This window comes from Ixodes scapularis, unplaced genomic scaffold, assembly GCF_016920785.2.
Source record: "Ixodes scapularis isolate PalLabHiFi unplaced genomic scaffold, ASM1692078v2 PGA_scaffold3__209_contigs__length_174095766, whole genome shotgun sequence".
Lineage (NCBI taxonomy): Eukaryota > Metazoa > Arthropoda > Arachnida > Ixodida > Ixodidae > Ixodes > Ixodes scapularis.
Window position 1 is genome coordinate 118,161,629 of NW_024609868.1, and position 68,283 is coordinate 118,229,911.

The 68,283-nt window shown below is 45.1% G+C and overlaps 1 protein-coding gene, 1 long non-coding RNA gene and 2 pseudogenes across 2 annotated transcripts; 3 read left to right on the forward strand and 1 right to left on the reverse strand.

Annotated features, from left to right (window-relative positions):
* The first annotated feature begins 21,398 nt into the window (after nucleotides 1-21,398).
* LOC121837275 (protein ANTAGONIST OF LIKE HETEROCHROMATIN PROTEIN 1-like) lies at nucleotides 21,399-29,109 on the forward strand. Its single transcript, XM_042292861.1, has 3 exons — nucleotides 21,399-21,562; nucleotides 22,905-23,034; nucleotides 28,954-29,109. Exons 1-3 carry the CDS (start codon nucleotides 21,399-21,401, stop codon nucleotides 29,107-29,109), a joined length of 450 nt encoding a protein of 149 aa, XP_042148795.1.
* Nucleotides 29,110-30,661: 1,552 nt separating this feature from the next.
* LOC121837276 lies at nucleotides 30,662-31,473 on the forward strand (annotated as a pseudogene).
* Nucleotides 31,474-32,876: 1,403 nt separating this feature from the next.
* On the forward strand, nucleotides 32,877-34,334 carry LOC121837277 (annotated as a pseudogene).
* Nucleotides 34,335-47,888: 13,554 nt separating this feature from the next.
* Nucleotides 47,889-55,494, reverse strand: LOC120842897. Its single transcript, XR_006078119.1, has 4 exons — nucleotides 55,300-55,494; nucleotides 53,539-53,709; nucleotides 49,262-51,827; nucleotides 47,889-47,958 (listed from the first exon to the last, which is right to left on the reverse strand). It is a non-coding gene; the product is annotated as an uncharacterized LOC120842897 (long non-coding RNA).
* Between the last annotated feature and the right edge of the window lie 12,789 nt (nucleotides 55,495-68,283).

Consider the following 68,283-nt stretch of genomic DNA (forward strand, 5'->3'; position numbering starts at 1 on the left):
GCTATGCTTGTAGCGCTCCGCGGCATGTGTGAACGGCACCCTAGTGTGAACAGGCCCAACTTTGTCTCTAATTACGGCTGGAATGCTTTTCAGCAATTTGTTAAACCTTCCGATATTTACTCCCGTTTTGTAAAGCTATATAAGGAGTTTTAGGAATCCTCAAATAGAGTTATTTTTTCGCAAACAACAGGATTTAAATCTACGTTGGTTAAATATGGATATATTATCTGCTAGGAGGTGAAGCCGGCGCCCACCTCGTAACTCAAGCCTTCATGTTGAATTCAGAATTCTTCGAAACAGAGTAAGAGCACTTATTCGCTAGGCTAAGCGTCATTATTTTCAAAAACAGTTCTACGCATCAAAGTCCAATTTTGCCAGATCTTGGTCATTTATTAATGAACTACGCGGTGTCGCATCTCCTGGCTTACAAGCTGGCACTTTTAGCGAGTTTTTTTTGACCCGATTCCCTCCCTACGGCGAATAACTTCAACAACTTTTGTGACATATTTTTAAACAAAGCCAGACGAAGTACAACACCTCCCAGCCTTTTACCCCGCTCCAAATTGACATCTGCATTTCTTCCACTCATACATTGATCGAGCTGGACTCTATAATATCATCAAACCTAGAAAATCACCAGGGTATGATAGAATTCACCGCTTCCACCTCCTAAGAAATTTTAGACACACGCAAGACACACTTCTCCCGTTCAACGTAATAATAGAGTCGGGTATCATCCCGTCAGTATTAAAAACCGCCATTATTAAATCCCTTTTCAAGGGAGGCAGACATGTTCAGGCTTAGAAATACCGATCAATATCTATTTCCCCGTGTCTTGCTCAAATCTTGGAGAAGTAGATTTATTTAATTATGTCTTCGTATAACGAAAAAAAAAACCATAATATCGTAATCTCATAATGATTTTATGCCAAGGCGTGGGACACAACCTCTTCTTGAAGCTCAATCAGGTGACTTAAGTATTTTTTTAGAGCACAACGTATTTATGTGCGCTTGCTTTTTAGATGTCAGTAAGGCATTTGACACGGTGTTCTATTCTATTTTGCTTCAAAAACTTTCCTCTATCGGTTTCCGGGGACCATTCTTATCTCTGTTAACCAATTTCCTCCAAGGTCGATCGAAGCTTGTTTCCATCAATGGCATGCAGTGCATCAACGTTTCCTACACGCGGAGGTTCCACCGGGTTCAGTTTTTTCACCATTACTTTTCAATATTTATGTCAATGACATCAGATTATCTCTTCAAAAACTGTACAACCCTATTGGAAAACCCCAATATAAACAGCGTATTATGGATATTGGTAAACAATATCTTTTTATTGTATTGCAATACAATATAGACAGTGTATTGGAAAACATTACATTTATTGTATTGTATTACAATAAGGATTTGTTATGGGATTCCAATATCCATAATACGCTGAAAATATTGGAATCCAATACCATATAAACCCTTATTGGATCCCCATGTGTCGTATGGGGATCCAATAAGGGTTTACAATTCCAATATACTCAGCGTATTATGGATATTGGAATCCAATATATTATATCGGCTACCAATAAAACTATATGCGAGTTGGAATATCACGTTCAGCACGACATTTCTTTGCAACGCAGTCTCTTCTTGTGTGTATTTCTGAGTGATAAAATAAAAAGTGTTGTTGTTGTCAAATTATGAATAAAGAAGCAAAACACTGGGCTTATCCATGCCAAATATATTTAACATATTCCTGAACTGGAGGATCTGGCATTTACTGCAAAAGAAAGTTAATTGTTTAGGACCCTCATTCAAAAACTTGCTGTTTGAAAACAGAATGTGAAATCCTCACCTTTTAATGAAAGCAGCACCTGCTAGCTGTGGCCACATAGAAACTGCAAAATAAAAATTTGTGATTAGTTCGCAACAAGTAGCAATCCTTCACTAAGCCGGATAGATTCAAAATTATGTCTGCGTTTGATTGTGGAAAAATAAGCTTCCATTCCACTGCCACGGATCATTCTGAGCTCCGTCAATTAAATAAACCTATCGGCTCGTCTGGCTTCACAGTTCCTGCTTTGCACCTAACTAAAGTATCTGGAATGCTCACCTTTGAGGAAAAACAAACTGGTGCTTGCTTGCTTGTAGGCCATGGAAAATGGAAGAGAGATTTGCGATTAGTTGCGTTCAAGTAGCAATATCATTGAGTAGCCCCGTAAAGTACACTAAAAAGTCAAATTTGGGGGTTTTACGTGCCAAACCTACGACGGGCATCTGGCACGCCCCAGCGAAGGACTGAGGATTAATTTCGACCACCTGGGGATCTCTTGACGTGCAACCGAAAGCTCGGTTACACGGCGCCTTCTCCGCAATAAGCCAAGTACACTAAGTCGAAAAGATTAAAACAATTACATGCGCAGGACATAGATAACCTCTTGCAACGTAACTGGGCATACGTCAATGTCGCTTGCGTGTATTACAGAAAAATAAGCTTCAATGCATGAGCCCCCGGTCCTTCCGAGCTCTGTCAATTAAAAATGCTGTACCGGTCGTCTGGCTTCAGTATTCCTGCTTCGGGAATCTGGAATTCTCACCTCTGAGGAGAAGCAAACTGGGACCTGCTGGCTCTTAAGCCTTGGAAACTGTCAAAAAGATTTGCGATTAGCTGCGTCCAAGTACCAATTTCTTTGACCAGCCACCTACAGCACACTAAGCCAGATAAAATCAAAATTACATGTGCGTGACATAATATGCCTCTTAAGACAAAACTGGGCACATGTTTTGTCGCCTACAGCAACACTGAAGCCAGACAGACAAGCGATACGGCATATTTAATTGACGGAGCTCAGAACGACTGGGGACGCTTTCACTGAAGCTTGTTTTGCTACAATACACGCGTGTATTGCAGCAAAACAAGCTTCAGTGAAAGCGTCCCCAGTCGTTCTAAGTTCCGTCAATTAAATATGCCGTACCGCTTGTTTGGCTTCAGTATTGCTGCTTCAGAGCAAACTAGAAAATCTGGAATCCTCACCTTTGAACGAGAGCGAACTGGCACCTGCTGGCTTGTGGGCCGTGGAAACTGCAAGAGAGATTTTTGATTAGTTACGTACAAGTAACAATTTTTTTCGAGTAGCTGCCTACAGCACATTCAAATTACATGCACGGGACATAGATGCCTCATGCGACGGATCCCCTTCATCCTTGTTTTCCATTAACTCTGCTCACCTTCACCACCCGCCTCCAATTTCTGCGCTACTTCTTTAATCTCGATTCCCTGGCTCCCAAAGGCCATGCCATGGCTTGTGCCAGTCACAGGTCTGTCAGCTCTGCAACTGGCGCCATTGTGGCAAAGACGCCAAAGCACCTGGCGCTTGATGTGCTCTTTTAATATTTTGAGCATTGCTGAAAACAGGTGGATGGGTGTCTGGTATGCCCTTTGATTAGTTGCGGATCGTTTCGAATCAGAGGGTAGGCGCTTCTGCGATCTGAGCGGATGCTCGGTATTTAACAATAGTTGAAATTGAACTCTGAAGGAATCTTCAATCATAACAAACAGAATGTGCATGCCAAAAGGCTTAGTAATTGAAACCCTCACCATCTATCTATTTTCGTTTCTTGTCCGCAAGAAGCTGTCGTATATGTAGCCTCCCTTGCTTAAGCCGCTCCTCCCTAGTGTCCCGGTTGGGTCTCGTCCTGATGAATCGTCGGTGGAGACCTGAGGTGCAGTCAACATCAGATTAGACCTTTTAAGACAGAACCATATACTTGCTGGGAGGAAGTACACCCAAACGAATTTTAGCCATGTCATTCATAGGGAGTTTTAAAATGAAAGGCCTGACGTAAAATCAGACGTCAATACTGACGCACCCCTTTTGCGAACCTAAAATTTTGAAGGCCTTGTCCCCCTAGCTAGGGGGACAAGGCACATGAAACCCGGCATGTGGATGAAATTTTTACCTTAAGATCCTGACTCAATGCCCATCCCCGAATATTCGACCACCACACTTTTAGAAAAAGATAACTTTTTAGAAAACACCAAGTCATCGACCACCCCTACAAAAAAGCCTGAACCAAGCCTACTCGCATTATGGCTTGTTTGCTCCGTGCCGCCTTGAGTTAATTCGGGCTGACAATTTTTTTTTCAAATGGAACCCAGATTCTTAGTTTTGGTTTCACTTGTAGAGGCAGGTGGATACTTTTGTAAAGCTTCCTCCCTATGCGCTTCTGAGTCAACATTTTTGCAATGGCCAACTCCCGGGCTGTGATTTTTGCGCTCCTTGACAAATGCAGAAACTCATATAGCAGTGATGTGATTGGCCTAAGCCATTTTGGAGCAGAAAAAGTGGCCTTTGGAGCAGCCAAAACAGTGTTTTGGAGCAGCAAAAGTAGCTTTTAAAGCAGATATTCTAATAAAAATAAAGATATTTGGTTTAAATGCTGGACACGCGAAGAAAATCATGCTCGCCGAAATAAACCCAATTATGGTGAAGTTCGGCCACCTGGGAGTCTTTCAAGATGTAACTGAAATGCCAATGACATGACACATTTCTTTTTGCTTTTCGAAACATTCTTCAAGGCTGGAGCAAGCTTTGCTTTAGCTTAGGGTAGTAATGAATGTCCAATTTAAATGTCTCCAAAGAAATATTGCGACATCCCACAAGTGTAGAGTGCTGTAGGCATTGCCAAGCAATTCCGAAAAACTGCTTGCCACCGTTTTACTGGTTGCCGACGTCCCAGATTTTCGTCAAAACTAATTAAATGTAAAACAATGAATTGCAAGCGTCCCGGCTGGTGCCTCTGTTGTGCAATTATGTTCGCATCGTTGGTTCACATGCACGTGAGGGCAACTCCTGCAGGCTTGCAGGTCACGTGCTTCGTCGCGCGAGCGAAACGGCTGTTCGATCGAAACCGAAACCATGCCTCTCCGCTCTGCCACCAACTGGTTGCCAAAAGTCTATGCAAAATGTAACTGCACAGCATGCGACAAAAAAGAGTCCAGCGCCGCGTGCTTGCAAGGCCGGCAGGTCAGGTATGAGATAAACACAGAAAAAAAGAACCTGAGCGCATTGATGCAAGACATCGCGAGCCAGGGTCGCTTTGTGCAACGACTGAACTCGAGACAAACAAGCGCGCTCTGTGGGTTCAGCGTGCAGACATTCCCTTCTTTGCTTCAGCTCACTTCAACTTTTCTTCGCGACACATTTTTCACGTACCGGGGTCCCTCTCGAAAGAAAGCCCACCAAGAGAAACCTAGGTAATCAATACTTCGACACAGCAGTCTTTGAGCTAGAGAGGGATTTTGTAGCAGCGTATGTTTTAAACAAGAACATGAATGTTGATGAACATGCGGCGGTCCTTATGTTTCAGTTTAGGAAGCTCCATATCTCCAACGTCTTGCGGCCGTTGATTTCAGGAGCGAGAGCTTCAGCTCAAAAAGTAACTCTCGCCGCGCCGAAACATAGTTTCGTTTCACAGCGTCACGTCATGGCTGGTACCCAGCACGCTAGCGTCGCAGCACACACACACACGCCGGCAACTATCGTTAAAAAAAAAAAAAAAAGCGAGAGAGACGGCATGGCGGAAAAAACCATGCAAAAAACCATGGACGATTGATGCAGGGTATTTTGTGTCGGGCGGCCGTTTGCGCCGCCTAGCTCATGCATGCTCAGTTACGGTACTTAGTTTAGTTTCAGTTTTGAAAGGCGACCAAAATTGGCCCTTTGGCGCAGATTACCCATATTTTGGCAAAATGTAGCAGGATGTAGCAGGGCTAGCCCCTTGGCGCAGTTTGGCGCAATTGGCGCAGCCATCACATCACTGATATAGGCGGGCAATAGCTCGCCTTGAAAATACTTGCTCTTGGTGGCCGAGAACAAACTCGTGTTCCTGATTGGCAGCCATTTGCTGCGAAGAATACCTGCACATATCCTAAAGAACCCAGTCTTAGTCTAACACAGATGCTTTGGCCAGACAGAGACGCAAAAGCCTGACACAAGACCACTATAAAGACAGGAAATAGAGTGTCTGTGAGGAATAAAACACACAACTCAGATAGGCATCAATCACTCACCTTGAAAGCATTTGCCATGAGCGGCAAAGAGCAAACTTCTGGCCTTGATTGGCTGGTGCTCGCCACCAAGACCTGCATGTATAAGAAAGACCCGGTCTTAGTCAAACTTGGGTGTTTTTGCAGAAGAGACACAACAAAATACTAATGCAAGACCAGAACACATAGGAAATGGCATCCAAGAGGAATGAAACACAAAACTCATACAGGCGGGTAATAGCTCACCTTGAAAATACTTGCTCTTGGTGGCCGAGAACAAACTCGTGTTCCTGATTGGCAGCCATTTGCTGCGAAGATTACCTGCACATATCCTAAAGAAACCAGTCTCAGTCTAATACAGATGCTTTGGCCGGACAGAGACACAAAAGTCTGATAAAAACCACAAAAAGCAGGAAATAGTGTCTGCGAGAGATGAAAACAGACCGAGGTGGAGAGGCTCGTTCTGTTTCACCTTAGTCAAAAAGTGTAGCTCATTTTGCTAAAACAATGCATATTTGCTAAAAAATGTATAATATATATTTTGCCCCACTTAGCAGAGTTTACTGCCAAGGATACCTGCAAACCAGAATAAGTCAGACTTAGTTTTTTTTTCTTTTGATGAGCGACAACAGAATCCTAAACGGGTGATGAAACAAAATATAAGCCTACCAAGCCAGACTAGTTTGCCTTGATGCAAGTACAGTGCCTCGGCCGACAAATGAGTTTCTATTCTTGGTCACTTATCATATTCGACGGGAATAGTAAAGTAAATGAAAATAAGGCTATCTCTCTTGCAGCCGACAGCTGCAAACGAAATTCATATACCTCGATAAACGACCTAACAATAAAATTGGGTGGTGGCCAAGTGGTTTATGGTGTCAAATTTCAAATTTACAGACTGTGTAGTTCTTGTTTAAGTCCTCCTGGTGTATATTTTTATCCTTATTAATTTTATTTAAATTTTTTTTTGAGGCACTAGCACATAATTTATATGCTAATTCAACTTTAGAAGCGTTTTAAGAATACTCCACGGCTTAATAGTGCTCGTAATAAATTCTCATGAAGAGCGGCTTTCAATTTTTTTCTTGCTCTCGCTGCTGCTTGCTTCCTCACCCTTAAAATGCTGACAACTTGACACAAAAGTAATAAAAAAATGTGCTTCAAATGTGATGAAGATGAGCATTTCCAAGTTGTACCCCTGCTTCATGCCCTGACCATGCCACCATACCATAGCTGAGTGCAGCGACGAATGGTCCCAGGTGCTGTGACCCGACCGTATATAGCCTTACAGTGTGGCGCAACTCATGCAGCCCCTATGCTTGATGATGGAGCCAGTGTGCGAGGTGCGACCTGCTTGAGCTGTGCAAGCCACAGCTTTACAGCCTGCAAAGGGTGGGAAGATGCCCCTCCCCTTGCAGAGCGTGCAATAGCTCAGCAAGAAGCTATTGCAAGCACTAGAAAGCCAGTGTGTGAATAAAAGCACTTCTGAATGTGAATTAGTGTGTAAATTATGCGTCTATACGTTAACACTTAAAAAAAAGTATTATTTATAAATATATATATATATATATATATATATATATATATATACTGTAAACGACTAAATTTTCGCGAGGAACTAATTTTCGCGAATTTCGCGAATCGCCTACAAACGCGAAAAATACGTCCCGCGAAGAACTCGGGCAATATGTGAACACTTTGGAAGCTAAGCTCGGTTCGCGAAAATTAGAACGCGCGAATAATTTCAAATTTTCAGCTTTGGCCCGATTCGCAAAAATTTGAGCCCGCGAAAATGAAGTCGTTAACAGTATACTAAAAAAAGGCAAAAAGAAAAGAAACGTCTCCAGGTGGGTTTGAACCCAGAGCTCCACTGCCCTTGATTTCGGTTCCCTAAGGCCCGCTTCAGACGGGGCAACTTTTCCAGCAATTTTGAGGTTGCTGGCGGGTTGTTCCCTAGCTTTCCCTAGATCGACACGAATTGCTGAGATCGCGTCCGGCTCGAACGAGCGAGCAACTCGGAGCAATTCGAAGACGTTTGAAACGGCTGCAGCCAATCAGGGACGCAATATTTTCACGTGACACCCCTGTGGTGGTGATGATGACAGCTATATACTTGGTTCTGGTTTGAAATAGATCGTTTTTGGAAATAAACCTTTTCAGAAAGATAGTTAGTATTCCCAACACCATTCAAAAATATAAAAAACATGTTTTTAGCGCGTAGCTGGGCGTCTAAATAGTGTAAGAAAAATCAAATTTAATGATGATGATGGCAAGTCGGAGCAATTCGGTTGCTGCGTGTGAACGCAGGCGGCCGGTGTTGCTGGTGTTGCGACGTCAAGTTGCTGGGTGAAATTGCTCCGTCTGAAGCGGGCCTAAGGACCACTTCAGACGGGGCAACGTTTCTAGCAATTTTGAGGTTGCTGGCAGGTTGTTCCCTAGGTTTTCCCAGATCAGCACGAATTTCTGAGATCAGGTTCGGCTCAAAACAGACAAGCAACTCTAACAAACTGGAGAAGTTTGAAGCGGCAGCCGCCAATCAGGGACGCAATATTTTCACGTGACGCCCCTGTGGTGGTGAGGATGACAGCTGAAGACTTGGTCCTGGTTTGAAATGGATCATTTTGGAAATAAACTTTTTCAGAAACATGAGTGAGTATTCTCAACGCCACTCAAAGATATAAAAACACGTTTTTAGCACGTAGTTGTGCGTCTATATAGTGCAAGAAAAATCCAAATTCATGATGATGGCAAGTCATAGCAATTCGGTTGCAGCGTGTGAACGCAGGCGGCCCGTGTTGCTGGTGTTGCAACGTTAAGTTGCTGGGGGAAATTGCCCCGTCAGAAGTGGGCCTTAGGCTCGCTTCCACCGTTCACGCTCAGCGAGCAAGCCTGCTTCAACCGTTCACACCTCAAGGCAAGCTGGACAGCTACAAGCCACCTAAATGTCTACCGCCGCATCCCCGGCCAGGTCGTGACGCGACATAACTTATTAAAAGTCTTGCTGTCACTGCCACGACCGGCCAGAGTGAAGTCAAGAAAGAATCATATAAATCATTTCGTAGCTTTCTTGGAACGACCCCCCTCAAGGGAGAGTCGTCCCTCCGCCCTTCGTCGATTGTTGGACTGACGCAAAGCAACTAGCCGTCTTAGCCCAGCAGTTACAAATAATAGTGCTCATTAACTCGCCTGCCAGCATTCCAGGTGCCAACCGCAATTTCCGCCAGTTTACCCGACACCCGCTGACAATCTTGTCTGCCAGTGTTCCCGGTGTCAACTGCCATTTCTGCAATCTTTCCAACACTTACTGACAAAAACCCATCTGTACTCCAGGCCTCGACAAGCGCTTACTTGCCTACCGCATCACCCCAAGCCTAAATCCTAAATCTGCAATGAGTCCTGGCTGTTTCCCCTCCTGCCACTCGTTATCCTGCCTTCCAGCGAACATGCCGTGACTCTCCTCTGCCTCTGAAGACAACTTTCTTACATCTTAAACGCGCTCCCCGTCTCTTGCCAACCACTAATCTGGGGTACCCGAGAAAGCGTGTCTGCAACCTCGTTCTTCGAGCCCTTTAGGTACTCGATTCGAGGAGACACCTGCTGAGCTCTGCCGTGAGACAAATCGCCAAAATTCCAACATATTTGTCTCAACGGGCATCGTTAGCGTTAGTGAACAACCCGCTTAACAAATCCGTGAGACTCCCTGGGGACGACTAGAAGCAGAGGCATACCGAACGAGCCCCACGTTGGATTTTCCATTTTAATGTTGGTTTCTTTATGGAGTTTGCTTAGCTACTAATAATCACCGCCCAATTGGTATGCGCTCCGCCTGTCACCCAGGGAGTGACATACAGCAACGAGAAGACAGCGAATAAGTTGACTGTACCTCACGGTTGCCCGTCGTTCAGAGCCGGCAGTCCAGGCACGCCGACCCTTGTTGTCGCCCGTCGATCAGAGCTCAAAGTCGGAGTCAGTGTACAGGCCTGCGGATCGTCCTTGCCACGCCAGCGCTGCGTAGACTGGCTGTCCCGGGCTATCACTGCCCGAGTCTCGCTGTGGAATCACCCCGGGATCGTCATGGCCTAGGCTAGATGGCCAGGACTCGCCGTTTCTACCGGTCCGGACTTCAAACCTCGCTGGTGGACCGCTCCGGGGTTCGGCATGGGCCAGGCCAGGCAGCCCGGCTCCGATGTTCCTGCCCAGCTCCAGCCTCGCTCAGCACGCACTGTCTCGCGCCAGCTCGTGACTTCTCCGCCGACCGCCTGTCATGCCCTCTGCCTAGTCTTTCACCCTTGGCTCCCAGAAAGTTAAGGAAAGGAAATGTACCATTATGTTCAGTGAAGTTCGGTGAGAAGACCCAGGACTCGCACAAGAATGCCGTTATCCTTGGTGTGACCCTATGAGACTCTCTTGCTGCCTTTGCTGGGGTTTATCTAACTGATGTACCTGTCTGAAAAGTAGAAGAAACATATGTGCATGACACTCATTATTCACAAGAAAATTTGTTAACATCCAAAATGACGCACGGAGAAAATTATGCGAGGAATTTGTCGGCCACGTTGGCCGAGTTACCCCTCGTGGCCAATGCTTCATTGCAACTTTAATTGTAGTAAACAGTCATAAGGTGTATTACAAAGTGCAATTTGGTTTTGTACGAACCTACAACACACAAAACAGCACTCTAATACAGTATGTAGAGGTACCTCTAAACAAATTCCAGGGTTTCATGGAGCCTCCTTCAGATAACTGATGTTGAACATAAAATATGTGCACCAAGGAGTGAGCAAACAGTGACTTCCAATTAGTCTCAAGCACCAGCGACATGTCGACAAGGAGTGCAATGTGTAGAATGTCGTCTAGAAATGTGCAGCCAAGATGAAAAGGCGAGATATAACGATATCAGAATAAGATCACACCAAAAAGGTTCCGTTACAATCTAGGCACAGTAATGAGTCAACCGACGTTCAGCCGCGATTCACTTTGCGTTGAGGTGAAACATGGCCAACAAAATATAAAAAAACGCGTTTTTTTTTTGTTTTTTTTTCTGTACATTATTTGCTTTGCGCCGTTGATAAAAGCACAGTTGGGCGGCGTCACAAAGTCACTCGCTAGCGTTTTTCAAATTCGTTCATCGACACTCATGGTCTACCCGGGAGGAGAAAAGTACGAGCTCAGAGCCGAGCCGCCGAGCGTCGATTGCGACTTTCCTAAAGAGAAGCTCCGGTAACACTTCGGCGACTCGTCAGCTTCAAACAACGCCTCTTCAAACCAGCTTCGAACGAGCCTGACGCGCCCGCGAATCCAATGCGCCGAACGGTCGCGGCAGAAAGCACGCCGGAAGGAAGGGGGCTGGAGGCTGAGTATCCGAAAGAGACGCGGCGCTGGTTTCTACGTCTATTTCGCACATGAGATAACAAACTGGCAAAGCTAGCCGAGTGTGAACAGTGACTGACGTTACATTGGAGCACACGCAGTCGAAATGACGCCTGCAACAGAGCACAGCTAGAGGTTTTCAGCAGGGGACACATGCGTTCAAAAAGGCCGCGATTTAAAAACTTCACGTCTCCTTTCTGTCCTTCGGTGTTTACTTCGATCCGCGTACACCAAAGCACTCAATGGGCGCGTTAAGTTAACGCGCTCGAGCGCGCTCCAGCGGTCAGAGTGCACTCGAGCTAAACTAAACGACACCGTCTCACTTCCGGTGCACGGTGGCGGAGCGCGCTCCGCGCGCTCCGTCGTCGGAGATGGTGCGCGAGAGCTCGAACAGGTTGGTTTCCGGTGAGATGACGGCGTTTCCGCTCTCGCGGCCAGTCTCGCGGTTAGACGCGGTGGTGGCGGTGGTTTCTTACGGTGGTTGCGGTGGTCTCGCACGAGACGGAAGAATCATCAAAACCCAAGCGTTTTGGGCTCCGGGCCGGGCCGCCGGGCCACTCTGGACCAGAGGCGTCGGGTGTGCGCAATCCCCGGCGAGCGAGTTCGCTTCCGAACGCCCCGAGGATGCCACCGTGCTCGCTTCGCCAAACCTCGCCGACCGCGACCGCACCAACCGAACCCCGCGGCCGAAAGGCTCCGGCATAGCCAGGAACGGCACCGAGGTAGGCCGGTCATGGGTAGGAGCTGCTCGTTCTGCGCTGACATGCAGTGCTCGGAGCTCTCGGCGTCGTTCGTGCTTCCGCCGAAGCCTTTAAGGACTCCTCGGACGCGCAAGTCGCGCTGCTTGGATGCGTAGATACTTCGACGGCGATCGCTTGGCAACTCGTGCAATCGTTCTGTCATCGTGGAAAATAAAAAAAGCATGGTGCTGGTGCAGAAAGGTATGCATACATCCTTCAAATGCTTGTCAAAGTTCTTCATGTACCTTTCCGCAATTTCAGGATCAGGCGAGCCAATAAATTCGGCCATTCAGCCGTCATTCTTTAAGGCTTTTGGGTATTTAGAAGGCGTTCGGCGTACCTTTAATCGCCTCACCAACAGCGTGCAGCACAAATACAAGCTCTTGCTGTTGCTGCCGTCTCTGCGCAGTTATTTCATCGAAGTCGTCGTCGAACAAACACTTCTTCGACGTTTCGACGAGACTGGAGCCATGTTTAAGCGCGCGCCGGAAAGCCGGAACCGGAAGCGTTAAAAAAATAGGCGTCAGATGGCGCCTCGGTACCAAAGTGTGCCGTTAAGCTACGCTCCGAACCCGCGCGCTCGAGCGCAGATGTCCGGAGTCTGGAGCTCACTAACTTAACGCGCCCAATGCTGCAAGTAATAAAGTCGTGTATACGTACCTTTCGAAGCAATTGAAAGTGTGTAGGTTGCGCTCGATGCCCACGAGCACAGAGTGCGACAAACGCCAATCCCGCCGGCAGCGCGACGGCGCCGGGTCGGCCGGGTCGCGCAACCGACGCCGGCCCGCTGCGCACTGCGCATGCTCGGCTTCTCGGCTCTCTCAGCTCTCTCGGCAGCACTAGAGCACTATATAGCTCCTTCGGAGCAGAGTAGCGCAATCTAGAACGCCGCCTCTCGGCGACTAGCGGCGAACGCCCGGAGGTTCCAACTGCGTCAGAAATGCATGGAGAACGTGAGAAAATCGTTGTTTCTTCAGTACTGTGGGGATTTACGCAATGGAAATTGTTTTTGACATAATAATGGAACATTTTAGAATACTTTGCGCTAAGTTTTGTGCCACGCAAGGACGTAACTTTTTAAAAAAAATTGCCTGAACGGCATCATGCAGCAGACGACACGGCGACGTCACACCATTCACGTGACCCGCTCCGGCCAATCCGAAAAGCCTATCTCCGCTGCGAGCAAAAATCGTCTGCTTCAAACGCCATTGCCTTGGAAATTGCCTTCTCAAAATTTACACACGCATCCGATATCATTAAAACTTTGATAAAGTGTTTAGTGCTTTACTAACTTCACGACAGACTAGTTTTGAAAAGTGTGAACTCGCCACTCATTTTTTTATCAGCCGTGTTGTGTCGATCTCCATGTATTCTCCCATAGGGCGGGCCGCCTCCTGGAACCCTGAGTACCACGTGACTCGCGCCGAGCCGCTCCGTCGGCCATGTTGTCGGCAAAACACTGGGTATAAAGGATTGCGCTACTCTGCTCCGTAGGAGCTATATAGTGCTCTAGGCAGCACGCCGACTCGCGCGCATCGCGGGCTCGCCGGGCTCGCTCCCTTCGAAGTTCGAACAGTTCGAAGTTCAAACTGCTTCCAAAGCGCGAGCTTGCGCGCGCGCGCGCGGGTTGGCGATGGAAACTATCTTCTCGAAAAACGAGGCTGTAACGTATCGTTTGATGGCGCAAATGCACGTATTTTTCACGTCGTTTTTTGTAGTGTGTGAATCTCGCGAAACAGGCGACGAAAAGTGGTGGGTGAAATGTGCTCGCATGTCGTCGTGGATTTTGTGTACCACGTAGGATTACCCAGAAAGGTGGGTCAATATCGATAAATGTGCGCGTAAGAAGCAACTACATGCACGTGACCTGTCTAACCTATTCACCCTCATTATTTTATCGTGCGAACCGACATTGCCACGTATCGTGTTCTATTTCGGTCCCAACACCGGTAACTTCGAACATATCGTGTTTGATGTTGTGTTTCTCGCCGTCGGTAACTTCGTATTGATATCGTATTCGGTCTGGTGGTTGTGTCTCAACACCGATGGTTTCTTTGTTGCAACATCGAATTGTATCCCGGTACGTTGGGTGTATCGTTTGGCGATCAACTTTTGTTGCATTACAACTGCAATAAACATTTGTTGGAAAACAATCACTCCAATGAGCACGCCGTTATTGGGCTTTGTCATTAAGAGGTAGGTCGCGGCGGGTGTTCCGGCTATAGTTATTCTGAATGGTTTGGTGGTTGTCTAGTTTCAAACGCGCGAGGCTGTGTGTACTGTGTGCCGTACTAACAGCTGTACATACTTGCACTGTCGATCAATGTTAATGTGTTCGCAACGCAGAACGTTTATACTATGTGTGTATCCACCATGTGTGTATCCACGTATCCACGTATTTATACTATGTGTGTATCTCGCGTATTGCCGTGTGGATATGCCAACATAATTCATGTTGGTAACTTGGTATCCGCGTTCTGAGATTTATGCGCGCGATATCATATTGTATTCTCCTTTGGTCCCATGATCGACGACCGATATTTGTATATCGTGTGGCCGTACAGTATGTCCATGTCGGTCACCAATATGCACGCGATGTCGTATTCTATTCCAATAACCGTGTATTATATCGGGGTATTGTGCTCCGATATCGTGTTGTATACCAATAATTGCAAGTTATATCGGGATATTGTGCTCCAATATCCTGTTGTATACCAATAACCGCATACTATATCGGGATATTGTGCTCCGATATGAATTCCCATCGTGCTTATTGGGTTAATCCGATAACAATACGTTTTTATTGGTTTCCATCATCTTCATTGGAATACAATATTTCCAATAAGCCGACTTCATATTGGCCTTTTTCAATAGGGAATTTATGAATACGCGGATGATACTCTTCTGCTGGCTAGCCATATCGCATGCTCAAGAGCAATAAACTGGTTTGCAAATAATATCATCAATATAAATATTTTGAAAACTAAGCTGGTCTGTTTTCACCACGCCCTTAAAGTTGTTGACCTAAATATTCCCTTCTTATAGTCGGCAGCCTTTCCTTGGCGCTGCTATAGTCTACAACACTCTACTACGGCAGGTCGCAGTCTCTGCATGAATCGCCCGCGACCGTTACACTGGGATCTAGGTGCTGAGTCAGCCGAGGTTGGTTTCCCAACGGAAGACGGCCTTCAGTTCCTGTTGTGAATGGACTGACCCGCCGTTAAACGATTGGTTCATCACTGTCAATGTCAACTACGTCGGTTCCTCGCCTGGTGGAAAAGCCGCAGCATCTCCTTGCATCGAAGCAGTCGGCAGCCTTTCCTCGGCGCTGCCATAATCTGCAACTTTTTACGGCAGATGAGCGTAGTTTTTATCTGTACACTGTGCCTATGATGTACTGCCGCTGACTGCAAAAATGTCCCTCCCTGCTGTTCTTCTTTTAGTCCTACGTTCTGTTCACCATGGCCACAGGTGATTGTATTGTATACTCCAACTCAGTGCCTGGCGACGGTCACTTTCTTACGTTCTCAGGATACTCCTTCCCTTACCATATAGGCCACCCATGCTCAGGGGTGGCGTTGAGCACGTTTTAGAGCGCAGCTCTTAGGGGCCCGTTTCCGGCTTGAGCGGCGTCGCCGTCGACGTCGCCGTCGGCGTCGGCGTCGCCGTCGGCGTAACCGCGCGGTGCATTATGGGTAAATTTCCCTGCTAAATCTAGCGGAAACATTTCCCCGCTAAATCTAGCGGACACATTTCCCTACTAGATCTAGCGGAAAAATTTCTCCGCTAAATCAAGCGGAAAACATCCCCGCTAAATCTAGCGGGAAAAATTCCCCGCTAAATCTAGCAGAAAAATTTCCCCGCTAAATCTAGTGGAAAAATCTCCCCGCTAAATCTAGCGGAAAAATTTTCCCGCTAATTCTAGCGGAAAAAATTCCCCGCTAAGTCTAGCGAAAAAATTTTCCTGTTAAACCTAGCGGAAAAAATTCCCCGCTTAATCTAGCGGAAAAATTTTTCTGGGGGGGTCACGTGACCCCTTAAGGTCACATGACCCCCCCCCCCCCCCCCCGAGGTCACGCGACACCCCGCCCCGAGAGCAGGTGACCCTCAGTACCCTTCCCTCCTCCTCCTCAAGGGCTGCGCTCCAATTCGGTGTTACAGGGAGTTGTAAACGGCTTTCATTTTTTTGGTTATGGGACAAAATAAGCGGAAAAATGCTTGCAGGGCGAAGGAAAGGAGGACAGGCTCGGTATTAGTTTCGAACGGGGACTGTTCTCAGCAGGATCTAGTTCTAGATCTAGTTCTCTAAAGTATACGCGACACTAGATCACCTACTCATTTTGAAAGAGAAAGTCGACTCCCTCCTATAGGTACATGCTAAAATTGATGATCTGTTAACCTTGAAAACGACGTTTCAAGAGCTCAAGGCGTTTGTTAATGAGTTTAAATAATCCGTTAACTCAGCACACTACGACGAATTACTGACCGACTCCGTAACATTAAAACATGAATCCAAGCCACTGAAGATTGAGGTGATCCAACTTAGAAGCACGGCATCTCAGAATACTGGTCGCATTACTCAGACGCAGGTTGCCTTAAATGAGGCTAAGCAGCATACCCGTTCGCCTAACCTTGAAATTCACGGTTTGAAAGTGACACCAAACGAAGATCTCAAAGGGATCGTAGAAGATCTTGCTGATAAGCTGGCTTTTAGCCCTTTTCAACTTTCCGACATCCTTTTCATTCACAGACTACATGTAAAGCCGGACAATGTTCCCCCTGTCTTAATCAGGTTCACAACCGCATCAGTTCGTGAGAAATGAACTATCGCCCGTGGCAGGCTTCGCGCACCCGCGGAAAGAAATGTACTGCCTAAGCTGAACTTTAATGAAAACCTAACGCAACACAACAAAAATCTCTTTTGGAAAGCTCGAACTTTCGGAAAACAAAGGAACTTCAAATTTATTTGGGTCGGAAGCAGAAAGATCTTGGCTAAGCGGTTAGAAGGAGCTACCCCCTGAAAATAAGTTGTGAATCTGATCTTGAAAGGATGAAGTAACTGCAATGACTGTACAGTTAATCGAGAGTCCCGACTGACTTCATCAAAAGTGTACTAGATTTAACCCTGGGTAATGTCTTCACAGCTTTTCATGTAAATATAGGAAGCCTCAGGAAATACTGGGAACAATTCCTGATTACTGTTGAAGATCTTGGCGATCATCTGGATGCCTTTGTTTTAATAGAAACGGATATACCTGACATAAGTTTGGACCCGTACAGAATTAGTGTTTACAATGAGATTTTTTTTAATCGCTCCTCGGGCAAGGAAGGTGGAATTGGGATCTTAATAAGGGATGATTGGACGATCACAGCGGTACCGGTTTACTTCAGTCATGCTGAAGCTAAGGCTTTCGAGCTTTGCAGGGCTGGGTTTGTAGTATCCTTGCGGGCACCATTAACATCGACTATTCTGGGGTTATCAACGCCATTGACAATCAAAACATTTCCTCAAGCTCTGGCCGACGAGCTCCTCAACTCAAAAATACAAAAAAATGCAAAGCATGCGTCATCTCTGTTTTTAACTGAGATTTTTCGTGAATCATTTTCGTCTGGTAACGTCACTCTTGACTGGCAGATTAGTCCTGTCATCACCATACATCAGTCCGGAAACCGAAATTTACCTTTAAATTACCGTCCTATATGACTGACAAGCATTTGTTCAAAAATCTTTGAGCATATTATATTTTCTAATGTCATTAAATATATCGAATCTAATAACCTTCTAACCGTAAATCAACACGGATTTAAAAAAAAATTATTATCCGAAAGCCCAACTCCTCGAATTTGTACATAACGTTCATTTTAATTTGGAATATAAACAATAAACCGACGCCATCTTCCCTGATTTTTCGAAGGCTATGAAGAGTACTTCATAACCGCCTTATAATGAAACTTCACCAATTAAAAATTAACGACTTATAATTGCTGGGATCTTTTTTTATTTCTTTCATATCAATGTCAATATACCGTTGTTAAAAACCCAGTGTAATCTAACTCTAGCGTAACATACGGCGTTCCCGAGGGAAGCGTGCTCGGACTTCTTTTTTAATCTACAGTAATGATCTCCCTCTTTGTGTTTCTTTCACAATCCACCTTTTTGCAGATGACTGCGTAATCTACTGCACCATTTCGTGCGCCAAGGACCACTCATTCCTTCAAACTGACTTGTCATCCGTTGCACATTGGTTTAATAATTGGTAGATATTACTGAACCTAGATAAATGCATTGTACTCACCTTTTCACGTCTTTCGTCACCGTCTTCTTATAACCACAGCATTAACGATATTTCACTAGATTAATCCTCATCTTATAAATATCTTGGCCTTCGCATAACCAGCGATATTACACATGGATCACGCATGTCAATCACATTGTTGCTAAGGCAGCCAGCGGACTTGGTTTTTTGCGACGGAACTTAAGACTTGCCCCCCCCCCCCCCCCCCCCGCACACACACAATATAAAGCGAATTGCATATCTATCCTTAGTACGTCCAAAACTAGAGTATGTGACATCCATATGTTCTCCGTGGCAAAGTGATCTTATTCCCCTGTCAGACGGACGCCTCAAGTGACATTTACCCCAAATGACACTCAGTGTAAATGCCATTTCGGCAGTGTCACACGGCAACTCAAAGACATTTGACTTAAATGACATTCGAGCTCAACTGAGTTCTCCCAAACTCACTTACGGCTCGTAAATGTGTAGTGTCGCCAGCAGCGGCCAGCACAAGTTTCGTGAATTGAAATAAAACTTAATAACTAATATAAATACAATTGAAAACAGTGCTCGTAGCAATTATTCTGAGAAAAAAATGCTTATGACGTGCATATCTCGCACACCTTTTGCGATCTCAGTTGCCCAGTAGGATCCCTGAACTGTCCGTTCTCTGCTCGCTCCTCTGCTCGCTCGTTTTCCTTGGTTTCTTTTGCTTTCCCATTCCTTTTGTCATTTATCATTCTCATCTTCTATTTCTTTTGTTTATATTTTATCATCGTTTTATAGTCTTTTATTTTTTGTTGTATATATATGTAATCTTTTTGTTGTACGTATATATTTTACTGTGTTTTAAGCTGTTTTAAGAGCGCGCGTGAAGTACACCCTGTCGAACCGCGCGTCGCGAGGAGCTCCCAGAAGACCTGGACGTTGATCCGGCTCTGGGAGGGCTGGATAGAAGACCCTCGACGCGCCAAGCGTAACGGAGGCGGTTACGAGGGGATTTCGGAGGAGCTGCACCGTTGCGGTATCGTGATGGTCAAGGACCAGGTCCACCACAAGATAGAAAATTTAACCAACACGTACCGGTAAGATAATTTTAAGGTTGGATGCAACCTGAGAGTAGTATGAGCCAGGGCGGAAAATAAAAATTAAGATGACTTAAATCGTGGTTTAAATCATGATTTAAATCGTGATTTAAATATCCCAGTTACATATTCCCATTAAATGCAATTGGAATTCCAATTGGTATTAACTGGAACCGATTGGTTTTAGTGGGTTCTAACTTTAAGCACACTGGCCAATGGGTTTCACCAATTGGAATTATTTTTCCAGTTGGAACCTGAATGGGTTCCAAATGGTTCCCATTGGCAGTGACCAATTGGTTGTCCAAAAAACCGATTGGTGAAAATAAGAAAATTCCAATTGGAATTTAATGGGAATTTTCAACTGAAATTAGACGGATTTTACTATGATGATTTAAATGAACCCTTTTCCGACAAGAAATATGTCCCAAAATATTTTTATTTACTGTCTATGATGTGGTTTTTTCTATATGCAATTGTATTTAAATCAAGACATCAAGCAAGAACGATTTATATCAGGCTGAACATGATTACAGTGCTCTAGTGCAAAAATCGGAGCTTTGAGCTCGATTTCTATTTTCCACTTCGGCCCGAACCACATAGGGCGTATTCTCAACGAGTTAACGCGCGTTTTAGCGGGCGTAATCGTGGCGTCTAGTGGACGTTTTTTTCGTACGAAGGAAGAGGGGAAGGTCGCCGACCCACATACGGCGCTTTCCGTCGGCGTCTCCTCGTCGTATAGCACGGTGTTGCCAACCTGTAGCTTGAAAATAAGAGAACATCAAACCCGAAACTTCATTTAAACTCAGTTATCCTTTTGTATTAACTTGTTATCTAACGCATAAATATACTTCAATGCTATTACGTGTCAACATATTTTGTCTCTCTCAGTATTGACATGCCGAATTTGTTATCATCATCATTAAATACACCACGCGCCTGCGCAGTGGCGCGCCGTTCTGCTAGTTTTGACGGTCTGCTGCTTGTCTCCTGGTACTCAGCTTTGTTCCTCGTACTTTTGTTTTTAGTTATTTCCAGTATTTTCCTTTTTCTGTCCGTTCTGCATTGTGTTTTTTTACCGGACTCCGCAAGGATGTAGCTCGAGCTACAAGTGCTTCTGCTACGAAAGAAGGTAGCGTTGCTACGATTAATGCGAGGAAAGAGGAACCGGAGCGAGCGGACCTGTTGGGTTCGCCCGATTTTTCTCAAGAGGAAGGAGGAAGGGCTCTACCACACTGCCGTAAGTAGAAGAGCTTATAAATATAGACCTTTAGTAGACTTCCGACACCCCCGAAAACGATACTGCAAACGATACGATGCATGCCAAAGGCGGTGGCGGAGATCGCTTCGATCCCACTTTAGACTGTCCGCACAAATCGGGTTCTTAAATCGTATGCTCTAGGATTTACTACGGAGGTTCCTGAAGGTGGTGGAAGCTTTCACTAAAATTGTGGAAAGATTTGCTCACCTGAGTAAATCAAGAAAAATCAAAAACTGTTTTTCCTGTACTTTACATGTACAGTTAAATAATATTTTGTGTCGCTTAGGCGCTTATTTTGGCCAACTAAAGTAGAGAATTGTAACAGTTGGGACCAGATGCCGAAGTTTCAGATCTTTCCGTTCTCTGATTTAAAACAAGTTTGCGATTTTTGTAAGCCTTCATTGAGAAAATAGACAAGGTTCCCAGTAAAAGACGCCATTCATGTCCATAATTAAAAATAATGAAAATCGGGCATCTGGTTGAAAACGTTTGCGCCACATTTGGACACAGACACTGTTCAGTGATGTAGTCTAAATTTACTGTCAGAAAAACATGGTTCTCTTTTCTCCCAAAACAAGCTGTATATTGACCAGGCAAGCTAATTACAAGGTTTTCCTTCATGCTCAAATGAAGCTGATGAGACAAGGAGACCACCAGTTCTTCAAGAAGTTTTATCGGATGAGCCCAGCTACCTTTGACAAGCTGCACGAGCTGGTGCCGGCAGATTTGCAGCGCATGCACTGCATACGTGAGCCCCTGGCATCGGAAGAGCGACTCGCCATCACTCTGAGGTATGTGTAGTTTCCTACTGAGGCGTGAATGGCAATGGTTCTTCAGAGGCAGACAGCCTGTTCTCTTGACCTAGCCTGCGGTGTCGTTTGAGCTCTTGTTTATACTCCAATGTAACAATGACGGGCGCGTGCGCCCGACCTCGTCGCGTTACGTTGCTATGAAAGGAGCTTCTATACTTCGACAACAGTCGAACGCAACGCAACGTAACGTAGCGCGCCTCGGCAACCGTCGACGAAGCTTTCGACAAGGTAGGCTCTGCTCGAATTTCGGCGGCGGCTGGTGACGGTCGTTTCCCAGAAGCCTTCACGCCAGCTCCTGTGATTGCCGTGCTCCCGTCGTTTCTCCAGTCGGGCATCGGTCGGGCGGAGTTGTGTATTCGTGTGCCTGCCGTTCGTGCTTGTGTCATGGAGTGTAGCCGCTGGTGAGTTGGATGTGCTTGTGTTTGTGCACAGTTTGCCGATGTCATTCTGTCGATTCCATTTGCTCGATGGAGTGAGCCGGCGCGTCGACGTACACCTGTCTCGGAGCCGTTAAATATGTAGGCGTAACGACACCGCGGACGCGCTTGAAGCTTTTCGACGAACATCGGCTTCCCATTTTGGCGTCATATCCGTGAGTTTTCGACGCAAAAGGCTAGTCATGAGGTTTGTGCGCAGGACATATGTTAGAAGCTGGTCGCTCCGAACCACCAACTACTTCTCTTTTGTTGATGTTGGTCGACACCATGACCGGCTAATATTGTTCTTCTTTCGCTGACCACGTATGACTTTCGTTAGGAAATAAATGTGTTTCTATGCAAGTTATCTTCGTTATTTCCTCGTTTTCAAGCATACCACAGTGCAGAAATATCAACTGCCGCGAATCGCAGCTTTTGACACATTTAACTGCTTTCATCATCACCGTCGAAGGACAGCCGGGCAGAGCTGTATCTTGCGAACGGAAGCGGAAATTCGCCACCAGCGAGACCAAACCACGCAATTGCCATGGAGACGCGCATGCGCAATGTGAAGCAATTCGTTGGAGCGCTTTGAACGACGCCAGACTATAAACACGGTTGACAATTCCTTTCCCAACGCGGCGTGGCGAAGTGGACGACGAACGTCGTTTCACGTCGTCGGACGTTAGGTTTGTAGACGTCGGAGCATAAACATACTCAATGCAAGTAGAAAACTACTTTTCCCCCATGTCGGGATTATGAATTTGCTTTTTTCTAACCACAGAAGTGTGCTATAGCAGTAGCATTGCGATTTGCTTTGAATATTAATGATATGAATTACAAAGAAGACCTAAAAATTATGTGCATTAACTGCATCCTGTAATTGAATATGTTCTTTACTTCAGCTACCTCGCATCCGGTCAAGATGTGAAGGACGTGGCCTTGGCGTACAGGGTCGGGCTGGAAACAGCTCGGCTGGCTGTTCACGAGACCTGCCGCGCCCTCTGGGCCAGACTGTGCCCCATTTACATGAAGGTGAGCACTTTATTTTTAATACTGGTTGTATGATGTGACAAATTTAATTTGTTAGGAGATGTCCATAGGTGTAGACTACGGGGGGGGGGGGGGGGGGGCATTGGGGCTCGTGCCCCCCTTGGTGAAATCGGGGGGACAGAGCCCCTCAAGGGGCCCGGGCCGTGATCCTTACCAAGACGCTGTTTACGTGCCATGTAACGAGCTTCTAGTAGCAGCATGTGAACAAAATAACACCCACGTTGCCTTTATTGACAAAATACATGGGAAATGGAATTCCAGCGTGCTTTCGTCAGCTTCCAGTTCTGGCGAGAAGGGAACGCGCAACACCCCTCCCCCCCCCCCCCCTCCCCCCCCAAGGAGAACTCAGCCTGCCCCTCCCGGGAAAATGGAAAGTCTACGCCGCTGGAGGTGTCCATAACCTACAGACTCTGATCTGTAGGCTATTCGCGACTCCAGCGACCTATAGGGGGCGCCACCACCGAACAAACATGGCGGCTGAGTCCAGGTCGCGTCGGCTCGGCCGGGCCGCCTGAACAGGTGGCGCGTTCAATTTAACAGATTTTTTTTTTGTTTAATGCCCAATTTTATAGCTATTTGAACTGAGACGGTGAAGTGTAGCCGGTGCACATAAACTCGCAGAGCATAGTTTTGTTTTCCCGGTGTTTTTTGTTATTTTCATGTCAAACTGTCGTTTCGGAGATTTCCTTCAAAACCGAAACCATATGGGCTCTGGAGAGTCGGTAATATACTAATCAGTTTTGATCATCTAAGAAAAGCGGCAATGACCGCAGAATTTTTCCGCCGACAGTAATTTTCAGCCAACTAGCATGCCTCGACCATCCGACTAATCTGTCCGCGAAATCGAGCTTTCGTGCGTATCCGCGTTTAAGAAACAGCTCCAGTCGTCTGCTCGGTCAACAGCACAGGCTGCAGGAAAATTACGAAAATTAAGCAGCGCTTCTTGAGCCAAGGATCATGTTAACCCTCCGGCACCCCACTAAATAGCTGATACTCGTATTTCAATTCAGGTTTTAGTAGTAATCGAGGAATCATTTAGACGAGCGGGTATGTATTATATTACGTACTATGGGGGTCCCACTAAAGCGGTATTAGTATATTCTTCGGGTTGAAATATGAGCTTAGTTGACTAGCTATTAGGTGAACTGCTGAATAAAAGTATATTTGACAGACAGAGAGATACTACTTAAACTTAGCCAAATAGTTCTAACCGGCAGCACGGAGACAAACTGAAGAGAGTCTTCACTGGAGTTCACGCAGAACCTCTCCGCATTGAACTTTGCTTTGGATCCTGAACGGAGAAAATAAGTATTTCTTGTGGCGGGTCAACCTGAGCAATGTAGACATATATTGCTGCTGACTTCGACGGAGGTATAATATAAATATTGGAGGCGCGATAGATCAAAATGCCGTAACAGCTTCTAACGCTGCGAGACGCGTCCCCCACCTTTTGAAAACAGAAAATTTCCGTCATTTTTCATTTGCAGCGAGCAAGTTTTTCTGAATCAAGTAATTGCGAAATCAGCCCAACTCTTTCAGAGTGGTCCAGAGGCTTTTTCGACGAAAAGCAGTCAAGATGAATAGCCAACGCACCGACCGGCGTGGGTGGCTCAAACTTGAAGCTAATCGAACACAACCGAACTGAAGAAAAGCAGCTATCGAACCTTCCCATTCACTTGACTGCAGCATTGGTGTTCCCTTCAGTGTAATGCCTCGCCTGTCGTCCTCCCACTGTTCTACATCCTTACAAAGAAGCCCCTTATCAGTTGCCAAGTAGTCGTCACTTTGAATGTGATTCGAGAAAGACAAGAAATCAAAACGTTTTTCCGCGATTCCTCCCCATCCAAGAAATCGAAAGCACGCGACCGTGTGTTGCGGAGTAAACGGGCTTTCAAACACGTGATGGAAGGAAACAATCTACTGAGGCTTCACCACACTAATGAACACTCAGGCAAACTTAAGACATTTTCGGACCTTTGTGAAATTACACTTTTCGCCATCGCGCCGACAACACTTGCCCGCGAAAGGCACAAGAGACGCGGAGGGGCGCGGAGCGACCTGGACCGGCTGGTTCCCGGTTTTCCCGCTTGGTGGCGTCCGTTTTGCTGGAGTCGCGAATAGGCAAATTGTAGTTCACATGCCATCCACACATTGCCTCCCGTGAGTCCTGGCAAGCACCTCGGTGCACTACTGCACTGTTGCCCCTCATCTTGCCTTGCAATGCTGCTTTCAAGGCAGACCTACAGAATTATCTGCCACGAGGAAAACCCTTTTCCTGTAGGCTTCTCTTGATTCCCTTTCACACTTCTCTCTCTTCTCCCGGTAGGATCGTGTTTCTTATGGTGAATTCCACTCGTAGATCCGGAGCGCTTTCCGAAATCCGCAAGGGAGGCAAAATTTCGCTCCGTGAAACCCGCTACGAATCGACAAGGGGAAGATAAACTTGCATTTTTGGAGCGACCTCCCCCACCCCCCTCCCCACCGCTTCCCCCTCCGCCGTTCAAAATGGCCGCTGCTCAAACTTGACAAGCCCACCAACGCTTCAGCCGACTGATCTTTACAACGACCAGTGACGACTGTGACTGCTTAGTTGCAGAAATAACACGCGACATAGACCGGGCGAAAATATACGTACACGGCGCCCACGTCACAAATAACAAAGGCGTCCGCGTTCGGCGCCGTCACAAACCTTTCGGCTGCCTCGGAGCGGCGGGGCACGGACAGCGATTGCCAGCGGTGGAATTAAGATTTCTGGTACGACTTTAATAAACACAGAGGTAACAAACCATCACTTGCACGGTTGTTGCCTAATCACTTCTTGCTTTATTTTACTGGAAAACGCCGGCGGAATCCAGTCTAAAAAGGTAAACAATTATTGGCTGTAGAATGAACGGGCTTAACCTTGCGTCTCCTTCCGGCTTTTTTGGCGATCTTCCTTTCACGATCACAGATGTCAGCCCTTACGATTTACCACGCTCCACAGTCCCGGCTTTGTATCCCTGATCTACGCGAGGTAGAAGCGTTCGAGCTGTCACAATCCCGCGTAAACAACCGACGCACCCACACAAATCCAACTCTATGACCTGACCGGTCCGGCCCGCCGGTGCCGCCGACCTCTCCAACCTCGCCGCGCATGCGCACTGCCGATTTAGACGGAAATCACGTGGGCCACTCTGTCAACTTCTGCAGAGATCTGTGAAATCCCGCAGAGCAAGTTCGGTGGGGTTTGATGCGCTCCGTGGAGCGGGCGCTGCCAGAGATCTACGAGCGGAAGATGACCAACTCGAGCCAGATCTGCGAGCAGAATATGCGCGCTCCAAATGGGAGCGCTTTTGGAGCACTCGAGACCTGCGAGCGGAATTTACCATTCGCTAGTCCTCGCAAAAAGCAGGAAAGTGTTTTTGTTTATCAAGTGGAAAACGGGAATTGAGGGGTGGTTTTTTGGTTTCTGGCTCCATATCTCACTGTGAGACAGTTTCTCCACATGTTTTGTTGCTCTGCATACACCCCCAAAATTCACACAACTATAACAGTTCATCTGGAACACCGAATCTAGCACATCAGAACGTTTGGAAAATTGGTGCACAAAGTCTTGTCATCCGGCCATCAGTTGGTTTTGTTTTCGTAATCCCTGGCGACGTGTCAGTACAGAAACCTTAAGCCTGCATACAACTAGCCACTTAATGGCTATGGAACGGTCAAAAAAGCGATCATGTGCAGTGCGCCCTTATGCACCTTGGTAGGTTGAAGCTCTGGGACAGAGTGTGGTGAGAGTGGTGACAAAGGCATGTAGTGAAAAGGTACCTATCCTCTTTAATCAAGGCGGAGCCTGAAGGTTTGTGGCTTCAGGAAGACAAAGCTCTCCCTTTGTGTCTACTCTACACACCAACTCAACTATCTTACGTCATGCCGCAGCAGTCGTGCTTGGGGCGCACTTCCAGTTCAAGGTGTGAGCAGAAAATTGCATGCGGGCCGGGCATTGCTATGTTTTCTTGTTAGAAACTTTCCTTCCCAAGGTTTTGCGGTATTGTGTAGACTGGGGCTGCAGTGCCAGTCTTGTACACGTTACTAAAAAAAAGTAATTGATTACAATTACTATTACTCTTGGCTAAAAAGTATTCGATTAGATTACTTGATTACTCGACGGCAAAAGTAATTGGACATTACTTAAAGAAGTAATCGTTACTTTTCCGATTACTTTATTGTGTGAAGACACATCTGTAGCGCTCATAACAATGAACTACTTCCAACTTATAATTCACATTTGCACAAGTATTGAAGAAGAAAAACTGGCTCCCTCTTCGTGGTCGTTGCACCTTCACAATGCGGACACAAGCATAGAATTCGTTTGAAGTTTAATGATTTGGGCGTTCGCCAGTGTGTGTGTGTGTGGGGGGGGGGGGGGGGGGGGGGAGGGGGGGGGAAGCGGAGGGGGTTCTAGATCTTCTTAAGCTTGAGCAAGGTTTGTCGCTCAAAGTTTGCGTCACTCATTTATTATTCACATGTGAATGAGCTCAGCTGCTCCAGGTTTTGGAACGGATCATGTGTAGTACCCATTAGCAGAAGAGATCGCCCCGACCACTTCTCAACTCGAAACATTGCTTGTCACAAAGACCACGTAGGGGAAATGGGGAAATATTTCAACTGCCTTTGTTATATTTTTGCATCCGCTTTAGGCATTCTTCGGTTCTGGTTCCCCTACGGGCTGTGAGTAGGTATTCTAAGCAGGATTTTTTTATTTTTTATTTCTGCGTGTGTGTGCCTGAGGGGGCTAGTTTGAACGAAGGACTCACAAAGCTACAATCTGCTTCTTCAAACTTCGCCCTGAATGGCCTTTGTCACGCACTGTGGCTTTCCTGAGGCTTCCCACTCCCAGTCCAAGCTCGAAAAAAAAAAAAAAAAAAAAAACGGAGATTTCACAGAAACTGTACATAGAAAGAGATTGACCTCGTTTCCTACATCTCCGCAAAAATCTTTCTTTATTCCGTTCGAAAAAAAAAAAAAAGCAAATTTTATTTTTGTCATTCCATAAAAAAATGGCGCGTTTCGGGGGGGGGGGGGGGGGGGGGGGGGGGTCCCGTGGACAAATTGTAACGGTTACAAGTAATTTTATTACTTCAAAAAGTAATCATATTACTCTTGTGATTACTGCCTAATAAAAGTAATCAACTGATTACAAAATTACTCCAAAAAGTAATCGATTACAAGTAATTTGATTACTTGCAATGCGTACGGTACAAGTCTGGGCTGCACTGAAAGATCTGGGAAAGGCGTCATGATCAGTTTTCATGTCTCCTGCCTACCCGATCTTACCGAGAATGTTGATAGATGCCGTGAAAAAAGAAAACAAGTCGCCATCAGACCATCATCGCCTGCGCAGCATGCACTTAAAGTGAATTAAAGGAGTCTTCTTGTCATAACATTTGATTGTATTGTTCCAACATTAACTCGGGAGCACCACCATGTGGTCCGACCCACCCGGTTCACGTTCAGTGCATCTTCACATTCAAACAGCTGTCTGCGTGTTAAACAGCAGTCGTCACATTTGACCGACTATTGCCTCCAGACCTTGTCAAGGCTATCCATGTCGTCGACATAGTAATTAGGCTTCAAAAAAATTATAGCCATCTAAAATCTTGTAAACTAAAAGGGTGTATGGGGTAAATCTGCTCGGTGTTGTAAACATTAATACAAGGTGATGTGACAGTTGTAACCGGTAGTGATAGTGGACTGGTAACAGTAGGATTGAATTCATAACGTCAGAGCCTGCCATACAAGTATTGTAACACACTTCCACTGCCAATTCCTCTTCCACCCCCAATAATAGTGAAGAAAATTTGTTTTGTTGGTAAGCCATAGCCTGATTTGTAAATTTATAAATAAATGTTGTCTATTATACAGCCCCCCACGGAGGCTGAATGGGTCGAAGTGGGAAACGGCTTCTCGCGGAGGTGGCAGTTCCCCAACTGCCTTGGAGCAGTGGACGGGAAGCACGTTGCGATAACCTGCCCCAAGGACTCTGGCAGCACCTATAACAACTACAAGGTATGTCTCTAGTCCTTGTCACCATGTCTTAGATATAGCTTGGTGGTTTGTAAATGATCAGAATCCAGGCTTGACAGTTGTGCTGTGAATTTTCTATAGCTTTTATGAAATCCTTATGCAGATTATACCACGTGGGTACATGCTTTTTGACCCCTGGGACCACTGTTATAGCCTGTTCAGCTTAGAATGGATTACAGCCGGTGCTGCAAGTCACCGAAGTCAATACAGAGTTCAAGCTTGCCATGTGACCTTCTAACTGGCTAAAGGGATACACGCCTAGTGAATTAAGGCACCTCACATACACAGACCACTTGATTGGCTAAAGTGGTTATAGTTTTACTGCAATCCATCTTATCGTGAAACGGATTATAGTGAATAATGCTTCGCAAAATTAATGTAAGATAACAAAGAATCAACATGAAACTGAAGGTGACCACAAACCTGTAGCAATTCTAACGGCCCAAATTTTGTGTAGTTTGTGTAAAAGTAACAGGAAATTTGCTGAGGAATGCCTAAAGCCACAACCACATGGCATTCTTCATGCAATGTGCCGATGTCTGTCCCGGCCAGATTTCGGTGTCGGCACCGGAAGTGGCTTGCTGTGCAGAGACTAATTGGAGATTGGTGCATGGCAGAAGTAAGGCTAAGTACAACTGCTGGAACTTCCGAGTCAGTCTCTGTGTGGCCTATGCAGCAAGCTATGAATGTTTTGAGATTGAGGGTACAGCTTCTGTACTGCAACATTAAACCTAAAAGCTTGTAAGTACTAAAGAACCTTTCTTGTCCAGCACCAGTACACTGCCTTATCTCACATCAGGTGCATGCTAATGCTGAGACATTGACACTGGTGAAGCACATAAAAAACAGTCCGTGTAGTTGGGGCCTAAGACGTTTTGCATGTGTATCTGTTTTTGTTTTATAGAACAAATATATAAATAAATTTGAAGCATGCATTGTCTACTCACATTCTTAGTGAGGTTGCGATATAGCAGTCTATTAAGAAAATTGCAACTGCCGGAAAAGTTTTCAGAAGAATAGCATTTAGCATAGACGGCATGAATACAACAGTGCTTTCTTCCATGTTTTGCTTTTTATGAATATAACAAAATGGGCACAAATGCAGGATGTACTTAAGGGCTGAAATTTAGTATAATTTGTCCTATACTTTGCTTCAGCTGAAGTCCAGACGCAGCAGATGCTACAAGCGCGAGCATGTGGCCCTCAACAGTGCTTGTACCGCACGAGCGCGCGTGCTTGGCAGCGACGCTGAAAGCATGGAGCTCGCACTTGTAGCTTCTGTTAAAGGTTTGAAACCACGCTTTAGAGTTAATTGGTGCACGAGTTGGCATTGGAATAAGAAATACTAAAGGAATGGTTAACTTGATGATATCTGAAAATGATTGTGGCACTGCAGCTGCAAATAATGATGAATGTATAAACATTATTCAGTTGACCATCTCCAAGCTGAAGTTAGGCAAACATGTGATACTTTGTGTAATGTTATCATGAGCAGTTTTGTTAACCACAACACCTCTCTTTTTAGCACACCTTCTCCATAGTGCTGATGGCGGTCGTCGATAGTGGCTACCGCTTCGTTTTAATCGACGTTGGGGCCGAGGGACGGCAGAGCGATGGGGGAGTCTTCAAGTCATCCGATTTTGGGCAAGCCCTCGAGAACGGCACCCTCAACCTCCCCGACCTGGGCAAGCTCCCCCGGTGCCAGGATCCTCGACTGGCCCCTCACGTCTTCGTCGGGGACGAAGCGTTTTAGCTGAGGCCCGATTTTCTGCGGCCATATCCCGCCAAGGACCTGACCGGGGAGAAGCGGGTGTTCAACTACAGGCTCAGCCGAGGAAGGTATGCCCAGATAACTAGTTCGCTAGCTTACATTACATGTAGCAACAACTGTGACGACATGAATTACAAAATCTGTCCACATTCATTGTTCCACCCCACAGAAGGTGCACTGAAAATGCCTTCGGCATAATGGCGGCTTGGTGGAGGATCCTCTTGCGGACAATCAACCTGATTCTACAAAATGTGGATTACGTCGTCAAGGCCACGTGCGTGTTGCATAACTACCTGTTGGAACACCGCGAGCATCCCGAAGGCTATGCAGATAAGGACGATTGTTTCGGGAACACCACAGAAGGGTCCTGGAGAGCGGAAACGTCGGAGGCTTCGAAGAAGCTACTCTTCTCGATGCAGCCGAAATTTTCTCGCAATTTCTCAGATGAGGCTGGGGCAGCTAGAGAAGTATACACCCACTACTTCTCTAGTCAACCAGGGGAGGTTAAGTGGCAGTGGAAGTTGCCTGGTGTAGACAAAGAAAAAATCCAAAGAGGTCTCGTGAAGAAAGGTGCAATGATGAAGTAAAGCCATGTTCCAGATTTGGTGAAAGAATCGTTAAGAGCTCCAGTGATGAAAGTGGCATTCAACCTTTTGTAGCAGGTTCTGTAGCAGACTTTTTTCCTTGCCTCCTACTTTAGTAATTAATAACTAAGCAATAAACTTTTTCTTTTTTGCTTTGCTTATTTTTGTGCAGGTGTGGCGAAATTCTTAGCAAAAATGTCACTGCAGCGCAAGATGTAGCAGACTTTCGATTATGGCGCAAAAGGGCGCAGCACTTCCATCACTGGAACTCTTTCGAAGTCCTAACTGGAGTGACTCATTAAACCTGCACCAATTTCTTTTGTTGTACTACTTTGCCCAAGTTGTCCAGTATAGTTGACACCAGGCAGATTCCACTGTGCAAGCATCGACGCAAATCTTGTTTTACAACTGTTTTAGCTAGAGATTGACGATTTTGGTGTGCTCAGCATTGTGAAACGAAACCTATATTAAACTTTTTTTTGCCTCTTAAAGTCAATTTATTTTTGCACCTGTAACATTTCTTACTTTTGTTAGCTGCATTTCCAGGTATTATTAAAGCTGTTGAATGTGTGAACAAAAGGTAAGGGCGCAAACGAGCTGGTGGTGGTTAAACATTTCGACAAAAACCCCGAGACTGGGACAAAAAGGGACGGACAAACACAAAGTCTCAAACACAGCTGAATTTTATTTGACAACGGAGGGTGCTTATATAGGCGTCAAATCCTACACAAATCAAAAGAGACGAAGGAAAGAGAGGGAGAAACCTTCACAAACAAAAGAGACTTTGTGTTTGTCCGTCCCTTTTTGTCCCAGTCTCGGGGTTTTTGTCGAACTGTTGAATGTATTTTTAGTGAGTTCTGTATAGTTTGCAGTCTTTGCTCCAGTTGCAAGACTTTGCCCTCGGAACTGGACCATGTCTTGTCCTTTCTAGTTTTAAGGATCCTCCTGTTTGTTCTGTAAAATAAAGAAAATTCTGTGCTTCACTTTCTTTATTGTTATTATAATGGTAAAAGTAGACAAGCAAACAGCCACCAAAATGCAGCTTGCTAAGACCTTACCCCCCCTCCCCCCCCCCCCCGCCCCCCCCCCCCCCAACGAAAAAAAACATAACCATATTTTCGCGGTCACCAGGACGAGTTCCTTTCCCGAAAGCGGGAAAACAAGAAGCGAAACCTCCTCGCCTGTCAGCAGTGATCCGCATCCGAGCGGGGGGAACGGAAAAGGTCCCCTCGGGAGAGAGTGAGGAGGAGAGCCCCCCAAGCCAGGCGGCCCTCCTATGCTTCACGGACAGGTCGGAGCTCACGGCGAAGGAGGCCGAGTGTTCCGACCCGCGGCCGTTATCGCAACCATCACGGAAGGGAGATCACAGGAATCCCCACACCGTAAGCACAATATAGCCAGTAATAATGGGTTTACCCCTTTATTCTGAGAATGTTCCAGAAAATTGTTTGTTACACAGAGGGTTGCACATACATCAATACCTTTGCAATAAAGTTGCCACTCATGCAATTCCATTTTTCAGAAAACATCTGAGGGAGGGGACCACCACGGGGTCCGGCGCGTTGAAGTGACCGTTCTTCTGGGACCTTAACCGACTGTTGGGGTCCCTTACCCTGAATGACACGGCCCTGATGGATGAGAGCTTGGCAACCAACCATTGCACACCGTCACTAGTGGAGGTAGGTTTGGTGGTTTCTCTCATAGAAAAGTTTGGGCATTTGTGGAAAACAAATCATTTCAATGTGAAAGTGGTAGCCAGTGGCAAATGCATTAAATTTCACACCGAGCAGAGTCCACCGAGCTACTGGAGGTGCTCCTATGCTTTGGCTGCTTTTTCGACAAGCCGGTGCAAAGCGACGAAACTTTGCACGCGTGCCACGGTGCGATGCGGTAAAGCTTCAGCTCCAGTAGTACATTGTGGCTGTTTTAAAAATTCGAGGTTCTGCCAGACTACGGCTATACTGTATAAAAGGTGCATACTATAGATAAGGCGCCTACCCTACCTTGGGCACTTCCTGTTTTTCTGCTCTCGGACGTGACAATCGTCCTTTTTGATGTTTTTGCAAATATCTTCAACTGTTTTGCTCAATATTTTATGCTACACTCCTTTTCATTCATAGTGTACAATGCTGTCAAAGGTGCTGGCACGAGAGCTTGGCTATATGGATTATGTAATTTGTACAAAAGCATGCCCAAATGAATCGCTAATAGAAGTCCCGTACTTGTACCAGTATCCTTAGGAGCGTTGAATACTGTCTCTGAAACGGAGTAAAGAGCTATAGCAGGTTTGCACCCTGATGCATAAAACTACGCTAGTAAAACCTTGCATCTTGATTCTCAGCTACAAAGGTTGGAGTTCCGTTACTTTTGAACATTCATTGTATAATGACTTTGGGTGGCACGTAACAGATTGCTGCAGTCTCTTGTCGCTTAAAAGGAAAAAAATACTTGTGTGGTTTGCCCCTCAGTTGCACTCAGACATGCAAGAGAAAAACATGGTCGACACGACACGGACTACTTCGAAGAGCACATGGAAGAACCAGGAGAGGAGCAGCATGGCGAGGAAAGCCAAGTTGCCAGCACCCCCGCCACTGCAAGTGTCAGGAAACGGGACTCAGCAGCATCAATGGCACAAGCAACATGCTGCCGAGGGCACCAAAAAGGAAGTGGCCGCAAGCTCCGAACCCGCGTACATCAAAACGGTGATCAATGAACAGAGACTGCTCAGGCAGAGTTTTTAGGCTTCCAGAAAGAGAGAGTTCGCCCTACGCGAGCGGGAAATAGTCCTGCAGGAAACCGTCATCAAGGTGCAGCAGGAGCTTGGGACTGCGTTGATGGCCTTCATGAATAAAAATGCCACATAAACTGCCATGTAAGCTGTCCCGGTGTGCATTTATGTTGCATTCAAGAGTAGCTGCCTCGGTGGCTCCAGAGCAGAACGTTTGCCTACGGATCTCCAGTTGGCGGGATCCAATCGTGTCCGAGGTGCCTGCAATCTGACGGAGGTTTATTGCGGAGAGATCGCTGTGCAACCGAGACTTCGGTTGTACCTCAAGGTCCCTAGGTGACCTACACTAATCCCCAGTTTTTCATTAAGTTGCGCCAGATGCCCTTCACTGGTTTGGCATGTGGACCCCCAAATAGAATTCTTGGTATTAAATATTTTATTATACATTTGACTTTTTGCCAACTATGTGGGAATATTCGATTTGATTCAAGCCCAAATTCTACTATTCGCACACGCATACTTTTTTTTCTTGCAACTCTCATCGAAAGCAACAGTTCAAGGAATCCCCCGAATAGGCGCTGGTATTTCTTGTACTCCAGCAGTGACCCGTTCAGATGATTCTTTGCTTTATAAGCTTCGTTTCATGGCACACAATAGCTTTGAGCGGTGCTTGAACTTATATTTGGGCAGTCAATTCCCTAAAATTTATTAAAATAGTGTATAAAAGCCACATTAAAGCATACTGAAGGCTAATAATAGTGACCGAAACATGAAACTTCACTTGGGACACGGGAGTTGGCATCAAGTCTTGCGCTCCAAAGCCAGATTTGTTTGGCCCTTAAAAGTGCCTTTTGTTCTTTAGGCACTGGAAAGGGCCCTCGTAGCTGTCAGGGTCTGTGGTCTTGGCTTTCTCTCGCTGCAAACAAGAGCAGCCACTTGAGCTCTTTATCTAGACAATCTGCCTCGAGCGTTGGTGTAGATACCCCGCAATGGCGTCCCTGACGCTCTGCCCCTTTTCTGCCTCGGCATCTGTGGTGCACACCGGTTGCAGATAGATCTTGTCCTCCGTCGCCAAGTCGCTGAGCCACTTGGGCTTGACACCATCGTTGAAATGTTCGCAGACGTTGTTTAAATTGCAGCAGGCTCGCACAAGAAGCCGGGCATTGTCCACCTCATACTCCGTCCTCTTCATAATGAAGCGTAATCGTGCCTTGACCCTTCCGAAGGCGTTCTCCGCGACTCGGCTAGCAGACGACAGCTGTCGTTTGAAGCCTTCTTGTAGAGAGCCTTTCTTAACGTCCTTGCGAGGGTACGGCTTGAGCATGTTGGACGTTAAAGAGAATGGCTGGTCACACAGGATCAAGGGCAGCACGGTAGTCCCGTTGACGGTGACCATGGGCATCTGCAGCGTTGGTCCTTGCAGAACAGCCACCATAGCCGACCTCCGTTGCACATGTGCGTCGTGGCACGCCCTGGTGCCCCGACGTTCACATACCGGAACCGGTAACGGTGGTCTGCGAGGGCCAGGAGGATGATGCTATACCCATATACAAACATTACAAGGCATGTGTCAGCTTCATGGGTGTTGAATATATCATGCTGTCGTTATACAGTCCTCAAAACTGGAGATTCAAAAGGGAAGTAGACAGCACAGCACAATTTGTTAAAACTCCGCAGAACAGAGATGTACGTAGGTTTTAAATATAACATTAAAAGTGTAAGAAGCTGGCTATCAGTCACTGACATCTCGCATCGAGGAATAGCTATTTCAAAACGTCCATGTCATCAAACATGTGCAGCTTATGTCACCATATTAAAATTGCTAGAAAAAATGTTTGGTCCAAGTACATTTTATTGAAATCGAAACCTTTGAAACAATTTGCCGTGAACGTTTGTCTGCTCTTTGCGCGCCTGGTGCGTTTGTCTGCCCCCCAAATGTGCCCACGTGGGTTTGTTTCCCCTCAATCAATGACGGCAAGAGTTGGACACCTCATCACCGAAAATTGTTTATGCGTTCTCTCCGTTGCCCTTTGATTGGTGTGCCCCTCTTTATGTTTTGATTCCTCAAATACGCATTTGAGAACACTTGCTAGCAGTAACGAGTTTGCATCATTCAGTTTGGCCAGCTTCATTGAATTTGTTTACTGATAGGAATTCACACTCAATATTTATATAGAAATTGTTTTTTTCTTTTTTGTTGCAATTATCAGTTTGAAAAAAGATGCCCGATTTTTTAAAGGGCCAGGAAGTTCAGCGTACATGGTATCGGTTCTAGCAGTCTAAACATGATCATACACATTGTCCTTGAAGTAAAGGTTACCTACCAGCCCGTGTAGTTGTGGCAGTCGCTCGCGTTGACCTTCGGTGATGAGATGGGGAAGTGGCAGCCGTCCAGCGCCCCTATTCCCTGGGGAAACTCCAGAGCAGCTTGTAACTCCCGGGTATGGTCCGGAAGCTCGGCGGCGCTCACCGTCTTGCTCGAGGACGGAGACAACTGCCCTACAGAACTCCCTGTAGTTTACGGTTACTGTGGACCGTCCCAGGCCGAACAAGTTGGCGATGGTGCGGTCTTCTGCGCGCGAGCACAACTTGCACAACGCAGCACCAACTCTCTTCTCCACCGGAATGGTGGAACGCATGGAGGTAACTTCGCGCTCCATGTGGGGCTGACGCACGTCTACTAGGTACGTAAACGTAACCGGCTGGACGGGAAAGGACTGCTTGAAAAAGTGCTCTCGCAAGTGTGGAAGAGTGTCCTCAAACATGCGTTCGTTCCTCCGCAACGCTTGGTGGATGCTTCGTGGAATCACAGTTGAAGCTTCAACAGCAGCGAACATGAGGCCGTTGGTAAGGAGCCTTTCTTGAAGGCGGACACTTTCTGCACTGGCAAATCGTATGTCGACCCTCAGCAGCGTCAAGCCACTGTGCTGCTGTGCTTTAGACACGAACGCAATCCGACGTTCCGGATCCATCGCACTAAGACCGTTGCCGTCAGCAGGCTCAATCGCTGCAACTTCATGGTCTTCGCTTCAATCGATCGCAGACGTAAACGTGAACGGGGTATACGAATCCGGCGAAGAACGAAACAGCGCAGAAACAACGTCGAGCAAGATGCACGGATTTCCGAAAGCAGACGAGCCAAGTGGCGGAACGGATACGGCTACGGATTAATTGGGATTCCTGACGTCGTGTCACAGTTGCCACAAAACACCTTGTCTCCATCAAAACGTGTATTTAGAATTCATCACCATGTATGAATTCTGTGTTCTGAAAGCTCATTACATTTTATTTACTTAGTAAACAATAAAATAAAGACTAGACTGCCGGGTTAACAATAATACAAACACTACATTGCTAGGTTAACAGCAAACCGCTATCGTGATAGACATCACCCAAATTGCATTTAAGTTACCCGTCTGACGCGAGACGACTTAAATGTTATTTGAAAATCCTAAAGGCCTTTAGCGTAAATAACATTCAAGGTGCACCTTTGACAGGGGTATTAGAAACGATCTAGAAAGTGTCCAAAAAGAGCGTGATATTTGTCTATTCTAATTATTCTTTTTACACCAACCTCTCTTAATTGCGTAAACGAGCGAACACCCCTGAGTTCACTTTAACTTCGTTTTTTGCCGAGATCACATAAACGTTGTAAAATACAATCCATAATGATTTCACCACTTCTTACGCTAACTCTTACATACCTTTCAAAATAATTGAATGAACAGCTTTACCCGGAAACATTCTCAAACCTAACAGGGTGGTTTTATTTGAAATCGAACACGCTTGTCGGGGTGGGTCTTTCGATTGTTATTAAAAATATATGTATGATTGGCCAATTTATGGAAAGAACAAAACAGCTTTTCAGAAGTTTTTTTTTTTTTTTTTTTAATATTTCGTTTCACAAAAAAGTACTGAGAGGAGCAGGCTGAAAATCAGTTTTTTACTCCATGATTTTTCTACCCATTTCTGTACGCTGGTATGAATACGGAAAGAATACAAAAGTCACAGTAATTTTTTGAGGTCTTGTATGTTATTTGGACTATTTTTAAGTTCAAAGAAAAGCATTTTTGCATTTTTGTTTATTGAGGTAAAAAATGCAATACATCGTCTCTTTGACGATCCGATGGCATCTTCAGAGCCTTGTAACTCACGAGTGGTTTTATCTGTCGCTTACCAAACACCATGCAGGTGTAGTCCTATACATGGGCTATCATCGGGCATAAGTTTAGTTTATTCTATTTTCACGGAATGTTTTATATAAAATTTGAAATATCGTCGAAAATGAGATTAACCGATATTTTGAACCCACTTTATCAAAAAAAGACCATTTTTTATTTCGTTCAATTTTTTTATTATTGCTTCCAATCATATGAAATTTCAATTGGCTTCATGCGATTTCCCCCTTTTTTGTTGTATCTTCTCTAGAAGTGATCGAAATCGCTCCCACTTTCTCGTAACCGCCAAACAGTTTCCGCAGGTCGGCTTCACTGCAAAGACTGTACTGCTCATTTTTGTGTTAAATTGCAGCGGGTAAATTTATTTTCACTGAGAACACTCGCGCTTGGCTACATATTGTCTTTTCTTAATTTTGGAATGATGGCAACTGACGTTCCTTAGTCCGATCGTTAGTGGTGCAGAGGATGTTCCATCATCCGGTGCGTAAAGCCGGGTCACCAAGGTAGGAGAAAACGGAACGAGCGCTTCATGTAGCCAGACCGGGGTCATATATCTGTTCGTGCTATACACAGCTTGTAAGGCACGCACAGCACGCCCAGCCCTTCGCGCTATAGGCTCATCTCCGTTTCACCCAGGACGTATCCGGCACCGGCCGACAACTTTTCGCGTGCGATCAAATAACCATGTAATTGCCTGCTCTTTATTGTGAGTCTGAATATCAAAAGTATGTAGTATCGCATGCCCTTCTTTGGGAAGGTAAAGCGGTTTACAGAAAAAAAGGTGGGGGAAAATGGACTGAGTTTACATGAAGCGAAGACATTTTTTAAAGAACACAAACACCATTTGGCGATAAATAGTCACTTTTATTAATTAATGCTAATATACTTAGGATGCACTTGTAACACGATATGTTTCTGTGCTTTAAATAGTCCAGTTCACGACGGAATATTGGAACTTTTTTGACAACGGCATCGGCTTGCCTCTGCGGAGAAGATCGAGCGCGGGGGTGAGCTGAACTTTGTACCGCAGCGGGTCGGATGCAGCCGAGAAGTTCAACAGACAGCGATCGAGACGGACAGAACGAAAGCTGGAGCCAAAGCAAGCGAGCGGTGAACCCGAGACCGTGGTCCTTCTGTTTGAACGAGTGTGTGCAGTTAAACAGTTAAAAATAAAAGTGGTGGGTCTTGTTTAAGACTGGGGGGGGGGGGGGGGGGGGAGGGGGAGGGGGGGGGGGGATCGATATCTCTGGTGCCAAGAATCAACGATTCCCACATGCACAGAAGGCAGCGAAAGCAGTCACTTGATGTCTCTGTAGACTTTTAGTTTTTCCACTTTGTCGCACCGTGCTTGATGCAAAGATTGTACAGCCTTCGGGAATGTGGAAAAGCGATTTGACGATTTTATTTTAGGTGGCTCCGGTAGATTTGCTGTGGCTAGGCACACATTGCTTTGGTTCGGGAATAAATAAAGGTTTGTTCTATTTTCTCCTTCAAATTAAAACGCGTCCGGCAAAGGCGGACTTCGCACCGCTGCATAAACAGCATCGGCGAATGTGTCTTTCATAATGCCCGAGACTGTACATCTCGTGCTGATGTCACCTTAGGTTCCTGGCCTGGCTGGCAAACTTTGCAACACACATGTGAGAAGCGTAATCCTGTACGAGCGCCTACTGAGGCCCATTCTTATTTTTTGTGATTCCCGAATATATCGATTTCTTTCTCCGGTAAGTCGAAAAGCACAACGCTTCTTGTCATTGTTTTATTTTTATTTTTTTCAACGATGTCCTTTGACGTTTGTATCGAGGAGCCGTCTTTGCGAACGAAAATCGTGTGCTGCGGCGAGGTGCTTCAAACCTTACAACCTGTGCACAAACAGATATATGACCCCGGTCAGGGATGGGCAAAATACATGCAGGTATGTATCGAAATACAAATACAAAATACTTCGTCAAAAAATGTATTTAATTACAAATCTAATTACATTTCCAGAAAAGCATTTAAATACAAGATACAAATACAACCAAATGTATTTGGTCTCCTCCCAAATACTTTTCCAAATACATTCCTCGAAATTTGCGTCAGCGACTTCAGGGCACCGGCAACGGGTTTCTGGGTATCTCATTTTAATTTTGCATCGCACACTCGGGAGTTAGTGTGCGAGGCTCTAGTAACGTAATTGAAATATAATCACAAAAAAAAATGTAATCAGCTTGGACGTAATCGGCGAAGAAAGTACAGAGCCTCAATCAGCTTTTTTTTTGTCAATTACATTTTGGTATAGACCAACAAAGAACCGAGACGACCAAGACGCGCAGCACTAGCTAGAGAATATTTTATTGTTGCAACTCACACCAGTTACGAAAATCCCGACATGCCGCGCATTTAGAATGTTCCAGGCCAAAAATATGGATGGAAATCAAGCTGTAAAGCATCACAAGTTGTCACAGGCACTTAATTATTTAGGCAGTCTGCCTGTGAACGTCCATTTCGTCACTATTTTTGCTTTGGAATAGCACCGTAATCACAAAGTTACTGAACGCTTGTGCTTGATTGAGAGACACTGCATTCAGTGCAGAACATAGTTTTCTTCCTGCTCTGGACAGTGACAATAAATTTGAGGGATGTATTTTCGCCCACAAAATTGTATTTAGATACAATTGTATTTGAAATACCCACATTTTAGTATTTAAATACACACGTCAAATACATTACCTAATTTGTAATTAAATACAAATGCAAAATACACAAAGTATTTAAAATACGTATTTTGAGTACTTGTATTTGAAATACTGCCCATCCCTGACCCCGGTCTGGCTACATGAAGAGCTCGTTCCGTTTTCTCCGCTCTTTGTGCCCAGGCTTTAGATATCGGACAATGGGACATCCGCTGCACCGCTAACGATCGGACTAAGGAATGTTAGTTGCCACCATTACAAAATTAAGAAAATACAATATGTAGCCAAGCACGAGTGTTCTCAATCAAAATGAATTTTCCCGCTGCATTTGAACACAAAAATAAGCAGTATAGTCTTTGCAGTGAAGCCGACCTGCGGAAACTGCGTTTGGCCCTTCCGAGAAATTGGGAGCGATTTCGATCACTTCTAAAGAAGATACAAAAAAAAGGGGGGAGGGGAAATCGCATCGAGCCATTTGAAAGTTCATATGATCGGCAGCAAGAATAAAAAAAAAATTGAACGAAATAAAAAATGGCTTTTTCGATTAAGTGGGTTTAAAATATCGGTTAATCTCATTTTCGACGATATTTCAAATTTTATATGAGAAAATACCGTGAAAATAAAATAAACTAAATTTATGCCCGTCGATAGCCCATGTATAGGAATAAACCCGCATAGCATTTTGTATTAGACAAATATAATGACGCATGAGTTACAAGGCTCTGAATATGTCACCGGATTGTCAAAGAGACGATGTTTGGTATTTTTTAGCTCAATAAACAGAAATTCAAAAATACTTTTCTTTGAACAAAAAAATAGTGGAAATAACATACAAGACCAAAAAAAATTACTGTGAGTTTTGTATACTTTCCGCATTCATGCCAGCGTACAGAACTGGGTAGAAAAATCACGGCGTAAAAAACAGATTTTCACCCTGCTCCACTCACTATTTTGCTGTGGAACGAAATATCTTTGTTTTTTTTTTAATTGTGAAAAGCGGTTTTGTTCTTTCCATAAATAGGGCAATCACATATTTTTTTAAATAGAAATCGAACGACCCATCCCCACAAGCGTGTTCGATTTCAAATGAAACTACCCAGGGACGGGCAGTATTTCAAATACAAGTACTTAAAATACGTATTTTAAATACTTTGTGTATTTTGCATTTGTATTTAATTACAAATTAGGTAATGTATTTGACGTGTGTACTTAAATACTAAGATGTGGGTATTTCAAATACAATTGTAACTAAATACAATTTTGTGGGCGAAAATACATCCCTCAAATTTATTGTCACTGTCCAGAGCAGGAAGAAAATTATGTTCTGCACTGAATGCAGTGTCTCTCAATCAAGCACAAGCGTTCAGTAACTTTGTGATTACGGTGCTATTCCAAAGCAAACATAGTGACGAAATGGACGTTCACAGGCAGACTGCCTAAATAATTAAGTGCCTGTGACAACTTGTGATGCTTTACAGCTTGATTTCCAGCCATATTTTTTGCCTGGAACATTCTAAATGCGCGGCATGTCGAGATTTTCGTAACTGGTGTGAGTTGCAACAATAAAAAAAATTCTCTAGCTAGTGCTGCGCGTCTTGGTCGTCTCGGTTCTTTGTTGGTCTATACCAAAATGTAATTGACAAAAAAAGCTGATTGAGGCTCTGTACTTTTTTCGCCGATTACGTCCAAGCTGATTACATTTTTTGTTGTGATTATATTTCAATTACGTTACTAGAGCCTCGCACACTAACTCCCGAGTGTGCGATGCAAAATTAAAATGAGATACCCAGAAACCCGTTGCCGGTGCCCTGAAGTCGCTGACGCAAATTTTGAGGAACGTATTCGGAAAAGTATTTGGGAGGAGACCAAATACATTTGGTTGTATTTGTATCTTGTATTTAACTGCTTTTTTGGAAATGTAATTAGATTTGTAATTAAATACATTTTTGACGAAGTATTTTGTATTTGTATTTCGATACATATCTGCATGTATTTTGCCCATCCCTGAAACTACCCAACAATATAGACTTATTAAAAAAAAATACTAGGCTAATTTTTGGAATTCCGAACGGACTAGTATTTTTGAATGTAAGTGTTTGAAATTTTTCTATTTTTTTTTATGGTTTGTTGAAATATTTTTGTTTTGTTGTTCATGAGCGTTTACACTTTTTTTTTACCTACAAATATGAGCTGCTTATCCCTTGTATAATGCCCTGTCCCAGGGCCTTCAAGGTACTAACAAATAAATTGAAAAACAAACTAAATAAAAACATACTTCCTAAACATGTTAAAATAAATAAATGCCAACAAAGACGATCACAAACCATATGCAACATAGTTGCGATCACAAATCAGTATTCTTGTTTTAATAGTAGCCGGTTGCTCGTGGTGCGATAAGGCACGGGGATCTGTTTCGCTTCTGTCGTCGCTTGTCTCAGAGAAATGCCAAGTTGGCGTTGATTCCAAGGCCTTAGCGCTCCCAGGTCCGGGCGTGGGGGCTGACTTTATCGCTCATTAAGACTGAGACGTACTTGGCAGCTTTCTCTAGTGGAGATTCCTGGGGCTGGAGCGCCGCCGGAAAACAAAAAACTGAACTGCAGCAACAAACTGTTACAGAACGTGACTCACCCACGGATGCCTTCAAACTACTGGCGACCTTTTTTCTCCCCGCTGTGATTTTTAGCTTTCTTGTTCCTTGCATAATATCTATGTACACGTGCTCACGTTACTATGTCCACGTGAAGACAATTCGGCGAGTTGGCTGAATTTGAGCGATAAAGAATCTATTAAAACGTCTGCCTCTTGAGCCGACAGTCCCTTGCATAATATCTATGTACACGTGCTCACGTTACTATGTCCACGTGAAGACAATTCGGCGAGTTGGCTGAATTTGTGCGATAAAGAATCTATTAAAACGTCTGCCTCTTGAGCCGACAGTCCCTTGCATAATATCTATGTACACGTGCTCACGTTACTATGTCCACGTGAAGACAATTCGGCGAGTTGGCTGAATTTGTGCGATAAAGAATCTATTAAAACGTCTGCCTCTTGAGCCGACAGTCCCTTGCATAATATCTATGTACACGTGCTCACGTTACTATGTCCACGTGAAGACAATTCGGCGAGTTGGCTGAATTTGTGCGATAAAGAATCTATTAAAACGTCTGCCTCTTGAGCCGACAGTCCATTGCATAATATCTATGTACACGTGCTCACGTTACTATGTCCACGTGAAGACAATTCGGCGAGTTGGCTGAATTTGTGCGATAAAGAATCTATTAAAACGTCTGCCTCTTTAGCCGACAGTCCCTTGCATAATATCTATGTACACGTGCTCACGTTACTATGTCCACGTGAAGACAATTCGGCGAGTTGGCTGAATTTGTGCGATAAAGAATCTATTAAAACGTCTGCCTCTTGAGCCGACAGTCCCTTGCATAATATCTATGTACACGTGCTCACGTTACTATGTCCACGTGAAGACAATTCGGCGAGTTGGCTGAATTTGTGCGATAAAGAATCTATTAAAACGTCTGCCTCTTTAGCCGACAGTCCCTTGCATAATATCTATGTACACGTGCTCACGTTACTATGTCCACGTGAAGACAATTCGGCGAGTTGGCTGAATTTGTGCGATAAAGAATCTATTAAAACGTCTGCCTCTTTAGCCGACAGTCCCTTGCATAATATCTATGTACACGTGCTCACGTTACTATGTCCACGTGAAGACAATTCGGCGAGTTGGCTGAATTTGTGCGATAAAGAATCTATTAAAACGTCTGCCTCTTTAGCCGACAGTCCCTTGCATAATATCTATGTACACGTGCTCACGTTACTATGTCCACGTGAAGACAATTCGGCGAGTTGGCTGAATTTGTGCGATAAAGAATCTATTAAAACGTCTGCCTCTTTAGCCGACAGTCCCTTGCATAATATCTATGTACACGTGCTCACGTTACTATGTCCACGTGAAGACAATTCGGCGAGTTGGCTGAATTTGTGCGATAAAGAATCTATTAAAACGTCTGCCTCTTGAGCCGACAGTCCCTTGCATAATATCTATGTACACGTGCTCACGTTACTATGTCCACGTGAAGACAATTCGGCGAGTTGGCTGAATTTGTGCGATAAAGAATCTATTAAAACGTCTGCCTCTTTAGCCGACAGTCCCTTGCATAATATCTATGTACACGTGCTCACGTTACTATGTCCACGTGAAGACAATTCGGCGAGTTGGCTGAATTTGTGCGATAAAGAATCTATTAAAACGTCTGCCTCTTGAGCCGACAGTCCCTTGCATAATATCTATGTACACGTGCTCACGTTACTATGTCCACGTGAAGACAATTCGGCGAGTTGGCTGAATTTGTGCGATAAAGAATCTATTAAAACGTCTGCCTCTTGAGCCGACAGTCCCTTGCATAATATCTATGTACACGTGCTCACGTTACTATGTCCACGTGAAGACAATTCGGCGAGTTGGCAGAATTTGTGCGATAAAGAATCTATTAAAACGTCTGCCTCTTTAGCCGACAGTCCCTTGCATAATATCTATGTACACGTGCTCACGTTACTATGTCCACGTGAAGACAATTCGGCGAGTTGGCTGAATTTGTGCGATAAAGAATCTATTAAAACGTCTGCCTCTTGAGCCGACAGTCCCTTGCATAATATCTATGTACACGTGCTCACGTTACTATGTCCACGTGAAGACAATTCGGCGAGTTGGCTGAATTTGTGCGATAAAGAATCTATTAAAACGTCTGCCTCTTTAGCCGACAGTCCCTTGCATAATATCTATGTACACGTGCTCACGTTACTATGTCCACGTGAAGACAATTCGGCGAGTTGGCTGAATTTGTGCGATAAAGAATCTATTAAAACGTCTGCCTCTTGAGCCGACAGTCCCTTGCATAATATCTATGTACACGTGCTCACGTTACTATGTCCACGTGAAGACAATTCGGCGAGTTGGCTGAATTTGTGCGATAAAGAATCTATTAAAACGTCTGCCTCTTTAGCCGACAGTCCCTTGCATAATATCTATGTACACGTGCTCACGTTACTATGTCCACGTGAAGACAATTCGGCGAGTTGGCTGAATTTGTGCGATAAAGAATCTATTAAAACGTCTGCCTCTTTAGCCGACAGTCCCTTGCATAATATCTATGTACACGTGCTCACGTTACTATGTCCACGTGAAGACAATTCGGCGAGTTGGCTGAATTTGTGCGATAAAGAATCTATTAAAACGTCTGCCTCTTGAGCCGACAGTCCCTTGCATAATATCTATGTACACGTGCTCACGTTACTATGTCCACGTGAAGACAATTCGGCGAGTTGGCTGAATTTGTGCGATAAAGAATCTATTAAAACGTCTGCCTCTTTAGCCGACAGTCCCTTGCATAATATCTATGTACACGTGCTCACGTTACTATGTCCACGTGAAGACAATTCGGCGAGTTGGCTGAATTTGTGCGATAAAGAATCTATTAAAACGTCTGCCTCTTGAGCCGACAGTCCCTTGCATAATATCTATGTACACGTGCTCACGTTACTATGTCCACGTGAAGACAATTCGGCGAGTTGGCTGAATTTGTGCGATAAAGAATCTATTAAAACGTCTGCCTCTTGAGCCGACAGTCCCTTGCATAATATCTATGTACACGTGCTCACGTTACTATGTCCACGTGAAGACAATTCGGCGAGTTGGCAGAATTTGTGCGATAAAGAATCTATTAAAACGTCTGCCTCTTTAGCCGACAGTCCCTTGCATAATATCTATGTACACGTGCTCACGTTACTATGTCCACGTGAAGACAATTCGGCGAGTTGGCTGAATTTGTGCGATAAAGAATCTATTAAAACGTCTGCCTCTTGAGCCGACAGTCCCTTGCATAATATCTATGTACACGTGCTCACGTTACTATGTCCACGTGAAGACAATTCGGCGAGTTGGCTGAATTTGTGCGATAAAGAATCTATTAAAACGTCTGCCTCTTGGGCCGACAGTCCCTTGCATAATATCTATGTACACGTGCTCACGTTACTATGTCCACGTGAAGACAATTCGGCGAGTTGGCTGAATTTGTGCGATAAAGAATCTATTAAAACGTCTGCCTCTTGAGCCGACAGTCCCTTGCATAATATCTACACTGTAAAAAATGGGCCGTCAAAATTACGGTACGTTGACTGGCATTCTGGCTGCCAGCAACTTCTCGTAATTTATACGGCAGACCGTAAATTCAAATTTACTGCCTGACCGTAATCTCCCAGTAAATTAAACGGTCGCAGTAAAAAAAGATACCGTTAATTTTACGGGGCGATGCTAACAGACCGTAAACGAAATTTACTGACTGCCGCTAAGATCACGGCATGGTGGCAGTTTATTTGCCGGTCAACTGACTGCTAATTTAATGGTCACCGTAAAAATGTTGACCGTTTAATTCACTGCCAATTGGCCATCGTAAGAAGTAAATTGAAGGTGCAAAATGCTGGCACAATGAAGCGCTAGCACTTCGTACAACACGTCAGAAAGTATGCAATATTCGACATAAGTAAGCATTGTCGAATTCTATCATCTTCCCACCGCATTGTGCGACATACTTAGCATTTCACCGCACATGTTTTGCTGCTTCGATTTACTTCCTACTACTGGTCAACAGACAATGAATCAAACAATGGGTCATGAAGTCTCCTTAGGTTAGCCATTTTGTGCCTGTAATATATGTGGCATGCTGTTTATTGTAATTGTAGCGTGGTCTTCATGTCTGCAATGCGATCGTTGTGTATGTACATGCAAATGCAATTAAGCCGGAACACAGCATAAATTATGTGTAGGATAGAAATAAAAACAGAACATTTATTTACTTGGATGATGAGGACCCAGGTCCATATACCCTCTGATCTGGAAAAGAAAGAAACCAGTCATCAATATAACATATATAAATGTGCCAAAATAGAAGCAATTTAACAGATATGTTGTATAATGTTAGCCACGCTTTATTCACTGTGCAAAGAAACTAATGATGCTGATATTGCTTACAATGTTTGAAAGAAGCTTTATGTGACAACTGGACCCCCCCCCCCCTCTAGCTTAGCTTCTCCTAATCAAGTCAAACTTCATTATATCTCAGTAGCTATATATTAGCCATGTAGTACATGTATTCTGGTTTTCTCGAATACCATATCAGTATCCCAGCACAGCCCCTATATACCTGGGCAAATGAATGAGAGGATATGCACAAAGTTTGGCAGAGAATGCTGCACAAAAATACAGCTATTTTATGGGAAAGCCTACTATTCACTTACTAGACAGACATTTGTCAACTTAGGAGCTGAGTGAGTTTGTTTTCAAAATCAGGGGTTGACATTAATTAAGCAGCACACATAGAAATTTACTCCTCCTCTTCATCTAGTTAAGCTGGTTGACTGTTGTTGGCACTAACGTAGAACTAGTCTTTCCCCACCCCCAGAGACTGCAATTCTCTTGCCACCGTGCACTAATGAAAAGGCACCATTAATCTTTCTCCGACATGTTCACACCATAAGAGATATGAATAGTCGTGGCCGGTTGCATCAGGGCGAGCTGCGAACGTCAGGCTTAGCTGGCAGTAGAATCTCTGTGCACTGTACCTAGTGTCACTTCAGATAAACAAATGGTTAAAGCAGTGTGCTCAGAACTTCAATTTGAGATGATATCCAAAATAAACATGGACAGCTTGTGATGCAGCTGCCACTTACATGCTTCTCATTTTATCGACCTATATTTGCCATGTATAAGATGCACAATAAGATGCATGAAATGATGCACAGCAATGGCATCATTTCTCTTAAAATATATGACTGCATGCTAATCATGTCTCATTTCTAGCATCACATAGACATTTTTTCATGTAATTATAGGCAGCGTAGTAAAGCTATGCTTGAGTTAAGTGAGGCTAGGTAAGTTATGTTTCAACCCAATAGTGTTAATGCAGCAAAAGAACCGGCGTCCAGCGTCGGCATGTCGAGAAAACCCCTCGATGTTTTGCGCCACGATCCCTTGTGCATGCAAGGGATCATAGGATTCCCCCCCCCCCCCCCACCTCCCCTCTCCTCCTCCACCCCCTGCCCTCCCGCTATCGTGTCATACATTAAGGCCGAGCATAAGTGTCCCCCCATTTTGTTTTCACACAAGCAGCTGGGTGCTCGATCATTATCATACTCACCAAATTTAGACCCAAGTGCCATTGCTTATGGCAGCTGAAATCTTCCTGGTGCCAAGATCTTGTGTTGAATGAGCTCGAGCTCCATGTTGCATGCCTCGTTCCCACATAGGATGACCGACCTTCAACAGACATATTCAAACAGAACAGAATGAGTAGAAAACCACAGACTGAAAAAATCAAGGAAAGTAACTCCAAGCTAGTGCTGATGTGATGTAAACGGTCAGAGTAATTTCGGAGCACCTTCTGGGCCAGCCAAAAATATATTTTCAAGCAACAAAAGGAAGTTTTGGATTTCGAAAGCACACTTCCTATTCATTCTGTTGTGAATACTACATTAAGATACATCTGTTTGCCTGTCAAAACTAGAAGACAATGCCTGCTTTCCTTTCCCACCCCTGTGTTACCACTAGTGTCAAGTTTAGGGACAAAAATTCTGTAATATAGTTATTCACAACAATTGCATTTAACAAAGATTTTTATGTTTATTCTAACATGTAAATTTAACTAGTAATATATCCGTTCAAGAAATATTACTACTTCATATGTCCACACTGTGATCAACAATACTAACATCTCCATCATTTAATCCATGCACTAAATAATATACATGTTCAAATTTGTGGGCCATGTTAGTGCGTGAACTTTTTAGGAGACCCTGTACTAGCAAACAACTTGGTTTTTGAAATCTTACACGAACTTAGAATTTTCAGATTATCATTTCTCAACTTCCCTCTCTATTCAAAGACATGTGGACCATATGTTTAAATGACAACTTTCCTTCCCAAGCATGAGCCTCTGCTACAGCGAGATGAGATATGCAGAATCAGTGTGAAACCTGTGGGTACCACCTCTTTGTGGTGCACAAGTGTATGGTTAAGAGTGCGCCCAACGGTGGTGGCTAACTAGATTGGACAGACCACACATATTGCCGAAAATTCCCAAACTTGAAAGCACAGTATCAATTTTACAAAAGTAAAATTGAATAGTATATTGCCCAGAGCAGCAATAAATTTTGATTATTTGCTCAAGCCCACTCTGATGGTCCAGCCATGAAGCAGGGTCTTATTCACTGCTTTCTATAATAATGGGCTGAAGTAATGTGTGGTGAAATGTAGGCATGACCAGTATCACAACAATGTAAGAAAAAATTTAGGCAAGCTTGATTATGCTCACAAAAGCTATGAAAGGTCAGAATGTGTTGGGCTCATTCAGATGCATGCTGTGTGTGGTTATGTGACCGTCTGACTATGAACGATTCACGATTTGCAGTATGGACAGGTGACCACACACAGATGATGGTTATGTGATCCCATTATTCCCAGAATGGTGACAAGCTGGGTGGGACTCTGCGAACAATTATGCACAATATCAGCGCAAAAGACGAACACAGAAAGAATGAGACAGGACAGAGCACTACTTACAACTGATATTTTATGAGAGGAAAGAGGAAGACAAAGACAACATTGACGCTAATATAACAGGAAGAGAAAAAAAATACAATAAAGAAAAAAGTAAAATCACAAAAAAATATATCACAAAAAGATAATAAAAAATAATAAGGAAAAGTCTTAAGTGATAAACTAATAAAAATAAAATTAAAAATTAAGGAGTCTTTTGCACTAGTTTGGTGTTTTATGTTTATTAACTAGGCCATCAAATTATTTTGGAACAATGGCGACTAGATGCCATGGATCATGGCTAAGTGACCACCATTTATTCACTATTTGCATCTGTCAGTGTGACATGTCAGTCTGTCCAGAGTGTTAGTCACTGGCCTTTGCCATCAAACTCGACTGGCAAAACACATTATTTGTTGAAACCTGACATCCCCTTTTCACAGCATTAAAGAATTCATGCAACTTTACCCAAACGTTTCATAAATTATACACTCATTCGCCAGAATCAATGAAGAACCATTATTGTAAACTACCTCATCACATCCCCTCCCAGACGGGTAACAGTTGCAAAATTGCTTTCAATATTTCACGAACTAACCTTTCAAGGTACCTGTCTACAGCCGGAAATTTTGCTCTAAAATAAGCTGTGTGATATCATTGTTTTGCTATCCAGCAGAGATAATTTGATAAAGGTGCCGACTCACGAGAAGTACTAATCAAGCGCCGAATTCAATTTTTCTTTTTTTGCAAAAAACAAAGTGAAAACATTTTTTTTTGTAAATCCATCACTGGCAGACAAACACACTATACCAGTGAGTAAGGCTTGTAGTTTGCTAAGACAGTGGTCTGTTACAAAACCTTCAGATACCCTTCGTTAGTGGTAAATGTATCCCTGCATCTATCTATCTCTGAGAATTATTCTTCCTCTCTAGTGACAGTGGACTCTTACGCTCATTGAATTGTTTCACCTTCTTCTGCTTCTCTTCAAAATGAGTCTCATGTCCACTTCCCATTTATTAAGTGAACACTGTAGTGAATCATACTTACAGCCTCACACATTCCACTCCAGCTCTGCTATTTTCTTGACCAGGTTAAGTACTTTCTTGCTCAGTTCTGACTTGGAGCGCTTGGCTCTGGTGCCACGGTCAGGGTTTATGCTCAGGAAACCTCTGCAATAAGCATCAGTGCCATAAAAGAAACATTTCATCCAAGTTGGTAACCTGAAAAGCTAGTCAATTTAGTCATATGTGTCACATATGTATACATGACCGAAGGGAGAGACTAGAAGAAAGTCAAATATTTAGTAAAGAGAATATCAGGTGGGTCCAAACTGCGGCTCGAGAGCCGCATGCGTCTCTTCATGCCTCCCTATTACAGCTCTCCTAACCTGAGGACCCACAAGTTATGACAGGTGCGACCAAACACTAAGCTTGTATACAAAAACGTTACAGTGAGAAGCGGGAGCATATCAAAATATGCAATATTGCTGGAGTTGTTTCGTTGTATATGGGCACAATAAAATGACATGTAATGGTCAGAAGGGGCAAATCAGTTTGAAAGATAAGCTCTATTTTTTTTTTATTTTCTTGTTTATTTCACCTTTACAAGCCAGGTTGAGGCAGTGTTAGCTTTGTGCTTAAATGTTTCCCTAAAATTGATTTCTGAGCTTTGTTATTACAATCCAGTCCAGCTGCCTGATGAAACACCAAGACCACTGGCCTATGCATACATGCAATTGAAGCTGTTTGATTGACTGTGAGAGCAGATAAGGGTTTTTATTCACCTGCCTCCATCTTGCATGTGCAGTGCCTTGCGGCGAAACGCATGCACTCGATCTGTGGACTCTGCTCGGGTGCAATTTCAATAAAAAGTACAGCATTGGTGCAGGATGTGGGAGCTATAGTTGTTTCGAGCTGGCGGAAACAATTGGGACAGCTCTCCAATCAGCGAGATATGTGCTCTTCTATTTAACAAATGAGAAGGAAGGTACCAACCAGGGCCGTAACTAAGGGGGGGGGGGGTTAGGGTGTTCTGACCCCCCCCCCCCCGACATTTTTTTTCTGGGTATGGCCCTGATGTACCAAACCCCGCAAAGCACTCAAGATATGCGCAGATTTCGTGTTTGTGCCCTCAACCTAAGTACGAATAGAATGGATACGAATTGCAACTGGGGTTTAAAACTTCACGAGAGCGATTGCTCTGAACGTGAAAAATTATTTCGCTGGCAGTCGGTGGTAGGTCGGAGGTCCTCTAGGCTTGGTGGTAGCGGCATGGCGAAGGCAACTAGCGACTTCTCATAAAACACAGGGTCGTCCAGGTGAATCGGCAAAAGTTATGCACCAACTTCTATTCCTTTCCATTACCAGGAATTAAATTCCCGACAGTTTTTTTTCTTTAGGTTACAAGCGATTTGAAAGTATCCTTTTATTACCTTTTTAGCAAAGCGGAGGACCAGCCCCGGTACAGTGCTGGTACATGGTCGGTGCACTTGCAGCCATCCGATTTTAATCTCCACCTCTGCGCACGCGCAGTGGCGCCGGTCGGCTACTCGGTACCAAACCGGGACCGGTTCTCCGGTTTGCTATAACTCTCCATTATATGCCACCGATGTACATGATTCATAGGCGAAAATAGGACAATAGACATTTTCAAAATGGCCACCGTTGTCCCCGAAACCCCCCCCCCCCCCCCCCCCCCGAAATTTCTTTCTGGGTACGGCCCTGGTACCAACGGTGGGTCCATGTCTTTTATGACATTAAATGTGCAAGGTGTTTGCTTTATTTCAATAGGAACAATAAGCCTGGAAATGATATAGATAAAAGTATGGAGTCCTACTAGGCATCCACATACATATACCAAAATCACAGAACAGGAAATTACCTCTGAAGGAACTCAAGGGTCGATGACAGGCCTTCAGCGTAGCAGATGTTAAAGCAATAGTGACTCGCAAAGAGTGCGCAGCCTATGCCGTAGGGACGTCTGGTATCTTCTGAACCATGAGCCTGCCATCAATGCTGAGTGCGTACTCGTGGGCAGTCCACAGATCATCCCCTACAAAAGTTTAAAAAGTGAGAAAATAGTAAACATTCAGATAAGTAGAGTTGCTGACAAGGCATTGAAACAATGGGGCTGGGCTGCACCTCCAGATCGTGGACATTTCAATTAATTGTAAAAACAAAAAGGGAAAAGGGAAGGGGCCCAGCTTCGTCCCTCCCACCCTCACTGCCAGTCTCCCCCCCACATTTCAAACACTTCTAACATTACTTGTTGCCGACAGGAGATGAGATCCTTGGCTCGATTTGCCTTCCCTCCACTATGAGTGAGCTTGTTTGAGTGTAGGCCAGTCAGAATTCTACTCCAGAAAGGGAGAGGATGGGCCGTGAAGGCACCTAGGCAAATGTTCCCTGGTTAGTGGAGGGGAGACATGTGCCACCAAAACTGAACAGGAACCTCGAAGACCCTCTCTCTCCCCAGTTGCACAGGACCACCGCATTCGCATGGATACACGCTGTATCGTTACATCTAGCACATACTTCTATTGGCTGCAAAGAAATCAAATGATTTGTCACTTCTAGCAACTTCGGAAATGTGTGTTGTCGCTATGGGCTATAGGTAGCCATTGTAGATTTCATGAATTGTCTGACAGACATGTGAAACACTTCAAATGATTTGTATTTGATTTAAACTCTGAGACCTGCTTTATATTTAGATATCAGTGTTTTTAGGTTTTTATTGTTCTAGGATTTGACATACTTCTTTTGGCTTTTATTTGGAAATTTATTTATTTATTCGTTTGAAATACTCTGGCCCTGTCGTTCTACACAGGAGGGGAAAAAACAACACACAGAAATAACTCAATCATGCACTCACCGTGTGAGGCGAGCGCAGGTAGGTTGCAGCAACCCACGCATGCTCAAAAAATAAACATTTCCACATGCAAAATTTAACCAAACAATTCATTCAGCTGTGCTTCAAATAATTGAGGACTACAACAATTGACAACTTGCTCAGGCAGGGCGTTCCACTAAATAATAGTCCGACAAAAGAAAGAGTATTTAAATACATCATTTCTGTACTGGTAGGGTGCAATTGCTTTAGTATTGCTTGTTCTTTTGGAGCGCGAATGTTAAGTTTACGTCACCCGTTAAATCGAGCCGAGGTCCACTCGCGCGCAGTTGACCTCTATGAAACCGTAAGATGTGACATCTGAGCCCTACATAAGTAGTGAACTGCAAACAACAAGTTGCGTGCATACATGGAATCTGCCGCGCTCCGAACTCGTGGCTGTCATAATGACGCACATATTCGACCAACGTGGTTGACCCCTTTGAACAAACACGGCAAACAAACATGGTTGTTCAAGCCGTCGCCTCACTAAAGCGAGAAAAGAGCTAAGACCGACAAATCGCGAAAATGCGCAGTATTAATCTGAAGCTATCTTTGGCTGGCTCTCAATCGCCTGTGCTCCCTTCCCGAAAAGGAGCGCGAACGACGATCGACAGCCGGCCAGCGATGCACTCCGTCAACGCACGTGCTGCCGGTTTGTCGGTGTCGGCTCTTTCTCGATCTTGCCGGCAACGGGCATTAATTTTCTCAGAATCAGATCGTGCTTGCCACATTCATATTCAAAATGATACTCACGTTATGTTCGTTTACTATCGGGCCCGCCAAACGCCTCGGGTACTGCGCCGTCAGCCGTCTTAGTAGCCACGGTCGTGCTCCCTACCGCAAACTTTCCTCGCCTTGTTTTCTTCCTTCGGGAAACAAAATATGGCGACCCGACGGGGGGAACGGCGCTAACGGCTAACGGCGCGAAAGCTGACAAGGCGGCGAAGGAGGCGAAGGTGCGAAAGCAAGGCAGCGCGATGGAGAGGGCTGTGCGAGGGTCAAGGCGCGAGCCGCGAACTGGAGAGCAGCCCGACGACGCAGGCGCAGAAGGCCCCCAACACATCACGTGCGTGCCGTGCGTGTGTCTGGAGCGTGGTGCGGAGTGTGTAGCGCGCCTCGCTTGGGGCGTTCCGCTTCTTTCCTTCCGTCGCCGTCAGGGTTGCCAGGTGTTTGAACTCCAACCCGCCAAACGTCTACGAGATCTAGCCCAAAAATAGCCAAATGTCGATCCAGAAAAATAGCCCAAAAATAGCCAAAAAAAACTTATCATTTGAAACGTTTATTTTGAGGATTTTGAGCAGAAGAGACACATAATACGTTTTTATCCATCAGATGCCCCAGAAATGGCGTCCCTTGCACTTTCGGCGAACTTCCCCAAACGCTCGTACAAGCGCATGACAACATACCTACGCTTTGCAGCAGCTGTGCATGGACGCCGCCATAACTGACCTTCAGTTTTTGTTTCCTCTTATTTCGTTTATTTCACTTCATCATTACCATAGCAGGCCAGGTTATTGCCATATTAGACTCAACTGTGTCCTTTTCTAAAGCATCGGCCTTTGTAGAGGCTCGTCAATGACCGTTTCAGTTGCTCGGCATCTCGGTAAGACAAGAGAAGGTCAGCAATGGCGGCTGTAATTTGGCGCGTGTGTAATGCGTCTATATTGGGACGCTTGGTGACCAGAATGACGTCACGGGAGAACTATGCAGAATTCAGACAACCTAAAGAATGCGCAGAACAGGTGCTGTTAAGGCCGCAAGGAATCGCGCCGTCACTTGCTGAGATGGAGGAATAACACCACATGCTTGCATTCGGAGGTAAACAATTGCACAAGGCACGCAAAAAGAAGACGAATTTGTTTGCTGACGCAAACTTATCGGGGTTAAGGGACTGAAGCACCAAATGTTCACGTAACTTACTTTAAAAATACATTCGAACCTATAAACCCAAGTGCTTTCAGGCATTTTGGTTCCAGCACAGGTCAGAAATTGCCCAATGCACAGGTCAGAAATAGCCCAATGCACAGGTCAGAAATAGCCCAATACTAGCCAAATAGCTAACTACCATTTTTTCCCGCCAACTGCAAGTAAAACTAGCCCAATTTGGCTATTTATAGCCCAACCTGGCAACCCTGGTCGCCGTGCCTTCTCTCGTTCCACTTCTTTCCTCCCGTCGCCGTACCCTTTTCACTCGAAAAACATTGTCAACATACCGTATTTTTTTTTACGGTGGGCGCCCCGTGACGTTCACGGTCAGGTGACTGTTTATTTCACGGTAATTTTTTACAGTGTATGTACACGTGCTCACGTTACTATGTCCACGTGAAGACAATTCGGCGAGTTGGCTGAATTTGTGCGATAAAGAATCTATTAAAACGTCTGCCTCTTGAGCCGACAGTCCCTTGCATAATATCTATGTACACGTGCTCACGTTACTATGTCCACGTGAAGACAATTCGGCGAGTTGGCTGAATTTGTGCGATAAAGAATCTATTAAAACGTCTGCCTCTTGAGCCGACAGTCCCTTGCATAATATCTATGTACACGTGCTCACGTTACTATGTCCACGTGAAGACAATTCGGCGAGTTGGCTGAATTTGTGCGATAAAGAATCTATTAAAACGTCTGCCTCTTGAGCCGACAGTCCCCAGATGCTCGGGCACCAAGTTCTCCCACTGAGGAATGCGCAATGCCGGATTTGACCTCTGCGTCCGCAGTCCGCTTGCGTGGTTTACAGCGCAAAACAGTCTGCGTTTGGAGCTTGTTTACTCCGGCCGTCGAAGAACTCCCGCTCCATTGAAGGCTTGTCCAAGCAGGAACCGTGAGGCGACAGGACTCCGACATAAGTCGTTCAGCGGTCCGCTTCCGTCCATTTTTTTTTATTGTGGGGAGAGTTTTTTTTATATATATATATATATATATATATGTCGCCAGTTTTCTCCATGGGGGACCCACGTGATGAGCATGCTCAAGGCCCCCTTGAGCATGCTCATCACGTGGGTCCGGACAGACACTCACAAGCTCTATTGTCTGTCGGCCAATCGCTCATGGCCTCCGCTGCTCTTTAGGCCCCGAAAACGGGAGAGGGAAAGGCTGGTGTTTAAAGTGTTACCAAAATATATCCAAGCTACCTAGGCGGGTCGTGTCACGTGATAACAGTGTAACACAGATAGAGCGACGCTGGACGAGGGTAGGTTTTCGAACGCAAAGGTACAAAATCCTTACTCTGGAGTAAGATCGAGTAAATTTTGGAACAGGTCCAAGGATATGAGGGCCCGGCAGAACAGATGGACAGCATTGACAGGTGGCATGTGACGCCAAGTCTGACGAGCACCGAGGTCGCCGAAAAGAGGAAGAAGCGAGGAGGAAAATCGTGATGTTTGCTTGGTGGTATTCAAATAGACGTCGGAGTGCCGGGCTGCCGGACCCTTCAACTTTCATGATTTTTGACGGAGTCGTGTCGCCCCGTGATTTATGAAATGTCCCGCATCTACAACACTAGAGAAGGCGAATGTTGCGCTTCGCGTTGTTCATCCCCGAAGGGCATTGCGTCCGGCCGTTGGAGAGCCCCGCTTGCCAAGGGGGTCAGGAGAAGCTTCAGACCTGGGAGAGAGGAACGGCGAAGGCGCGGGTGTTTTCTTGTGGTTGCCTCCTTTGACATTATTGGCACATTCCGTTGTCGTCGACCTGGGGGCTGACGTTTCGATGTGGGCAGGGTTGATACAGTCCAAACAAATCACCTTCTCTCTGCCTCTAATCCGCAGTGTGAAGTGTTTCGTCACGCCATCTGCGCACGCGGAAAGGACCGTCGTATAGGGAGCCTGAAGTGGACGCTTGATGAAAGCGTGCCTGACAAAAACATCCGTGCAATCTGTCAACTTCTGGCTGACGCGGGCGTGGCGGCTGTTTGATGTTTTGGTGGCCGTTGGTCCAAGGCTGTCTAGCATTGCAGGCAGTCGGTTGACTTACTTTGTGAGCCATGGTAGTCGATCCTGCACTTAATCGAAAAACTCCCCCTCCAGCATGTGAGTACACCAGCTCCGCGTATGTGCACTCGAGGTCGGACTTATACGCCGAGCGGTTGCCGAGGAAACTAGCGGTATAATTTCTCTGTCCAGTGGGTGCGATCGCCGTGGGCAGTGAGGGCGGACTTCTAGCGGCGATGGTGTCGATCGACGAGACCGTTGGCTGAAGTCTGGTGGGCCGCGGTGTGTAGATGCGTCGTGCCGAGGAGTTGCATCAGTTCCCTGAACAGATTTGAGTCAAACTGCCGAGCCCGGTCAGTTTTGTCCCTGGACGGCACACCTAAGCGAAATATCTATTTCCATATAAAACAGCGAGCTGCGGTTGGCGCGGTAGCATCCGTCATTTGGACGGCTTCTGGCCATCGAGCAAATCAATCCACAATGGTGAGAAGCTGCGTGTAACTGTTGGATGGTAGAAGGGGTCCTACGATATCTAGGTGCAGATGCTCGCATCTGTTGTCCGGCAGTGGGAAGTTAACTAGGGGCGTGACTGTGTGGCGGTGAACCTCGGAGCGTTGGCATTGAAGGCACGCCCTTGCCTACTGACGCATATCCCGGTTGATGGAGGGCCAGACGAATCTCGTGGTCTGCAGGCGCTGGGTTGCCGTGCTTTCTAGATTGGAGAGCCTGTGAAGGGTGTCGAACACCTTGCGTCGATAAGATTCGGCCACGTAAAGGTCCAAGTGTTCAGGTGGAGATGACCCACCGAAACTGCGTGTCGCATATCGGTAGAGCGATAATTTCGAGCTCGAGTCAACCTGGCGCGTCACGCATGTCCTGCAGCTCGCTGTCTGTCTCCAGAGCACTTGCCATTTCCATGAATTCGACCACTGTTGAGAATGCGAGTTCGCCAATTTTCGCTCTGGAGAGAGCGCCAGCAACGACGTTGTCGCGACCTGAAATGTGGCAAATGTCAGAAGTTAATTCTGCAATGCGGAACACCTGATGCAGCTCCCGTTGGGGATGCGCTCCACCGTCCGACCGCAAGTTGCGGGAGGCGTGCACAAACGGTTTGTGGTCGGGCATTATGGCGAAGTCGCGATCTTCCACAAAATGGCAAAAACGCCTTACCGCCATGTACACTGCCAAGCGCTCACAACCGAAGACACTCTAATTTTGCTCGTTAGTGAGAAAAACGACAACGGCGGAGGGTACCCGTCAACCACCTGCTGTATAGCAGCGCACCCACCGCGGCGGCGGGCGACATCCCACTACACGAGCTCACGGCCCTCGCGGACAAGGTGCTCGAGGTGGCATGTCTTACAGTTTCCAGCACCCAGGCTCCTCCCTGAACACAACAGGCGACTGTAAGTGCAGCCTCTGCTTCCCCGTGCAGCGTCAAATTCTGCAATCGCCAGTCGGATATCCAGAACCTGACAAAAGCTGTTGCTGCGTTCCAAACTAAACGCGGTAGATCTCCACAACGCCGTTCGGGCCCCCGCAGCATATCTCGTTTTCCGGTCATCTACCACCAACATCTGCTGTTAGCCTTACACATTCGGAGACCAAGCAAAAAGGTGCAAACCGCCCTGCACAACGGCATCGGGAAAAGGGTTCCCAGAACTGAAGTCGGCGAACAGTGCGGAAGAAACGGGTTGCCGTGTTTTCTTCGTCAGTGACCAGCCAAATGGCTTCCAACAACTGGTCGACACCAGAGCGGAGGTCAGTATCCTTCCTGCAACTCCCATCGAACATGGCCAAGCTGCTTGCGCTCTCTTGCAAAAAGTAAACGGCACATCCATCCTTGTTTTTAGAGAACGATCCCTGACTTCGACCTTGGAGTCCGAAGTACCTTTCGCAGAATTTTCTTTGTCTCCGGGACCTGATCACGTCATCCTCAGTTCTAATTTCCTCCAGAACTTTGATTAAGAGTGGACGTTCGCCGCAGGCGCCTCCTAGACGCAACAACGCATCTCTCTGTTTAAGGAATGGCGTTCAGAACGCCATCGCTCTGGCTAGCCCAGATTTTGGAGAACGGTATTTAAAGTTCGCCAAACATTCTCAAAGAGTTCCTCCACCTCAATCGTTACTTCAGCACCGAGGTTCTCGTTCGAAACCACGTTACGCACCATATCGAAACACCCGGACCTTCCGTGCAGGCAAGACCACAGCGGCTTCACCTGACAAACTGCTGATCGCTCATTAACATTTCGAGCATATGCTTGACCTCAGAATCATCCACCTGTCCAAGAGTCCACGGTCATTGCCGTTGCATATGGTCCTAAAAGTGACACCTGGGCCCGTTTGCTCGAAGCTGGTCAACTTTAACCGCGGTCAAAACTTGACCGCCCTTTCCTACTAGGTACCTACAAGTACCTAGCCAAGTTTGACGAGAGCTGGATGAGCGATAGCTCTGTGTTTTATTATAGGGTCATAGCTGGTTTCACCTACTGGTTGTAGCGAATATAAGTGACTTCTGTGGACAAGTTACCGAAAAGGGGGGGAACCAAAACGCGTGCTACCGGATTTTCGCGATGCAGCGCATCCTATATTTGAGCTTAACAAACAACTTTTGTTGCTCGCGGTACAGATATTGGGTAAGGTAAAACAAAATTAACCCTTGTTTGGAAAATGTCTTAATATTTGGCTGTCTGAAGGGAAGACAAGCCTCGTTGAAATTTCCTTCCAAGTTCGAAAGGGGACGACGAAGTTCAGTCCTAGAAACGATTAGGAAGAAGTGAGCAGTGAAAGGCGGGCGGTATACCGGCAGCATGGTTGGCCAGCATGTAAGAACTCTATATAACACCATCATGAATTGAAAAATTTGTAATTTGGTTCAGTGAAAATAGACCTATTAATAAATTACCCAAGCATCGAGGAGAACGATGAAAGTGTAATTCTACGATCCACGCGCTCTGACCTTCCCTTTATAAAAGATTCGAAGTAAACAATCATAATAAGGCTTCGGCGAACGCGCGTGCAAGGTAAAATTTGTTTTAGGCTTTTTGCTTTAGAGCAGTTACTACTGCAGACGCCAGCACGTGCAGCGCGTGTAACTGCACTCGTAGCATGCACCTCGATGCTTGGAAAATTTAGCAAAAGGTTTATTGGGACGCTGTCTGCTTTTCTATGCTATCAATACCCGGCCAATTGAGTCAAGGCAATCCACTTCCAAAGACGTTGCCATACCGACAATTATCGCGTTCATTTAGGCTTAGCAATGGCCAGAATCGAAAGATTATCTAAAAAATGCAACGAGGTCATTGCTCATACTTTGCGATTTAAGAGTGAAAAGGCTAAGCGAAAGCCTCCTGCACCTTGTACTGCTGACTAACGCGCAAGATATTACAGCTACAACGACATATTAGTTCCAAAGCGAGCGGCGCTCACTCACGGGGGCGCCGCCATGTTTTCCCGTCGTCCTCACTCTGCCGGTCACGTAACCTAAAATTTCCCCTCGTAGGGAAATGCGCTTAACTTCTAACCGCGGTTAGAGTTAATCAGCTTCGAGCAAACGGGCTCTGGAGACTGGCGAACATATAGGGACTACCGGGCTCTCAACCAGATCACGACAGCCGACTGCTATCCAGTGCCTCAGACTCATGATTTCACAACCTCGCTCGACGGCACCACGATATTTTCAAAAATTGATCTGGTCCAGGCGTACTACCATATTCCAGTTGTACTGGCCGACACCGAGAAGATCGTGGTCACAACACCATTCGGTCTATTTGAATACGTCAGAATGCCATTCGGACTCAAAAAGGCTGCACTAATGTTTTAGCGTCTCGTCGACCGGGTAATGTGCGGTCTGCCATTTCGCTACGCCTACACCAACGACATCCGCGTTGCACACAGCTCGGCCAAAGATCGCGCACATCTGCGTACGCTCTTCACTTGCCTGGCGGACCATGGCATCGCCGTGAATGTCAGCAAGTGTGTGTTCGACAAGAATGAACTTGAGTTCCTCGGACACAAAGTCGGCGCATCAGGTATTCGCCCCCCTTACACCAAAGTGCAGCCAATCCAGAAATTCCCCCAGCCCGTCGAAAAAAAACAAAAACAACAACAACAAAAAAACAACGCTTGTTTCAGGTAATTATTCGTTTACATTGCCGCTTCTTATCTAACTGCGCCAAGAAACTTCAGCCACTCACCGACTTGTTGGGAGAAAAGCGCAATCCAACGACAGAACTTAAGCGGAACGATCCTGCCTGAAAGGCATTTCACCGAGCCACTGAGCTCCTCGTAGAGTGCACAGTGCTGGCACACCCCAGGGGAAACGCGCACCATAAAGTGCAATAAAGAAACATTGAGTTTTTTTATTACTGATGTGGCTAATATTGATTATAAACACTAAACGGCGCGTTCGGTGTTTTTTATGCATAAGCTGAGCAGTTGCCAAATTTATATAAAATTCTAATTTAAAACTTTATACCTAAGTGATCCAGTCGTAGCGATTTTTTTAATTTGTTTGTTTTAGGTAACTAGAAGGAGGAGGTTATTTTGGTAGTCTGAAGCCGGATCTCGCAACTGGTATCTCAAGTCGGTTGTTATCAAGAGAGCCACGCGCACGCCATTCCGAAACTATGCAGTTTGCGACAGCCGTCGCTTTTTGCTCATTTGATCCTGAAGTTTTCTATCTAGTAAAGCCTACCGAAACCAAAATTTTGCGCGTATTTTTCTTTTATCGTTTTGGAAATTAAAACAAGCATTTAATATAGTTGTATACTGGTCATAGTGTAATTTATTATTATGAATTATGGTCATAATTTCTGGTGCACGTCCAGAGAAAAACCTAGTTTTCTACACATTTTACTTCTTGGTAACTAGCTGAAATGTATTAGCACTAATTGAGCACGAGATAGTAATCCAGAACTAGAAATTTAGGGCAGCTCTCTAATTCCAATTTAAATCATATATATATGGTCGTCGTAAGTCGGGCAGCTGTTTAACTTGAATAGAATGGGCCAGGTCAAAAGTTGCTTCGTTCTCTAAGTATTGGAAGACGTTTCAGACTTTGGCCTCATTAAATTAATGATCAATGAAATAATGTGTATAAAATACGCTATCTAAATTGGTTAGCAGTATGCATAGCACAATTCAAATAATAAAAACCTCTTGTGCTGAAGGCAATTTATACGTTAGGATAAATGTAGCTTTGTTAAAAATATTTTTTTTGTTTGTTATACGTGGGTGTAAGACCTCGTGCTCAGGATGTTATATATTCCTGCCACCAAAGTTACCTAAATATCCTTAAATTTTGATTCATTTCCGAGAATCACAGTTGAAGAAGGAGCATAAATTATGGCATGTTTTCACTACTTTAATAGACTGATTGATTTTTGAAAATAATTCTAGAAATAATTCATTGAAATTAACGTACATTGAACTTATACTACACTTTCTGATGTAAGACTGACAGTTTGATTTGATTTTTTTTTGTTGCTATTTTTTGGTGTAGAGTGTTGTTTCATTGTATTGAAGTTTTCCCTTTTTATTATGTCCTGTACTATGTATTACACGTCCATCCCTGCCGGGGCCCTAGGGGGGCCTGCAGTATTGTTAAAAAAGAAAGCATCGGTGTACTGTAAAATCTTAACAAATAATATACTAGCAAAGACAAATCACGGACAGAACAACTTTCTTGCTGACCGTGTTCTGTCCTATACGTTTAATTCGTTCTTCAGTTTTTATTCATACCACAATATCAACCTATCCTGACTAGGTGTCTATGAAGTTTTCCTTTTTACGTCCATATGAACAAAATCCGTATTGCGCGTTGTGGTTTAAGCTAGTTCTGCTGTACGTCCTCAAATGTGTAACAGGCTTCAGCTGAGCTAGTTGGTTCATACTTCAGGTAATGCAAGCTCAACTAGAAAAAAACATAGACATCAAAAAAAGATCATTCACACCGCTGGACTGACAACTGATTTTCTTTTTCTTCCTCTTCTACCACGAGCCGCGCTTGAGGGGAAGATGCTCTTTTCCTCTTTTTTGCTTCCTCTAATGCCTCAACACTTTCATTTTTCTGTAAGTGTTACCGAGTCGAAGTGTTCGAAGTTACGTTACGAAGTGTTCCTTACGTAACTGAGTTACGAAGTGTTCAAAGTGTAACGAAGTATCGATATTTTGTTTGGAATATCTCTTAAAGCATTTGTCGCAAGCCGCTGGCTTGAGTTAGTTTCTTTTATGACAACCGAGGGCTGGGATTCCGAAACTATAGAAAGCACCGAAGAGAGAGGTACGGATAATTTTCAACACGACAGCGAAGTTCGCCAAGAGCGAGGGTTTAGTCAAAGGTGCTCTCCAAATATGTGTGTGTGGGGAGGGGCTTCCGACGTTTTGAATGTGCGAAGCATGATACCGCACTCGCTGACGCGCACTGCCAAACGCAAAAGCATGGCAATAGAAGAGAGCAGCTTCCAAGCTGTTATTATGTAAGATAAGAGTAGAAACAAATATTCATCGTTTCAACTTAAGTCGGCATGCAGCCGACGCTACGAGCTAATGGGTCTAATCAAACAACAACAAAAGCCCACAAACATGGTATTCGTCATGTTTGTTCACGTGTTCTGTTATCGCTGAACCAATCACGTACATGGAAGGTTCAGTGGCTTGCGATTTTGGCGCTGCTTGAATGGTCCCATGATCCCGCAGTACCGGCTGCGTCTATAGACTTAGGGGAAACGTGGACTGTATAGGGTGAAGAATGCGATCGAATCGGTGGGAGCATTACGCTCAGTCCCTAGAAGAGCCCTAATCTGTTATTGAAACTAGGGTCAAGCCAATTGAGTTCAGTTTTCAGTCGATTAGTCCCATGAAGTAGGTTAATTACATAAGGGGTATGTAGTGAATATGTCTTTAAGAGTCGTGATTGGCGAATAAGGGTACGATTAATTATCTTATCCACATTGGTGGTTATTCTCCCCATAAAAAACTCACTTGTTGCGCTCGGCCCAAAAAATTATAGTCATAAAGGTTTTAATTTTTATGAACTGCCGTGCTGCCATGTTTAGTCCTTATTATGCACCCAGCCCTTGGTGGTTTCTTCTTTTTTTTTTACAGAAACACAGAATTGTTTTAATTATTACATTTTTTTTTGCTTACAGCTGACTTTCGCAAACTTGTAATGCAAATATATTGTTCTCTCAATTTCGCTTTACAATGAAATTCCTAAATGAATTATAGTTGAATAATATATCACTTCCGAATCGCTGTCCTAGCGTCAGTAGTTTGTTGGCTTCTTTTCACATTACATTATGTCATCATTATGTTTTATAATGCACTTTACTTTTTAATTGAGAAATTTTACCAGGCTGTGTTTTATTTATCAACCTGCCGCTCTGCCGCTCCGAGACGTGCTTTGAACCGCGAGCTCGCAATGGTATGAAGCCTCAAAAAATGATTTGCTAATACTCCCCCGTGGTTGAGCTGACGAACGTGGTTCCGAGTGCGTCCCGACGCAGTATACGGCCAGTTCTTTTTTGAGGGCGTGCGTCGGACTGCTTTGTGCTGACACGGCGCTGGCGAACGAGAGAGCGGGCAGTCGACTCCCTCAGTTATACTCCGGTTAACCTTGCGATATACTGCAAGAGACGGTACGAGATGTCGACACCAATCCAGTGCCGCGTGAGTGTCATGTGATCTTCAGGAGGAGGAGAGCAGCGACGCGCGTAGTGCCTAATCACGTGATACGTTCAGATCGCCGGACTGACTGGGATTGCTCGTAGCGTCCTCTGCGGTCCATCGTGAGGAGAAACGGCGTATACGGTGGATCCCATTTCAACGCGACAATCTGCTTTTAGCTTCCGGTGGTCCCATTGGTGAGCGATAACCAGGAAAGACCGCCAATGAGATGCGACCGAAATTGTTAGCGATAACTCGAGGAAGGCCAGGCTGGCTTAAAAAACGAATTCTAAATTTGTGCATTGCACTTGTTTGTTAAGGAGGGAACATGAGGGTTCTACTGCTCACTCTACTTGCATTTGAACGTAAGTAATTTTACATCTCGTTCTACTCGAGTGGTCACTATTAGGTATGATAACAGTTGTTATTGCACTACAACTATATTCTCCGTGACCAGTTTAAAAGTCACCAGGAATCAATCCTGTCCTCTAAGAATTACTTATGAGAACAGTTGTTCAAATGTGTGTTGCTGCAAAGTGTACATTCTCCACGAAGTCTCGGATTAAAACTGCGCAGCAAATTTCCAATGAGTGCTTTACTCTGGGCGCTTTTATTTGGCTGTCTAGAATAATGTTAGCCCAGTTGGGGCAGCCCCCAAAGCACTAGACGTGTTTCTAACTAATTTTTCTGCATAAAAAGATAAAAAGAACGCCATAATTTTGCAGAGCCGGCGACGTGTTCCCCACTCTAAAAAAAATTTGTGCGTCTACTTTCACGCTCAACACTCGGAGAGCCAATCACCGCAACTTACGAAGGCAGCTCAGCCAATGACAATGCCGAAACACATGTTTAGACCAAGAAACGCAGTCTGAGTTGTGACATTAAGCAACGCAAAATGTCACTCTTGCATTGCTTAATATCACAACTCAGACTGCGTTTTTTGGTGTAAACATATGTTTTGGCATTGTTATTCGCTGAGCTGCCTCCGTAAGTTGCGGTGATTGGCTCTCCGAGTGTTGTGCGGAAAAGCAGACGCACGGGCTTTCTTTAGAGTGTACGTCGTTCATTCGTATTGTGATCACACTGTCGACCAGATCCTCGCATGGAGTGGTGGGTCAAGTGATGAAAGCGAGGTGGCTGATTGGTGCGGCGTGAGAGTAGCTGCCATCGCAGTCTCGTCTTAAGGGTGAATAAAGTGCATAGATGAATAAGAGTCTTTGAGTGCCTGGGGCGGGTATAAGTTCAGGTTGTGCCTAGGGCAGGGTTTTGTAAGGAAACCGATTACGTCACACAACTGTCTTTTTGTGACTTACGCGCGCTTCACTTCAGCGCCACCCGTATACAAAGTCTATACGCTGCATTTTCTGGGTAGCTAAAAGAAAAGTGCGCTTTTCTGGCATTTTCACTCCAACTGGTTCAGCGTGCTCTTTCTGCACCACCTATTTCCCCTCCTCTCTTTCTTGCACTTTCCAGCACTCTCTGTCGGCTGCATTCTCCCACTACCCGCTCCTGATCCTCCCGTTCTTGCCTACTGTGTCCGTAGCTCAGTCAGCAGTGCACTCTTCTTCCCCGCCAGTGTCCGAAAGTCAATCCCCAACGCCGGCCGCTTTTTTTTTTTTTTTAAATATTATTTGGCGGTTAGGGGCTGACTTACAAACACAATTTGTGCTTACGCGGCTCCTGAGGTTGGTTGGAGTATATAAAACTGTTGGTTTAAGAATAAAATGCTTTTATTTTTCCAAAAACCAAACAAAGTCTTCCGTACAAAAGAAAAAGAAACCTGTAGTAACTCGATTGATGGCACATTGTGTGGACATTTCGAGCCTTATCTCAGGAAGACAAATTGTCTAAATACTGATTGGCTTCCGCTTTATCACTTAGGCTTCATGTGAGAAATTGCAGCTGGTGCAGGTATTAAACCTGAATATTTGCAACAATAGGCTTAATCAGTGGCGTCGGAACAGGGGGGGGGGGGGGTGGCCATTTTAGACAGGCAAGAAATTTAGTGCAAACAATACGTGGGAGGGGGTGCAAAATCGCCGTCGCCTCCCCACCACGACCACCGTCACCCTTCCCCCCCCCTCCCTCTCTTCAATAGTTCCGACGCCTTTGTGGTAATCATAAAGTTTGGGTGAGATTGGTA

Coding starts and splice junctions, on each gene's coding strand:
- LOC121837275 (XM_042292861.1), top strand. CDS start 21,399: ATGAAGCTGATGAGACAAGGAGACCACCAGTTCTTCAAGAAGTTTTAT. Junction 21,563..22,904: donor CGACTCGCCATCACTCTGAG/GTATGTGTAGTT, acceptor TCTTTACTTCAG/CTACCTCGCATCCGGTCAAG. Junction 23,035..28,953: donor TGTGCCCCATTTACATGAAG/GTGAGCACTTTA, acceptor TCTATTATACAG/CCCCCCACGGAGGCTGAATG.